This window comes from Canis lupus, chromosome 16, assembly GCF_048164855.1.
Source record: "Canis lupus baileyi chromosome 16, mCanLup2.hap1, whole genome shotgun sequence".
NCBI classification, from domain to species: Eukaryota; Metazoa; Chordata; class Mammalia; order Carnivora; family Canidae; genus Canis; species Canis lupus.
The window spans coordinates 46,054,277-46,124,574 of NC_132853.1; the positions used below are offsets into that span (position 1 = coordinate 46,054,277).

General features: G+C 52.8%; 1 protein-coding gene across 7 annotated transcripts; it reads right to left on the reverse strand.

The window, feature by feature from the left end:
- Window positions 1-18,952: 18,952 nt before the first annotated feature.
- Window positions 18,953-50,045, reverse strand: AXIN2 (axin 2). Of its 7 annotated transcripts, XR_012009148.1 has the most exons (12): window positions 49,906-50,045; window positions 46,221-47,151; window positions 38,518-38,658; window positions 30,050-30,152; window positions 27,500-27,640; window positions 26,891-27,402; window positions 26,394-26,588; window positions 25,851-26,084; window positions 25,215-25,310; window positions 23,801-23,968; window positions 21,973-22,650; window positions 18,953-20,501 (listed from the first exon to the last, which is right to left on the reverse strand). XR_012009148.1 is itself a non-coding variant. In XM_072781058.1 (11 exons), exons 2-11 carry the CDS (start codon window positions 47,033-47,035, stop codon window positions 20,375-20,377), a joined length of 2,532 nt encoding a protein of 843 aa, XP_072637159.1. In that variant the 5' UTR covers window positions 47,036-47,151; window positions 49,906-50,045; the 3' UTR covers window positions 18,953-20,374. The 7 variants fall into 7 exon arrangements, 6 of the variants coding, with proteins under 6 accessions (XP_072637159.1, XP_072637162.1, XP_072637163.1 ...); XM_072781058.1 differs by lacking the exon at window positions 21,973-22,650; XM_072781061.1 differs by lacking the exons at window positions 21,973-22,650; window positions 49,906-50,045 and adding an exon at window positions 49,233-49,347.
- Between the last annotated feature and the right edge of the window lie 20,253 nt (window positions 50,046-70,298).

A 70,298-nucleotide genomic window follows, 5' to 3' on the forward strand; every position in this document is an offset into this window, starting at 1 on the left:
ATGTCTGTGACCCTCCAAATTCATATGTTGAAATATAACCCTCAAGATGATGGCAGGAGGTGGGGGCTTTGAGAAGCGATTAGGTCATGAGGTTGGAGCCCTCATGAATGGGATTAGTGCCTTATAAAAGCAAACTGATTCCCTTGCCCCTTCCATCATTGTGAGGTGACAGCTAGAAGCTGTCATCTCTGAACCAGAGACTGGGTTCTTGTCAGACACTGAATCTGCCAGTGCCTTGATCTTGGACTTCCAACCTCCAGAACCATGGGAGAGAAGTGCTTGTTGCTTATAGGACACCCAGGCTGTGGTATTTCGTCAGCAGTCTGAACGGATGAAGACATATCATGTCATGTATTCCTCACACTAACCCTCTGAAGAAGGTTGTCATATTCATTCCAATGTTACAGATGAAGAAACTGAGAATCACAGAGAAGTTACCCATGGCCACTGAGGTAGCAGTGGCAGATCAGTTTTTTCAAGTTTGACGCTCCCACCCTCTTTGCCAGCCCTGGCCATCGCCTCATGGGTGCTCTTCCTTGTCAATGCTTCTCCAAGTTCTTTGGGGCTAAGCGATAATGGTGATGGGAAGTTGCCTGATGGGGTAAGAGATGTGCAGGGGGTCGGCCATCTTGTCACTATGACCGGGACAGAGCGCCATCCTGTCTCATGTGTATCAATTCCCGAGGGCTATTGTAAATACAATCTCACAAATGTGGTGGCTTGAAACAAGAACTTAATTTCCCACAGTTCTGGAGTCCAAAAGTCCAAAATCGGGGTGTCAGTGAACCATGTTCCCTCTTCTCCAAAAGTTCAAGGTGAAGATTCATCTTCATCTCTTCCAGCCTCCAGGGTGATCCCGACATCCCTTGGCTTGTGGCCGCATCAGTCCAATCTCTGTCCCTGCCTTTACACAATGTTCTTCCCTATGTCTCTGTGTGTCCAAATCTCTCCTTCTTGTTATTTATACCCTGGTCATTGGATATAGGCACCACCCTAAATCCAGGATGATTTCATCTCAACATCCTTAACTAATTACATCTGTAAAGACCCTATTTCCAAAGAAAGCCACTTCCTAATTTCCTGGGCAGTTATGAATTGGTAGTGGGGGACATTTTGCCAGTTACCACACCAGGGTTGTTGAGATAGGCCCCTGTCCCTTTAAAGATTGTGGTCAGAATCATGCACTTGTGGGCATCAGGTAGGCACAAAAAAACCCACTCAAATAAATAAATAAATCTTTTAAAAGAAGATAAGAAAAGCTTAAACACTATTTTATACAGTCTAGGCTCCTGCTTCCCAAAGTGTAGCTCAGGGACCAGAATCATCATCATCACAAAATCCCCACTGGTTCATATGCACATTCAAGAAGCACTGGGGATGGGCCGCCTGGGTAGCTCAGCAGTTGAGTGTCTGCCTTTGGCTCAGAGCGTGATCTGGGATCCAGGATCGAGTCCCACAGGGGCTTCCCTGCATGGAGTCTGCTTCTCTCTCTGCCTGTGTCTCTGCCTCTCTCTGTGTGTCTCTCATGAATAAATAAGATCTTAAAAAAAATACTGGGGATATCAAGATACTGTAAATCCTGATTTGGTAGGTCTGGGGAGGGCCTGAGATTCTGCATTTCTAACTAGATCCCTATGGACCTGTTACTGCTGAAGTCCGTGGATCACACTTGGAGAAAAAGGGTCTGTTTCCATCCACTGAAACATAGGAGCAGGTTGCAGCATGCCCCCTTCCTTCTCACCTGAGGGAGCAGGGCTCACTCTCCCCCACCCGTATTCCACAGCCTCTTACCTACTACACCGCCAGGCTCCACCATCAAGCCCCACCCACCTCTTCAAGTTTAGATCCTCTCCATTGCCTCCCCCACACTTTCACTGACACATTCTCATGACATTTGCTCTTCCTTTTCCCCACCACTTCCTTATGAAACAACCCTAAAAATTAGGCATGGCCTCAGATTTCTCTCTCTCTATGCTAACCAGATTTTCAAAAATTACTAACAACCTCTTAACAATTATTGATCTTTTCTTAGTCTTCTTTGACTCTCTATCCCATTAAATGTTAAAATGTAATTGGCCAAAACTACACAGCTTAGCATGAAATTTTTACCCTGGCTTACCCTGATTGCCTCCCACATCTCAGGCCTGTCTCCTTCATCCCAAGTCTTCATCTCTTCCCAAAACTGTATGTCTGCTTGCAAGTTCAACTGATATGCAAAACTAAAACTATAGCCCCAATTTCTCTCCAAATTTCAGATTTAGAGCCACGCATTTCTGATTCCTGAAACTCAAAGTCTCAAAAGAAACTTATTATTTTCCCATTTAATTCAGTGAAACTCAATAAACAAGAGTGGCCAGGCACTGTGCCATGAAAACAATATGGCAGACCCATTTCCATGTGGGGTTCCCAAGAGCAAGCCCTCCTGAGCCGGTTGGTGTGCTGGCAAACCAGCTTTCCTAAAAAGAAAACCCTTATTTGTAGCATTTGCCAATCTTCATAATGTGAATATTCCATGATGGCTGATATCAAGCTTCTAACATAACATTACTAAACACGGAGTTGGGATGAGAGGCACAGAATCAGCTCTCCTGAGCTGGTATGAGCCAGCTCCAACACACCACTGCATGACCTCCACATACATACTGGCTTTTCTCCCAGTCACCCACTCTCCGATCATAGAAGCATGCTTGACATTCTTCTCTCCTATTCACCCTCATATCTAGTAAATCAGCAAATGTCATGATTTGCAAATGAGGCCCTAAAATTCTTTGAAGGTAAATGTAATCAGTTAAGAAAAAGAATTAACAGCAGGTAGAAAAAGAATAGCAAGATGGTAGAGACTTAAACCCAATCATGCTGATAATTATATGAAACATAAATGGTCCAAACACTGTAAGGGGCAGAGATTAGCATCAAAGTGGATTTTAGAATTATTTGTTGTCTATAAGAAACACACTTTAAATATAAAAACATAGATGAAAGGTAAAAGGATAGAAAAAGATACAACACGCATAAGAAAGCTAGCTCTATGGATATCAGACAAAAGTAACTTGAGGACAAGGAATATTATCAGGGCTAAAGAGAGACATTTCTTAATGGTTTAAAGGTCAATTCATCAAGGCACATCAATCAAAATGTGCATAAACTAACAAAATTAAAGCTGAAATCAAAGAAATCCACAACTGTAAGTAAAAAATTTTAAGCCTCTTTCTCAGAATTGGTAGAGCAAGTTGACAGAAATTCATTAATGATGTAGAAGACTTGAATAATGCTACCAACCATATTGACCTAATTGACATTAATAGAACACTCTACCTGGCATCAGTGGGATACACATTATTTTCAAATGCACATGGAACATTCATCATGGTAGACCAAGGTGATGTTTACAGCATCTAGAATAGTGGCATTGGGCACTTGATAGTAGGACCCAGCTCTACCAGCTCCTCACTAGTTCTCATTAAAAACAACAGAGAAAATAAATAAAATATTTTTTTTAAAAAAAGGGGGGCGGGGACAGCCCTGGTGGCTCAGCAGTTTAGTGCTGCCTTCAGCCCAGGGTGTGATCCTGGAGACCTGGGATAGAGTCCCACCTCCGGCTCCCTGCATGGAGCCTGCTTCTCCCTCTGCCTGTGTCTCTGCCCCCCCCCCCCCCGTGTGTCTCTCATGAATAAATAAATGAAATATTTCAAAAAAATAAAATTAAAATTAAAAACAGAGAAAGAAAGGGTATCTGACTGGCTCAGTCAGGAGAGCATGTGACCTTGATCTCAGGGTTCTGAGTTCAAGCTCCACATTACAGAGAGTACTAAAAAAATAAACTTAAAAAATGAATAAAGTAAAAAATAAAAACCAACTAAAGTAAATCATCCTATTAATACAATAAAGAGGAAAAATCAGATAGTCGAATCAACTGATGAGAAAAAAGTATTTGACAAGTAAAACTTACATTCATGCTAAAAACTATGAGGAGACAGATATACAAGGGAGCATCTTCAATCTGTTATAGAGTATCTACAACAACTCTGCCACTAGCATCAAATCTAATGATGACTGAACACTTTCTACTTAAGATTGGAAATGTGCAAGGATATCTGACCTTTATTTAACACCTTTAACATATGCAGGTCCTAGTCAGTGCACAAAATGATTGTGTACATAGAAAATCTTCATGAAAATGTTTTTTGAAAGAAGACAAAAATGAATGAATTCAGCAAGAGCATATGGTACAAGGTCAAAATAAAAAAATCAAATACATATCTATATACTACCAAAGAACAATTTGAAAATAACACTTAAAAATACCATGTATGATAGCATTTTAAAAACCCATAAAATACTTAGGAACAAATTTAGCAAAATATATCCAAAGTATGTACACTGAGAATGACAAAATAATTACATTAAAGAAAAGCTAAATTAATGGTAAGTTATGCTGCATTCATGGGTTGGAAGACTCAGTGTGGTTAAAATGTTAGTTTTACCCAAAATTGATCTATGGATTCAGCTCAGTCCCAGTAAAAATTCCAAGGCTTTTTGGTAAAAATTGACAAGCTGATTATAAAATTTGTAGAGAAATGGAAAGGTCCTAAACTAGCCAAGAACATTGTTTTAATGATTATTAAAGGTGAAAAACTTAGGAGGATTTACACTACCTGATTCCAAGACTTATTATAAGGCTACAGTAATCAAGACACTGTGGTATAGCATAGAAAAAGATAAACTCATTAACAGAACACTCTAGAGAGTCCAGAAATAGATTCACACGTATGTAATTGATTGATTTCTAATGAGAATGGTGGGATAATTCAACAGGGAAGGAATAGCCTTTTCAAAAATGATGCTAGAAAAACTGGATATCCACATGAGAAAAAAATGAACCTTATATCTTACCTTATATCACAGATAAAAATCAACCTAACATCAATCACAGAGCTAAACTTTATAAAAGCTAAAATCATTTTTTAAAAAAATTGGAGGAGAAATAGGGGGGAAAAAACCTTTTGATCCTAGTGGAGATGAGCATTTTTTTTTAGAAAAAGCATACAACACATTATCAAGAAAGAAGAAATTAATAAATTGGACTTCATCGAAATTTTTAAAATTTGCTCTTCAAAAATACCATTAAAAAGTTGGAAAAGAAAGCCAGGGTAGAAAACATTCCAAGTACAAGCATCTGATACAGGACTTGTATCCAGAATACACAAAGAACACATAACTCAATCATACGAAAACAACTGACTCAATTTTAAAAATAGGTAAAAGATGAAATCAGCTATTTCTCCCAAAAGAAGACCTACTGATGCTCAGTGGGCACACAAAAAGGTGATCAGTGTCATTAGTCGTCAGAGAAATGCAATGAGCAGTACTACACAGGCACTAGAAGGTTCAGGATGAAAAAGACTTATTCCAAATGTCAAAGAAGATGTGAATCACCTGGAACTCTCGTACATTTTCTTTTTTTTCTCTCATATATTTTCATACATTTTTAATGGAAATATTAAATGATAAAACCACTTTGGAAAACAGTCTGGCAGTTTTTTATACAGTTAAAAAATATATATTTTACATTCAATTCCATGATTTCACTTCCTACTGCAGAGAAGCGTAGACATACATTCGCAGACCCGTAAGTGGATGCCCCTAGTAGACTTGTTCACAATGTCCCCACGTTGAAAACAACATGAGTGCCCATCAACAGGTGAACAGATAAACAAGTTGGTACAACCCCACAATGGATGAATGTTCAGCAATAAAAAGGAACAAACCATTCACCCACAACTAACGGGGATGAATCCCCAAAACTTGACCGAGCAGAAGAAGCTAAACACAAAAGAGTACATATTGTATGATGCATTTATATGAAATTCTGGAATTCTCACCTGTGGACAATTTTGCCTTTCAGGGGACATTTGGAAATAGCTGGAAACATTTTTGGTTTGCCACAAGTTGGCATATGCTACTGGCATCTAGTGGGTAGAGGCTGGAGAAGCTGCTGTGCCCAGGTCAGCCCCACAGCAAAGCAATGACCTGACTCAAAATGTCCTTGGTGCCAAGGTTGAAGGTCCTCGGCTATGTTCATCTATAGCGACAGACAGCAGATCGGTGATTGGCATTGGCTGGGAGGGGTGGGAGAGGTTGCCCGAAAAGAAGTGAAGAAAGTGATTTATATCTTGATTGTGGTCAAACGAAGCAGTATGTCTTATGGAAATTATTCCTCAGGAAATTGATTTTTTTAAAAAAGCAACTCTGAACGCCACCTTGAAGTAGTTTCTTGTCCTTCCCAACCATCAGGTAACGAAAAGTGCGTGGTTCTTACTGGGAACGACCAGCCATTTATTTGCACATATGCCATTTGCATGGTGCCCAATGCAAAGAGATATATGATGAGCATTAATAACATTCACCCCAACTCAACACTCTTTATGCTTTCATCTCTACACCCATCGCTGTTTTTTTTCTTTTTTTTTTTTAACTAGTCCATATTTCTTTCTCCTTTTTTTAAAGATTTTATTTATTATTTAATCGAGAGAGAGGCAGAGACACAGGCAGAGGGAGAAGCAGGCTCCATGCAGGAGCCCAATGTGGGACTCAATCGCAGGACCCTGGGATCACGACCTGAGCCAAAGGCAGATGCTCAACCACTGAGCCACCCAGGTGCCCTCATCGGTGTTTTTCATAAAGCAAAAGGCTCCTTGACCTTTTAGCAGAGGGTACGGTCTTTTGGAACAAAAGAGCTCAGCCTCTGCGGTGATGATGGCATTAATTACAATCTTGGAGACTTTGTCAGTGGTGTCCCTGAACTGGCTGTTTCTGTTTCAAATCAAGCACGGCGGGAACATTTACACCAGGGCAATTGGCAAATTCTACAAATCAGGGCTTGTTCCCCAGGGAGCTGGTGGTTGGACTGCTGGCCAGCACACCACTGCCTCTGACTCAGAAAGAAAGGAAATTCATACCGAATAGAGAATGCACATGGGTGTGAACATGGACATTGTGGTTTGAGATTTATGATTTTTCCTCTTATGTCATAAACACAGTTGCAACTGCCCTGGAGACCCATCTTCCCGTAAAACAAGGGGGTGAGGTAGGGGTGCGGGGAGCCTGGATATGTCCCATACAGTGGGTTATTACTTATTTATTTATTTGAGAGAGAAAGAGAGAACACAGCCGGGGAGGGGCCGGGGTGGGGGGGGTTGCAGACACTGGCTGAGCAGGGAGCCTCAACCCAGGGCCCTGAGGTCATGAAAGAAGCAGAAGTCAGACCTTACCTGCTTCACCCACTGAGCCACCCAGGCGCCCCCATATAGCAGTTTAAAAGAAAATCATAATTGGCAGCATTGGGGGCATAGGTGAAGCACAAAGAAATGTTTATTTTTAAAATCTGTTCTTCATATTGGAGATAAAGCTGAAAGAGGGTCCACGGTTGGGTGAGATCTGAGGCCGTGACCTCAGAGGAAGAGCAGAGGAGGCCTCGTTTCAAGGAGGCTCTGGCCACATCTTCGGATAGTTATGCCTTCCGGTGGTCGGTGATCCCGCAAGGAGCCTGCGCCTGGAGCTGGAGGAGCCAGAAGTGCTCCAGGGGGAGCTGAAGCCCCCTGTGCGACTTCTGGCACCTTGCTCCTTGACTGGTTTTCCCAGCAAGGAAGGCCAGGGAGGAGAGAGGGTCTGGTGAGTTGTAGCTGTCCTGAGCCCGCCTCTGGCTTTCTGGGTGCTGGCCTGGCCCAAGAGAGAGACACGCGGGGGAGGGGGGGCGAGCTCCCCTCTGGCATGAGGAGCAAGGGGACTGACCCAATGGCCCAAGCACAGTTTGGTCAGTATCAGCAAAACTGAGGCCTTGAAGGTGGGAGCCGGAGAGTCCTGGGGTTTGAAGGCTCTCCTACAATTTATTTAAACCACCTTTAAAATGTGGGGTTTTGGGATCCCCGGGTGGCTCAGCCGTTTAGCACTGCCTTCAGCCCAGGGCGTGATCCTGGAGTCCCAGGATCAAGTCCCACATCGGGCTCCCTGCAGGGAGCCTGCTTCTCCCTCTGCCTGTGTCTCTGCCCCTCTCTCTCTGTCTCTCTCTCTGCGTCTCTCATGAATAAATAAATAAATAATCTTTTAAAAAAATAGAGAAAAAATAAAATGTGGGCTTTTTTCAAGGACCAGTATGGGGTCAGTACAAGATACTGGTCCATGTCCCTGGGCTGGAAAGTCAGGCCTGGCAAACAAGGCCTTCTCTGAGCCCCTTCTGAGGGCAGGTGCTGGCCACGGGCAATAAGGAAGAGCAGCGAGAGCCCACCTGCCCCCGCCCCCCCTGCTCCCAGCAGCCCGGAGCTGGGCCCAGAATCTAGGCGGGCCTCTCCCCACCTCTGAAAGAACCCTGGGCTCCTATGGGTCCCAGGGGACCCGGGACAGGGTCCTCAGCAGCTTGGCACCCCCACCCCGAGCAGTGCTCTCCTGTATGGGACAGGGTGGGGGGGGGGGGGCAGACCTGTCTCTCTGCTGCCATCGCCCTCTGATAGTGGGATTTTTAAAACTTGATCAAAAAAATAAATTAAAAAAAAAAGAAAAGAAAAGCAAGCAAGCACAAAAGCGGGGGATGGGGGTGTGGGGGGAACCCTAGGTAGAAATCAATGAAGCCTTTAAATCTTCCACACTGAAAAAGTCTGCATTTCTCTGTTGTCTTTGGGAACCCGCTGAATGGCTGGGAAACTGTTTTTAATAAACAAGAGTTCAAACGCTGAGGCTCCGTAGCCAGCAGTCACGCCTTAAACTCTAAACTTTACATGAAAACTCTCCCAGTCCCTTTGAACTCGCCTTCCCTCTCCGGCGGAGCATTCCAGTGTTTATGCATTTTTTGAGATTGCTGGCAGGATTGCTTTGAATACTTTCCCTCTTTAGCAACCTCCTCCCTTCAGAACCCATTAATGCCCCACTCAGCAACATCAAGGTATTGCTTTGAAGTCCCTTCTGGCTACGGCCGCTCACACTCTTTGGTTACTGTGCAATCAAATAATTAAATGGATTCTCAGGGAAAAAAAAAATCATTCTTTTCCTTGGTAATTAAACACTCCAGGTTGGACAGGAGTGCTGGGTTGCCAAGGGAGTGAGGATCTATAAAGACTCGGAGCCCAGAATTCTTTGCTCGTGACCCCCAGGGGAGAAAAATAATAACAGGAGAGTCAGCTCAGGGCTCACTTCCCTTCTGTGCGGGCAGCTTCCCTGGGCCCAGGGCTCTCCGGTCTCAGGACCTCCCTTCTGTGAGAGGGGGTAGGGGGCATCACCCCCCAGGAGAGTTCCTTTTTTTGGGGGGGATGGAGGGGATGGCCAGGGTTGTGGGGGGCATCTCTTGACCAAAATAAGCCTGTGAGAGATTGCAGCTGCTGGAGGGCAGGGACGGGTTCATCCCTGGGGGACTATGTCCCTAATATGGTTGGGAGGTGGGGGGAAGGGGAGGGGCAGGAAAGGGAGGAGAAAGAGAGATGGAGGAAGAGATTGGGAAAGGCAAGGGGACATGGGAGGGGGGAAAGAGGAGAAACAGGGGTGGAGGGTGGGGGAGAAGTGAGGAGGAAGTAGAGAGGGAGAAGAGAGAATTCAGATGGACTGAGTAGGGAAGGAGAAGGGAGGCAGGAGGGCAGAAGGTCTGCTCCCAAGGCTGTTGGGGCTCCTGGTTTGCAGTCTCTCGGGCCTCCACCAAGGTTAGCTTCTCTCAGATCAAAGGGCCCCCAGCCTCATCTGGGGTACAGCTCAGCCCTGGAAAACCCCAGGGTACCCATCGCCACTTGCTCCATTTCGTGGCCCCCACTGTCTCTCCTTCTTACCCACCTTCTTGCATCTCCCAGGATTGCCCTTCCATCATTCTCCTGATGGGTCTCCAGGACCCTACAAGTCCCAGCCTAGACGTGGCCCTCCTCTGTGCAGCCCAAGCTGAGGCGGTCCTCCTCTGGGTCCCCAAACAAGCTCTATTCTCACACTGAATTTTAATGTCTCACCCGGGTGCTGCTCCAGCTTGGGGGCCATGTCTTAATCGGCTGTATCCCTCACCCCCACCTCTGGCACAGGCACATGGTACCTCTCAGTAAGTGCTGGTGGTGAGGATGTTCAGCAGAGGACAGTGAAACTGAGCTTGAGTCCCAAGAGTCATGATACATTAAGGCCATTATATAACCTGAGCCCTTGGTTGCTAGCATCTCAACATGGCTTTCTCCATAACTTGAACTTGAGGCATCTCTTCATCATTCCATCTGTTTCTCAAAGCCACCAGTTTCTCCTCTTGAATTTCTCTCCCCCCATTTCAGGCCATGTAATACCCACACCTAAAACCCTGGGAACAGGGGCTCTCTGACATCCATATTGGCCTTGAAAACAGATCCTCCCTCCTCCAGGACAGGAGCTGTATTATTAGTCAAAATTCTTTTGGTTGAGTATGACAAAAACCCAAGTCAAATTGACTTAAGAAAAAAACAAATGACAGGATTTGCTGACTCACAAGGTGGGGCTCATGGGCAGTTGAATCTGAGGATGTGAGGGATGCTGACAAAATCTGATCTTTCTCTCTGCCCATAGGTCACTCTCCCAGTGACCCTTCATCTTGTGGCTCTGAATTTCTTTGTTGGCTTCAATGGCAGGTAAGTATTCTCCACTTCTTGGCCTCCAGAAACATCAAGATTTTGACCATTTTAGAAGCCCCAAAAGAAAGAGAGCTCCCCATTCTCCAAATTCCTGGCACAAGTCCCTATGGCTTATTGGACCAACTTAAGTTGTCTCATTGGGCCAACTTAAGTCACATGTCCATTCCTGAGCCACTCATGGTGGCCAAAGTGATGGGCTATATGAATTGGTCAGGTCAAGCACCATTTTTGTAGCTGAGTGCTGTTCCCCAAAGGAAAACCAAGGTGCTGGTATCAGGAGATGAGGACATGGATGCTGGGCCGAATAAAATAACAGGTAACCACTGCCAGAACAAACCTCACTGGCGTCATTTATGGAGATTTTTGGAAGGAGGTGACTGGGAAAACACTGTGTGTTGGAGGCAAAAGGGTGGAGATAAACCAGGACAAGAAACAAGACCTCATCAGATGTACAAAGGTGGGAGGCAGGACCAATGGAACCAGAGGAGCTGCAGAGAAATCAAGCTGCTGTGATCAAGGAGCAGGACCTCCCATCAGGTAAGGGGCAGGGCAGGGCAGGTAGGAACTCCAGGCTATTCTTTCTGGGTCTGGAGCATATCCTACAATTCCTAGAGAATCAGGAGCCTGTGTGGGGCCTCACCTGTCTCCCTGCCTCCAAGTAGGAGAGGTTGTGCTATGCCTCTTGTTGGAAAAGGAGGTTCAGGGGGAGGGATCAAGGCAGATCAGCACAGTGACCAGGGCAGTTTGCAGAAATGGCCACTAAGTTTGCTGGAAACAATGAAAGTACTCACACATGTCATGATTTACTCTGAAAAATTAGGAGACGCTCAGAACACTTTACTGAGCAAGAGAGCATGCCATATATTAGAAGGAAATACACCAAAATATTATCAACTGGTATCCCTGGGTGGTGGGATTATAGGTGGGTTTCTTTGTCTTTTGTGTAATTCTGTGCATTTTTCCATTTTTTTTTTCTCATGACTATTTCTGTCGAGGTGGGGGATACAAATTAAAAGGAAAAACCTCTAAGCTGCTCATATCAAACACTCCACAAGCCAACATTTTCCTACCATAATCCACTCTTCCATTTAATTCATTTTCTTACTGTCTCTCTGTCTCTCACCCTGGGGACGTGGCTGTCCCTCAGTCTGGATAATTGGCCTCCGGACGACTGGGAAGCAGGTGGCCCAAGCAGCCCTGTCCCCCAAAGTGAGGTTGGGAGGGGTCTCTGCTTATCAAGGAGAGGCTGGATCCCACTGAGCCTGGCGAGTGAACTGGGCTCAGATGGAAGGCAGCTGTGCCCCTCCCCCAGCGCTCGCCCCTCCCCCTTCCTTCACCCCCTGGGCTTTTTTGGGCTGGATGAATGAACAACAAAGGCCTGTGGCCATCTCAGGCATGCCAAGAAGTGGGTGTCATCTGGAGGACGCTGCAGCCCAAACCTTTTATGTTGACAAACCATGTTGATCAGAAGACTAATTGCTTCTTGCTGTCTTCAGCCCACCAAATGCTTGACAATGACTCACAAATCATTTATACAATTGATTATCGCAAGAGATTTTACCCTCGTGGAAACAGACACCCAGGTGCCCACTGCCTGGTCGAGGATGGGAGCCGAGGCTCAGTTAGCCAATGAAGGGTTCCTGCCAAGATACAAACCCTCCCCTCAAAGTCCATAAGAACTACCCCCTCATCAACACCACCACTACCACCACCGACCGTCTTGGAGCTGATCCCTTATCTTGGGATCACAAGCCTGTGCCACACTCAGAATCCCAGGGAGGAAGAGGTTTGAACAGCTCATATAGTCAGGATGCAGCCTCTAGGCCAGAAGAGCTCTAGAAGCCATGGAAGGTGTATTGGCTTTATACTCTCCACCTGGAAATCTTTGGAGGTGGAAATTCCGTAACATCTCCCAGTGACCTATTTTGGGGTTTTATAGCTTGGTAGCCAAGATAGTGTTTGGAGAAACAGTTACATCTCCTGCTTTTCATACTGTTTTATTGTGGACACAGGGGTAAAAAGCTCAGGTTCTGGCTTCTTCTTCAGGTGGATAAAGAAAATGCAGGACAGCCACCTGGATTTTCTGGTTTGACCCGGGCTGAGTAGAAATGAAACTGGAGGTGTGTGGAGTAGCCAGGATGGAGTGTGGCCAGGATACCTGGCTTTGTCTGCACAGCTCTGTGAAGGGACGTGGGCAGGGAGGATGCACTTACGTGGGATGTAGCGATGAAGTGACTGGCAGACAGGGCAAGAACAGAGATCTCTTGCATGGTCACAGTGCATTTCTCGTTGCGGCGGTTCCCGAAGCATTTCTCGTTGAAAGATTTGTTTTTCTTTTCCTGTTAGGACAGACAAAATGATAGGAGTCACAATTTTATCAGCCAGGAGACAGACACCCCTCTAAGTATTTGTTATGGGTTGAGTGGTGTCCTCCCCCCAAAAAAATCTATGGTGAAGTCCGAACACCCAGGACCTCGGAATGTGACCGTATTTGGAAATGAGGTCTTTGCAGATGTAAGTCGAGGTCAGCTGGGGCCTTGTCCAGTATGAGTGGTGCTCTTATAAAAAGGGGACGTTTGGACACAGTCACAGAAAAGTATAAAGGAAAGACTGTGTGATAAGATTCAGGGAAAACAGAAGGTGGGAGATTCGCTGCTGCAAGGCCAGGAATGCCCAGGCCACCCGATGCCAGAAGGGGCCAGAAACGCTCCTTGCCCTACCGGTTTCAGAAGGAGCATGGCCCTGCTAAAACCTTGCTATCAGACTTCCAGCATCCAGAATTGAGACCATAAATTTTTGTTGTTCAAAGCTACCCAGTTTGTGGTGCTTGGTTCTAGCAGCCCCATACAACTTTTTAACAGAGAGTAAATTCCTACAAGGTGCTTAGAAATTTAAGGAGTTAACAAGTGGAATAGATTGAGCCTTTGGTCATGACTTCCCCACGCCCTGCAGAGCTCTCCGGCCCAAGGAGGGTTTACAGAGATGCTGCTAGGGTCACAGCTCCGTTCTCAGGAAGCAGCCACAGCCAGTGCGTATCCAGGAGCTAGTGGTGGGACACCGCAATGGGGAACCTGGATGTCTCTCCCAGCTCCACATCTCTCAGGACCCAGGATGCTGGGAACAGATGTCTATGTGGCTGCCGTAAAGCCCTGTGACTCTGTGACTTTGCTTGTTAGCAAACAAAACCCAAAAGGAAGACGCCTCTCTCTCAGTGAGCAAATCTTAAATGATAGAACCCATCCGAATCTGGACACCAAGCAGTCCGGACAACTAGAGTTTGGCTTTCCAATCTCTGTAGTATAAGAAAGCACATGAGAAGCAAAGAGGAAGGGAGGTTGATGGGCAATCCAAAGCACCTACCGCCACTGGAGTTGCCAGATTAAATTTCCAGATGCCCAGTTAAGTTTGAATTTCAGATAAACAGACATGTTTCTAGTATAAGTATGCCCCAACTACTGCATACTTAGGACATACTTATCCTAAAAAACTATTCATCATTTATATGAAATTCAAGTTTAACTGTGTCCTGTATTTTAATTTGCTAAATGGGGCAACTCTTAACCGCAACACCGTTCATGACTGGTTTCCAGTCTTTTCTCATTGAGATCACTGGGAGATGGTGGGAGAGAAAGCCAACCTCAATGTCTGTGACCATCAGATCATCCCCAGACCCTCTCCATGTACGATGTCTGATACAAACAGCAGAAAAGGCTGATGGGCTCCCAACAACAGAATTTTGTTCAAAGTTAAGTTTGGGAAAATGGAGCAAAGTCCATTTTCAAACCCAAAATGGTGAGTTAAGGAGGGTAGTGCGTGGTCACAGGATATCCAGGGAAGTCTTACCCGGCATTTTCTGTATCACCCAGGGTGACTTTTTTTTTGTAAAACTCTTTTTTTTTCTTTTAAAATTTTTATTTTTATTATTATTTTTAATTTTATTTATTTACTCATGAGAGACACAGGGAGAGAGAGGCACAGACACAGGTGGAGGGAGAAGCAGGTTCCATGCAGGGAGCCTGACGTGGGACTCGATCCCAGGTCTCCAGGATCACACCTTGGGCTGAAGGCGGCGCTAAACCGCTGAGCCACCTGGGCCACCTTAAAAATTTTATTTTCAAGTAATCTCTACATCCAAGGTGGGCCTTGCACTCGCAACCCCGGGATCAAGTGTTGCATGTTCGACCAACCGAGCCAGCTAGGCACCCCGATCCATAAAGCTCTTGACATCAAAGTCTGAGCCACAGACTCAGGGGAGGAAGAAGAAAAAATAGACGTGACCATAGGCTGAGCACCAGAGAAAGTCAGGATCCTCCTGGATTCTGGAGGGGAGGCCAAGGGAGGGTGGGAGGAGCAGGGGTGTGCCACACTGGGGCTTGTGTATCCCAGGTGAGAAGAAGGAAGGAAATGGCTGGGAAGAGTCTGTGGATGGTGGGGATCAGCAGGTGATCATAGTGGCTGACGTGTATGAGGCCTTTATCACGGGTCAGACTTGCCACCAGGCATCAACCCCATGAAGGATGCTTGGAACTCTCCTCAGTTTACAAAGAGGCAAACCCAGGTAGAGGGACGTTCATTGCTCAAGGCTATCCAGCTTGAGAATGGAGATCATACCAGAAAGGCAGACTTGGCTCCAACTGAGGAGAGTCTTGACTGTCCGGGCCTGAGATTTAAGTGGATGGCGTAAACACGGCTCTAGTGCCAACCGTGAGCCAAGCACTGGAGTGAGACAAGCCAGTGTCTCAGACAGTCTGGCAGGATGTGGCCAAAACCCTAAAAAAGGACCTCTGATCCAGAAATTCTACATGGAAAACCTTCATCCTAATAATTAAGGACTCTTTAGCTATGAATACCGAGTATTTAGCTAGAAAGATTCATTACAATGTGACTTATAATTACAGAATTTGTAAAGTGTATAAACGTCCCAACCATAAATGATTAAATAAATGCAGCCGTACGTCTAAGTCATGTTGTGGAACAATACAGGAAAATATTATTGATATGGAAATATGCCAATGACATGTTACTGAGTGAAAAATATAGATTACAGAATAACGTGCACCATATGGTCCTATGTGTGTGTGTGCACGCACATGTGCGCATGCGTGTTTTAATAGTGATTATTTTCATTATAGATGATACTAAAATTGCTTTTGGCAATTTCTATTTTCTTTTTTGCTTCAATTCAATCAATATTGAGTACATACTAGCTGCCAAGCATCATGCTGGCTGTTATATACATAAGGGTGAATAGAAGCATATTTACTCCCTGCCTCATGGGTGAATAAATAAGTGGGCAACAAAATCATTATTGTATCGTTATAAATGAGAATGTGCAGTGAACAGATGAAGGAACTTCTGTGATGGGGAGGATCAGGCGAGGGCATACATGGACCCGATGGTCAGGGAAGACCTCTGATATTTAATTTCGAGACCTGAAGGCTGAAAGGCAGACAGCCTCAGGAAGGGTGGAGGAGTGGGGGGGCTGTGCCCAGCAGAGGGAACAGCATATGCCATGGCTCTGAGCAACAGAGCACATTAGGGGAATTTAAAGATAGGTGTAGATGAAGCCCAGGGAATTTATGTTTTCAGAACTGGGCATTATCCAGGTGGAGGACCCCTTCCTGGGACAAGCCATAGAGTACAGTGGAGGCTCACTCTCATATCAGATTTTTAGTAAATCTGGTTGATGAAGTGGAATAATGATGCTAAGGAAGGTGTGAATCACTCTTTTGAATCATCTACATGATTTGGGGAGCTTCCATACAATCAAAGTATTTATCAAAGGTTAAAAAAAAAAGGGAATACTTTTCTTTTCTTTACCAAGAATAATAATCAGGAAAACAACGACAATAAATCTTACTGAATTATCCAGATAGACTGGAATATTTTCTTTGGGGTAATTGTCAATTTCCTTCATTTGGACAGCACGGTTACGATCCTAACATATTTTGGGGTAGGAGGAAGAGTAGAACAGGATCCTGTTTCCAAAACCCCACATTTCAAGTTCCTCTACGTGAACTGTCAACCCCAGGTAAGTCCACACAGAATTTCTGAGGATTCCATAAAGTCATAGATTTAATAAAAATTTAAAGATGCTCTGGGCCCAAGGCTCTGCTCTAGCTCAAAACCCCCAATCAAACAGCCTACCGACCCATTTGCCCACCACCCTCCTGGTTTTGTGCCAGGGGCAAGGGAAGCAGGATGCCGGAGCCCAGATGTTGCAGCAGGAATGGGAGGTGCGGAATTTCCAAATGAGGAGCTAATAACAGAGGCGGTAAGGGCGGAGCCCAAGTACCCCGAGACCCCAAGCGAGATCCTGAGCCCCCGCACCTCCCTCTGCCGTCACAGCAACCCTGGAAAGTACACACGCTTATTATCCCCACTTGGTGGATGCAGAAGCCGTGGCCCCCCAGGCTGAGCCCCAAGTGGACTCAGCTCCACGGTCTACACTTCACCTCCGATTAGCTGGTTAACACTGATCCGAGAAATAAGGCCCGAGCACGAGGAAGCACCAGCACTAAGTGGGTGGATCCAGCTGGAAGCTGAAGTTCAGAAAGGGGAAGATCCAGGAGCATCTGAGCCAGTGCAACTCTTCCAGGAGAGGCTGGACTGGCACAGGTCTTGCCCTGTCGGTGGGTCTGGGGTGGGCGGCTGCTGCAGCGGGGGGCTGAGGAGTTCTGAAGAGCTGGCTCTTAAATGATTTGGGGGCAGGGAAGAAAGAGCAGAAAACTCAAACCATATTTTAACTTTTTCTTTTGAGTCAGAGATCCCTTTAAGAATCTCATAAAACTGGGGCACCTGGGTGGCTCAGCAGTTGAGCGTCTGCCTTTGGCTCAGGTCGTGATCCCGGGGTCCTGGGATCAAATCCCACATTGGGCTCCCCATAGGGAACTCGCTTCTCCCTCTGCCTATGTCTCTGCCTCTCTCTCTCTGTGTCTCTCATGAATAAGAAAGTAAACACCTTTTTTAAAAATCTAATAAAACTAACGACATTTTTCTCAGGTAAAGACACAGGTGATTCCACAAAGTTGAGGGTTTAGCAACCCCAGGTGCCCATCCAGGCCAGGTGAGGAGCACCTGATTGTTAAAATACGAGACGCAGAGAGAAACAGGCCCTCTTGAAAGAGGCGCAAACACAAGTGGTCGGCGCCCACGGTGCCCTGGAGCGTGGTGGCCCCGGGACTTGAGCCCACGGTGGTCGGAGTCCCAGCCTTGTTCTACCTCCCTGTGCTCCTGGGATGAATCAATAGACCTGAAGATTAAAGCCTAAATGCCCCACCCACACCACCCACAGCAGGTTACATCTCTTTGTCCTTTCAGATTGGAAAGAATCTTCCAATTTGGAAGTGGGTTGAGCCCCCATTCCAGCCCAGAGGGGTGGGTGCAGCAAGCCGCAGCACTAGGACCAAGATCAAGGACTCCTGCCGCCTGCTGTCCTGTTCCCTCGCGCCCTGGCCTGCCCGGCCGGCCGCCCAGTGCCTCCTCACCCTGCGTGGCCAGGGCCCTGGCCTTACTTATCTTGCCCTGTCAGCCCCACAGGTTCCAACAGCGACAGAAAGCCAACCAGATTTGCCGCAGACCCAACCCCAGGAAAACTGCATGCGTGAGAAGCCAAGTCCAACGGACCCTTTGTTTCTAAAATGGGCTCACGATAGGACCCCACTAGATGGACAGACCTGCTCTCCCAGATGGGAAACACAGCCCGGCCTCCCGGCGCTCAGCGCACTGGGAGGTGACCCGAGTTTGTTGAGCCAACGACCGCCAGCCGACTTCCGTGGCCACACCAGGTCAACGGTCCAGCAAACCATGCAGTTTTCTTGCTCAACCACCTGTTTTTTTCCTTATCACCTTTCTGGCCCAGACCCTCGCCGAAGGCATCAGCAGAGATCACATAGCCACAGAGACAGTGGCTGCTTATCACCAAGCTCAAGGCTCCTCAGCTCCACTGGACACTCCCGATCTACCCACTGTTTTCTGGAAATTTTCTCCCGGTGCTCCTAGGAGTAACGCGCATCTCCGCTCCTTATCTCCTGGACTTACCTCGCCAGGTGAGTCCTGCCTGCGAGGGAGAGGCTGCAGAGAAGTGGTCTAGGGAAGGGGACATGCGAGGCTGTGGTCTAGGGCCTGCTGGAGGACAAGAAAACCTTCAGCCGGTAACCAGGGGATTTTGGAGAGAGAGCTCTTGAAAACGTCAGGGCAGGGCCAGGTTGGGTGAGAAGAGGTGGAGGTGGGTCAGAGAGAGGCTGAGGCAAGGTGTGAAATCAAGCACAGGTGTTCACACACAGGGGCAGCCTCTGCCCTGCTCCCACCGCGGGGACTGAGAGACGAGGCCAATGTTTTGAAAAATATAAAATTTTAATAAAGGCTACATCTCTTAATTACAATAATTATTGTACCAAGTAATTTTCCTTAAATGAACTCTTTATAATGCATAATTTACAGTATAAGTAGAACAAAATGCCATGGCAAAAGTCATTGAGTACAAGACTTGTAATAAAAAGGCATAAAATATATTTATACATAAACCCCTTTCAAAAAACAAGGGAAAGTTGGAGCCCTCAATATAGGGCGACACACGGAGCGGGGCGCCGTGCAGGTACAGGTACTGTACTGATTTCAAGTCAAGCACTAGAGATAGTGGATTAATACTCTTCTGTCGTACAATATATACAGACGTATAGTACAGGTAACAATGGCAAACAGAATGTACAGATTAACTTAACACAAAAACCCGAACGTCAAAATGAAGGTGTCTGGAGGAAAGGGTGCTGCTAGGTCTTCCCACAACTGTCCGCTTCTTTGCAGGGCAAGCGGGTGGTGGTGGTTTCCAGAATGGTGGTGGTCCAAAGACTAATTTAAAAATGAAATCAACCAACCAACCAACACTCCAAGGAACTGTTGTTTCGATACAAGCACGAGTTGAACTACAAGGTTCTAGGGGGCCTCAGGCACTGGACACTGGGCCTTGGTGGGGAGTTAAGAGAAGTTAGAGTTAATCTGGGGTCCCCCAAATGAGGCTTCCCCCCCTCCCACCCTCACGATGGATCCAATCCCACACGATGGCCCCAAATGGCGGTGATGTTGCAACATAAATCAATCCTCAAGACCTTTAAGACAAAACAGAGCAGCATAGGGAAAAAAAAAAAATGCACCAATTTCGCGTGTGTTAATGGTAGGGCACCATTTAAACAAGTCTATCCTCACTCGGAGAAATGCAGGGCCAAGCATAATAATTCCCCTCTTAACGAAGAAATCATTAACGCGCCCCTCGCTCCACTCCCAAGCTGGGATAGATAGGACAATTAAAACTTCCCCTCCTCTCCCCCTTCCGTGTTTAAAGCAGCATATCCATAAACTGGGGGCTGGGGGGAATCAATTGTTCAATAAATAGCAGTAAGGACTCCTGTTCAGGTAAGCTATACACAGTTTCTCTTAGTTTATGGATTTCAGATCCCTAGGCAGTCATATATTATGTATGGCAGTCTCTCAAATACAGTCAGCATCATCAATAGCCAAGAGTGGTCATGTTTTTAATAAATAGTTCAGGCTTTTCTTATCTCAGTACCCAGCTCGTGAATAATGAAAACCAACCTCCCCCCTCCCCGCCCTCCCCGCGTGGCCAGTGGCCAAGTCTTCCCTAGACTCTGTCTTCTTCATTGGTTTAGTTTTCCTTCAAAAGGTCTCGTCGCGGTCGGTCATGGCCCAGGCTGGTGGCGCGGGCGGTGGCCCCGCGTCCGCCGGGGCCCGACCCCCGAGGCTCAGTCGATCCTCTCCACCTTCCCCAGAATCCTGCCTTCGTACATGGGGAGCACCGCCTCATCGTCCCAGATCTCCTCAAACACTGCTCCGCAGGCAAACTCGTCGCTTGCTTTCTTGAAGTAATACCTTAAAAGGAGAACCCAAAGAGCGTCTTGGTTAGCCGGCGTCTCCTGCTTTGCTTCATGGGAAGGTGATGCCACCGCTGAGCACTCAGGGGTCCGGAGGGTGCTGCCGCTGCAGGTGTGCGTGTGACCCGCTGCCCGCGTCTCATGGACCACGGTCACCGGGGCCGGCCCGGGGGTGCGATCGGGCGGGGGGGGCGGGGTTTTGTCACCTGGGAGGTGCCCCAGGGAGCGGCAGGTGGGGCAGCCTCCCACCTGCACCCTTAGGCCCAGAGTGCTGCTGCCACCCCCCTCGTGTGCTGGGCAGGGCGCACCCTGCGGTGGACAGCTGCCGGCTTCGTTCTCCCCCTTTGGGGAGGGGTGCGGGCGGGAGGGGCAAAACACGCCTGGTCCCTTTGCAGCAGCAGCAGCAGCAGCCAAGCAGGGGCGCCCCCTTAAAGAGGCCCCAGACCCAGCCATCCCGAACCTGCAGAAGTCCATGGAAGGCTGACACCTCCTGTCCTCTCCACCCTCCAGCACCCACAGGATACTCCCCTCGGTGGCCACTGCCGGCGGCGGCCAGCCCCACCTTGCTTCCTTGGTCCCCTCTTCTGTGTCCCTCCTGCCCCGCCCCCAGCCCACCACACCCCTCTCCAGGGTCAAACACTAGACTCTTCTATTATGCCGGTTGATTAAAGGTTCCTTTTACCCACCCCAACCCCCTTCTTTCTTCTAAGGCTAATTGTGTGGACGCAAATGACCAGCCTCTCTCAGGAGAGCCACATTCAGAAAACAACTGCTGTCCCCAGCCCCTTGTGTCCCCGGGCCCGGCCAGGGAGACCCCTCAGACCGATTAAACGCGCCCCTGCAAGTGGTCACCTCCAGCCAAGAAGGCCCCTTGGGGAGGGAGGGTCACGGTCCTCTGGGGGGTAGGGGGACAGCTCTTTAAAAAAAGTGGACTTGGGTCTCAGGGTTACAGTTGTTTTTTGTTCCTGTCTTTTCATTTAAAAGAAAAAGGAGGGGAAAAAAAAAAAAAGAGAATTCCCCTCGGTTAGAGAGCTCAACTTCTTTGCTCTGTGATGAAAGCAAGCCAAATACTTTCACAGGAGATAAGGCTAAATAAAGTGAACCAGCTGGGTTTAGTCAAGGTTCCTGGTTGTTAGCGGTCCCAGCTGGGCCACAGCGCCGGGGCGAGCGGCAGGCTGGGCCCGGGCAGCGCGCAGGACGCTTCCTATGGAGCGGGGCGCTTGGGAGAGCCCGGGGGCGGGGGGTACTGCACACAGGGGCCCCGCACGGTGGAGGGGGGAAGGCCACGGTTCTGATGCCACCCTCCACCGTGTCCCCTGGTCCCCAGCGGGGACCCTTCGGCTCTAACGAGTGGGGCTTTCGTGGCACCTCTGAGCCAACACGCAGTGACCTTTTACAGAACTGTAACCTCTTCCAGGGAGGGGAGAGGCCACATTCCCCAGGCCCCGGCCCCAGGACTTCAAACGCACTTGTGCTGCCCTCGTCTTCTCCAAGAAACGGGCTTTTCCACTGCAACATGCTTTATGTGGCAAACTTTGCTTTCTTCTGACATCTGGCACCAATAGCGTCTGGCACGTCTGGAGAGACTGTTCTCCTTTTGAACCTCTGCCATGTTGAGATTACTCAGTGCAGCCCAGGTCCCCCCACTCGGCGGCCCCATCCTCGCCGGGCTTTTTATTGGGAGGGTGGGGGGGGGGGCGCTGCAGGACGGGAGCACCACCCCTGCTGGGAGGGCCAGGCAGGGCACCCGGTGCCTCCACGAGCCAGGAGGGCAAGGGGTCCAGCTCCGGCCTGAGAGCCAGGCCAGGGAGATAAGGCGGCCGGGAAGGGTCTGGCCACAGCCTGATCCAATCAGTAAAGAATTTGAGAGTCAACCATTTGTGCAAGTCTTTGTGCATTAAAAGGGAGGCCGGGGCTTCAAAGCCAGGCTTATTAAGTGCGCCTTAGAAAAAAAAAAAAAAAAATCAGAGCCAGATGTGGCCGGAGTGGCTGAGCGCGAAGCCTCCCCGGTAGCCTCTGCTCGGCGCTCCGTGGCCCTGCTCCCCTGAAGGTCACCTGCAGTTCCACTCAAAGTCCAGCCGAGTCAGAGCTGAGATCAAAATGAATCCCTGGAGGGGCACACTTGTGTAATTAGTTTCACCTTGTGTCTGTTCAAGATAAAAAAAAAAAAAGAAAAAGAGGAAGAAGAGGAAGAAGCAGCAGCCAGGCCTGCTCCCCAATCCCTTGGATACATTTTCCTGAATTGTCTCTGCCCTGGTGTCAGATGGAAAGATCTAGAGCCCAGCTCCACACCCAGCTCTCCTCAGTCCCTTACAGGATCCTCAGCCCCGAACCCCATCGTTTCCCAGCAAAAGGAATCCCTCTGGGCCCCTGCCCCCAAGCAGCTGCCAGGACCAGGGGCTCCGGAAGCTGGTGCCCTCCTGGCCGGGGGCTGAGTGCCAAGCAGCTTCTCCACGCCCACCTCCGGCTCCCGGTGGGATGGGCTGGCACCTTCTGAGCACATACTGGACCCCTCCCTGAAGTGTGTGCCCAGCACCTTGATGCCCCTGGCCTGCCCACGTATTCCCTTGGGACGATGGCCACGGAGAAGGGGCAGTGACGACTCTAGATGAACGGAGGTGGGGTCATCACCCACCCCCCATTAAGGAGAAGGGAACCCAGGAATGGGCCCTGCTCTTGAGTCCTCTCTGGGGCCCTCGAAGGCCCCCAGAAGGGGAAGGGGGGCTGGAGGGAGGTGAGTGCCCATCCTCCTCTGCTACGGATAGAAGAGCTCTCCGGCTTCACGTGAGCCGTTCACCACGGCGAGGCAGTTCTGTGGGCAGGAGGGCTGTGGGCGAGGGAGGAGAGGCGGTCTCTGCTTCCAGGCAGTGGCCTCTGCCCTTCCCCACGCTGGCTGTGTGGACGATCTCTCCTACACCCGAGCTTCCTCATCGTCTGTCTGTCCCTCCCCGACACACATACGGCCCTCTCCCTTTTGGGAAGGGCCTCTGCAAGATGGCCCCAGCCCAGCTCTCCTGGCCGAGCTCTGTGCCCTCAGAGTCTCATTCACCTGGTAGAAAAAGCCCATCCAGGTCCCCACAGAGCCCTCCCAGGGCCTCCCTGCTGCTGCTGCTGTGTTATTTCTGTCAGTGGTGAGGGGAGAGAGGAAATGAGAAGGAGCACAAGCGCCAGGCAGCCCCACGGCTGCCCCGAGCGCCTCCTGAGCCCCTCCCGGGTCCGCCAGGCCAGCGACGCGACTCTGGCTCTTGCTTCTGAGCAAACAAACTCTGGAGCAGCGAGAAGCCGCAGGGCTCTTACCTATAATTTCCCTTTTTGCTGAGCTGCTCTTTAAAGTGGCCCAGGGTCAAGCTCTGAGCCTTCAGCATCCTCCTGTATGGAATTTCTTCTCCACAGAAAAAGTATGTGACGACCAACTCGCTGGCCTGGAGCGCGTGGACCCCCGCCAGCTTCTTTGGCTCTTTGTGACTGAGAAATAAGATGGAATGCAACAAGTTTTAGCATTTGCAGGCAGCAAGTGCACACACGACGCACACACGCACAAGCACGGGCTCTCGAACACGTTCTCCGCAGGGAAAGGGCTGCAGCTAGATGCTCAAAGGGGCCTGGGTGCAGGGCCCCCCATCACAGGGGCCACCGCCTCGGTGGCACACAGCCCCGGGCACCCAGGAAGGGACAATGTCCTTTGGGCTGTACACGGCTGCTACTGTCCCCCTCACGACCACCAAATGGGGGGCCGGAAGATGGGTGCCGAATAGTCTCTTTCAGGATGACACAACCAGGGTGCCTGCCAGTGAAGACGAGGAGGGAAGCTGTCACAGAGAACGTGGGTTCACTCAGCCCAACTGGGGAATGCTGCAGAGGCAAACCCAGACCGGCTCCCGAGACGGCATGGATGCCAGAGCCCACTGGGAGGGTCGGCCCTATCATTCTGACCTCCCTCGTTTATTCTTCAAGTTTGCAGAGTGGCTTTACAAAAAAAAAAAAAAAAAAAAAAAAAAAAAGCTGCAGGCCTGGACAGCTGGTACACCTAAGGTCAACCAACGAGAAGGGTGGTGGCTCATTCACGGGCTGCAAACATGGCTCATTGCCCAAGATGAACAAGCTAAGGAAGAAAACTTCAATTATTTAGACCATGTTAGACTCCCATGGCCCATTTCTTTCTGAACGCACCCTCCCATAATTAAACGAAGCCAGGCTACTTGGTCGGCAGGAATGTAAACTTATGGGAAGAATCATGGCACAACTGGTGAAGACACTCCATTACCCCCAAGCAAAACAATAACTGTCCTCTATGTCTGCGATGGTGGAGAATCATCTTCTGGCTCCCTGCGACGAGACATTTCCGACCCAGTAGCGTGCAAGCTGAGTGAGGGCAACTTTTGCATCCGGGCCTGGGGACCCCTCTAATCCATGTGCTAATGGCTTCACGTCTCCGCTTCTGCTCAGTGTGTGCCCAGGCACCCCGAGCCACCCGTCACTTCAGGGAACAACGCCTGTGTACGAGTCACAACACGTTGCCCCGTACAGGCAGGGTTTTCAAGGTCCTAATTTATGGCCACATCTGCATTCACCAGCCCGTGTTGCTACTGTTAAAACCAAGGTGATTTTATATGCTAGAAAAAGTTCTCCAAAATCTCAATGCCAGGGAGTCAAGACCCTGAAACACACGCCCCCTCGGGGGCCCTCAGCCACGTCAGGTGAAGACACTCACTCTTCTGAAGCCAGGCCTGGGTTGGAGAAGGGCGTGGCTCCTGTCTGACCAGTGGCCGAGTGGTTCCTGTCCCTCTGCTGACTGGCTGCACAGCACCTGAGGACAGAGTCGGAGCAGAGGACCGAGAATGAGCCTGCTGTCGCCGGGCAAGCGGGGAGCAGACGGGAAAGCTGTCCTCTGCAGGCCCGAGCTGTAGGCCCGACTTCCATCCCCGGGGAACGCCATCCTGAGCCCCCGGGGAGCCCAGAATGGGGCAGGATGACACCAGCCCAGACAAAGGGCTGAGGCTCTAGATTCTCCATCAGCCGTGGCTTCTTATGTGCCAGCCCTGCGTGATGGTGATGGGGGCATTTGTCAGGGATGGGATTTGTAAGGAACTACCGCAATTCATCCTCTTTCTGGGCCTGACCTGCCTAACGGACAGATCCTGGACAGCTCTTCAGAGCAAACAGAAGTTAAAGGAACAATTTCTAGCAGGTGGGAAGGAGACCGGTATGTGGCCAGAAGCCATCCCTCCTCCCTGAGGAGCAACTGAGATGCAGGCCAAGAGGGCCCCTTCCCTTGTGCTACAGGCCAGGGCTCCCCCTCCAGACCCAACCTCTGCCTTCCCGTCTGTGCTGTGCTGCTGCTACTCACCGCTGCTTTGGGGGCTTGGACACCTCGGCCAGCCGGCGGCAGGCCTCCTCCAGCTGTGCCAGCGTGTTGGGCGGGGTCAGGGGAGGCATGGCGGGGTCCTGGGTGAACGGGTGGGCTCGGGGGGCGGCACGGGGGTGCCCGTTGCTACCCCCCAGCAGGTGGTGCCGGCCAGCTCGCTCGGCTGGGGACGCACGGGCCGACTCCAAGGGGTAAGCCTTCTTTGTGCTTTGGGCACTGAACATGGAGCAAGAGAGAAAGCAGAAGGAAAGAAACTGGGTTAGAAAAACTGGAAAATGTGACCTCAGTAGAAACTTCTCTATCCTGCCTTCAAAGAGAAGAGAAAAAAAATGACCCTACCATCACACGGACAGGGGGCGTTGCCAAAACATGGCATTTTTGTGGTCTGCTCAGTCCACCGTTTAATATTAAGACGGCAGGAGCAAACAGTCACATTTGCTTTCGGCCGACTGCAAAAATAGCCAACCCCACAATACCTCCGTGGAGACTGCCCGTGACCCTGGCCGCGGCGGTGGTGGTGTTTACCTAGGGGGCTTGGGCTTGCTCTGCCGCTCACTCTCCAGCATCCACTGCCAGACATCCTGCGACCTGTCTCCTTCCTCCCCGGGAAGTTGCAGGACCCCAGCTCCGCCTGGGGCCCCTCCTTCCCTGGCGGGCAGGGCCAGGCCCGGCTCCACGCTTTTCCCATTTCGTTTGGGCAGGGTACTGCCTCTGCTGCTGCTGCAGGGAACCAAGACCCACACCCGTCCCAGAGGCCCCGTTACATCTCTGGGACTCCTCCAATCGGCCGGTTCAGCGAGTGGCAGGGTGACACGGAAGACCCATGCACCTGCTCCCCCTGCCCCGCCCCACCGTGCACCTCCCTCCTGGAAGCTAAGTGCCTGTGACCTCTGGCCCCCACCTCACACCTGCCCCGGGCTCTGGGGGGGGGGGGGAGAGAGAGAGAGAGAGAGAGAGAGAGAGAGAGAGAGAGAGAGAGAGAGAGACCCCCACAGGGACACTCCAGTCTGCCCAGCACTTACCTGAACTGCTCCGCCTGCACGGGCTCCAGAGCCTTGGGGTGGCTCCTACACTTTGAGTAGCAGTAATACTCGGTGCCCCCGGGGCAGAAGCAGCGCACCCTCTGTGCCGCCTCTGCCTCGATCTCCTCCTTGGTCTTGGGGAGGGCGTGGTGGTGGATGTAGTGGTGGTGGACATGCTTCGTCGTCTGCTTGGTCACGAAGCCCTTGGCTCCAAGGAGGGGGCAACCAGCCTGCGAGGCTGCCATGGGGGGCAACTTGCCCCCGGGCGGGAGCAGGGGGTGGTACTGCTGGTGGTGGTGGTGGTGGTGGTCGGGGGAACGGGAGCGGGGGCTGTAGCGGCCCACACCCGGCGACTGGCAGCCCGGGGTCTTGAGGACCCTGGACAGGTGGTCGTCCAGAATGGTCTGCGGGTCCTCCTCATAGCTGCCGGAGGGCAGGAGGGAGAGGGGGTGCGGGGTGGGCCCCCCTTCTCTGGAGCTCAGCGCTAGCTCGGAAGCCTCCTTCTCTTCATCCTGGAGGGGCGGGCAGCAGAAGGGGGCGCGGGCCGGTAAGCAGGAGGGCCTGGCCCGGGTGGCCGGGGGTGGGGGTCCCGGGGAGGGGCGGCACTACCTCTCGGATCTGCTGCAGGCGCTCCTCCAGGCTGTGGCGGCTCTCCAGCTCCAGCTTCAGCTTCTCCAGCCTGGAGATGAGCTCGGCCGCGAAGGTGGCGGGCTCCACGGGGGTCATCTCCTTGGGCAGGCGGTGGGTTCTCTACGGGGCACGGGGAGGGAAGACACGACGCCGCGTTCAGCGGGCCAGCACGGGGCACCCGCCAGAGCTTCCCGGGCCCGACGGCCACGGCCACGGCTGCGCGGGCGGAGAGCGCGGGCGCGGCGCCCGGGCTGCTCGGGAGCTTTATGCGCCGGCGCCGCGGCCTCATGGAGAGCCATGGTCCCCACCAGCGTTTGCCTTGGGCAGGAGCAGTTGGTCGCACTCCGAGAGGCCCCGCTTGTTCTCTCTGTAGTACAACCAGCCCATCAGTAGCTACTCTGAAGTAGAAAATCTTCAAAGACTGTTGTCAAACATCAAAAAAAAAAAAAAAAAAAGGCAGCCCTCTGAGGTGGGAGGGGAGAGGCACCAGCTCAACTCAAGGAATAAAAAAAGTAGAGCCTAAACAGAAAGGGAGCTGGAAATTTAAAAAAAAAATAAAAAAAAAATAATAATAATAAGATTGGAAGGGAGGTGGGGGTGGGGGAAGAAGAGGGGAAAAAAGGGAGTCACACGGCCGGATCAGAAGAAGTGGTAATTTATTTCGTGGCCACACACTGCGCACCTTTGAGGTGGTGTTGTCTCAACACTGTCCTAGATCTCCCCGGCTCTCTCCACCCCTCCTCCCCGGCTCTTTGTACAGAAAATGAAGGAAGATGCTGCGGGCTAGCAGCAGAGCACCGCTGAGCTTGGCTGCCTGAAGCTCATCTATCAAGGGAACGGGGAACATCTCCAAATCAAGTACAGAATATAAAAAGGCATCGAGGGTGCCTGCCAAAAGCAGCAAACAGAGGACTCCCACTGCCCCGGCGCTCTGTCCTCCTGTCCCCCCCCGCCACCCCCTCCCCTCGGCTGTCTGCTTCCTCCTTCCTCAATTTCCCTCTTGCTCTGCCCTCCCCTCTAGGGTTGGGGGGTTGGGGGGCTGGGGGGGTGGCAGAAAGCCAACCCGTGAAGGCCCGTACTCCCCCTGCAGCTGGGCTGGCCTCCCCCTGGCCCCCGGCACCCACTTAGCCTCGGAAGTGCAGGGGCGCAGAGGGAGGAGAGAAGGTCCACCCCCCCCAACACACCCCCCAGAGGAGCCGGCTGCTCTCACACCGGCTCGGCGCGGCCCCCATCAAAGCACTGCCCTATGGAGAAAGTTGATTTGCACACCCCAGGACAGGATCATCTAATTTACAAGCTTGCGCAGAACTTTTATTCACGCACATACTCCTCTCCCCAGCACCCCCACAGCCCTGCCAAAAAAGTCTATCATCCACACTGTTGTATTTGTTGGGGTGATGTTATGGAGGAAGGCGGATGCTGAAGGCCCCAGGAAAGCATGGTGACAGGCTCGATTTTAGGACCCAGGTAAGTCTGCCCTGGACGGTGTCAGGGGCTCTCGGCGGGGAGCTACTCTAGCAACAACCACCCATGCACTAACGCAACATGGGATTAGCAGGTCGACGTGTTAATTTTCTGAATGTGGCATCACTGATGGACTAATTGAATACTCGGGAGCTGGCAGGAAGGATTCAGGAAGAGACGCCACTCGAAGCTGGGCGCACTCTTCCCCTCCCTAATCGACAGGCTTCTTGCAATCTTGGATATCAGGGTATTGCAAGAAGCGGAGCTCCTACAACGCAGGCAAGGAGGCTCTGCTGAGTTTTATGGGAGCCACACGCTGGCCGCCCTCCCGAGACTTGGAAACGTAAGGGGAGGTACCAAGAAAGGCCCTCCATGCCATGCTGGCCTCTCTTGTCAATCACAGGGAGAAGCTGTTCGTGAGATCCTAACCTCCAAACCCTTCATCCATTCAGCATTCATTAGGTGCAGATGCAACAGCAAGGATGAAGCCAAGTTCTGGGGTTGGAAACAGGCAAGACGGGACAGCTGCCCTCCAGGGCTTCAGAAGTCACCCGGAGAAATGTCCAGGGATATAATTTCCCTTCTGCAGGAGGCAGAGCTTCCTTCAGCCTCCTCATTCACCGACTCAATTGAGTCTTAGTAAGCACCTGTTACGTGCAGGCCACTGTTCCAGTCTCTGCAGATGGGGCATCTAACAGAAAAGCCTCCCTGCCCTCAGGAGGCTTCCATTCCAGTGGGAACCCAACCAGAAACATGGTTTAATTGCCACCCTTTCTTGGTTTCTGGAAAAGAACCGCTCTGGTTTCTCATGCAGAATTTTTTTCGAACTGAGAAAATGTAGAGGTTCAAGTAGGTCATCTTGAGCTTCACTCTGCCCGGCATCAGACCCCAAGGAACCATGGAACACCTCTTGCCTGCTTCCCCCTTCCTTCCCTTCACCCTGGCAGACCCAGCCACTGCTCCTCCTCTTACCAGAAACCTAACCCCTCCTCCACCTCCCACCCCTTTTCTTCAAGACTCAACATGGCTGAAAATATCCGCCTTTCCCCTCCAGGCTATACTCACCGGGAAATGAGGTAGAGACACTTGGCCATTGGCCTTCACACTGCGATGCATTTCTCTCTGGAGCTGTTTCTTACTCCCCACACGGTAAGGAGGGATTCCATCTCTGAGGGAAGGGCAAAGACAGAACCCACAGGCTCGTGAGGACGCTTCCAGCACGTGGACTAACTCACAAGCTATCCTGAGATCCCACCAATGGACAGGACCATCACATGCCTCCCTGCAAGTGTATCCCGGTCCTGGGCCCCATGGCTCTTCCCAAGGGGAATGATCAATCCAAGATCAACCTGCCAAACCCCCTGCCCATCACCTCTGTAAACTGGGGCTCCCTCTCAGATTCAGGGTGGACAACTTGGAGCTTTACAAGCTCCCCTCACAAGCTCTGCATTAGAACAGGTTACACTCTAGCCAGCCCAAAATGAAGACTCCCCTATTTCATCTCACAGGGGCCCAAGCAGGACAATCTGAGGCCCCTTTGGTCCTCCTTACAGTCCGCTGTACTGCTTCAGATCAGGGCCTTGTGGAGCACACCAGGGAAAAATACTGTAGGAAGAGGGACCACAGCCAGAGAGCCGAGCCAGGCAGTGATGAAAATGTGCCTAATTCTCCAACAGTCAAGCCCCTGATTGCTTCCAAAAGTCTTCCTTCTATAAATCACCACCACAGGACTATCTTTGGGTGCCTTTCCTCCCTCAGCTCCAAACCCTACCACCCCCAGACTAAGGAATTCCCAAGGACACGTGACCAACGTGGGCATAAAGACAAAGCCCCAACTACATGGCACTCCGTACAATTTCAAATATTTGCATACCTACTATGTGCCAGACCCTGTTTCAGGCACTGGGCAAGACAGCAGTGAAGGCAGGGGGTAAAAATGGAGACGACCACCCTCACAGGGCTTCCATTCTAACGGGTGGTAGGCAATAAGCAGAAAATGTAAAAGCCAAGTCTACAGCGTGTTAGAAAGTGCCAAGCGCTAGGACAAAATACAGGGCAGGACATGGGAAGAAAGGATGGTGTGGGAGGTGAGGAGCTCCAGTTTTTCAAGGGTGGGGTGGGGGAGGGAGTACCAATGAAGTCCTCGCTGTGATGGTGACCTTTGAGCAAACACCTGAAGGCAAGATGAACCCTCCTCCTTCATCATATTTAATAAAAAAAAAAAAAAAAAAGAGGAAGTGGTTGAGGTAAGAAAAGCCTCCACCCCAGCTAGTCTTCACTAAAACAGGACCTGAAGTAGCTATGACCTTTTTTTTTTTTTTTTAAAGAATTTTGTGCTTGAAAGCAGTTCAATGGTCAAGGTGTCACTATTTCCCACTGGTGCCCCTTCTGGAGGTCCCTTATTGACAAAAGCCTCAGGGTTCCAACATTCCTATGCTGAATCATACTTGGAGGCTGTAAATATTGAAATTAGGTATTTGGTTATTTCCTTCTTCCTGGTGTTTTGTTCATCACAGGGCAGAGGGAAGAAAAACATCTTTGGCTCATATGCCTAAAAATACCTGGGAGTAGCTGGGGGTAACTGGTTGACCTCTAGGTCCTCATCTGTAATGCCCTAGAATTCCAAGTGGCTGCATTTTCCAGAAATCTGTTGACCTAGGCCAGGTCACAGGGCCACTGTGGGGATGATACAGATCATGGCAGGTCACTACATCCAGGAGGCATGTCAGCCAAACCTTGGCTAGGAATTAGACATAAAGGATCTAATTGTATGGAGGATACAGGGGGAGAAAAGGGATCAATATCTAAAGCAGGGGAGCGCCTGGGTGGCTCAGTCGGTTAAGCACCAGACTCTTGGTTTTGGCTCAGATCGTGATCCTGTGGGTTGTAGGATCAAGCCCTGCATCGGGCTGCTCTGCTTGAAAGATTCTCTGTTCCTCCCCCTCTCCCTGTTCCTGTGTTCTCTCTCTCTAAAAATAAATAAATAAATAAACCTTTTAAAAAAACATATCTACAGGAGGTACATATACACACACGGGTGAGTCCTGTCCCATAGAAAGGCCCAGAGGACCAGACGCAGCACAGCAGTTGGACGAGTGCAGGCTGAGCCTCCCAGACAGCCTCCTGCTCCCTTGACTGGACCCTCAAAGGCCAAGTAGGATAGAAGGTTCCAAGTCTAGAAACTTACTGAACCACCTGGAGCATATTTAACCAAAACTCAATGTTTTCACCTTGGGATCACCAATAAGATGGCTGGCCTGACCAATAACCAGATTCCACAGCAGGGGATTGATTCCAAAACAAGGCTGCCCACCCCTGGGTATGTGGACATATAATCCAACTTCATCCTGAATTCACAAAGTAGGCCCAGGATCCAGATTTGAGCCACTGCTGGACTCCAGAACAGGTGTCCTAAACTCAGCAACCCACCCTCCCACCCCATCTAGAGGAGCCAAACTTCCTGATAGTCCATTTCCTAAAGTCCTGTGAAGTCACATGATCTACTGAAGCAGGGAAGATGTGGGGAACATTCTGGAACACACTACCCCACCACTTGGTACTCCCTGGCCATGGGGCACGCCAGGTGGTTCCTAAGGCACAATGAAGATCCCCTTATATTGTCTCTTGCCTTATATTCTTTGTGGGGTGAGGGTGACCAGGGGGGTCCCCCAGATTGGGCCGCACACTGAACCAACTTCCATTGCCCTAGGACTGCCCCACGACAATGTCCATGCCCTTCTCCTGACCAGCAATACCTCCACGGACTTTAAAAGGGTGCGTGGCCTCTGCTCCACGCTTCTGCCTGACAATCTTGGGGGGTAGGAGTCAAGCACCCCATGGACTTCACTATGACACATGCAAGGCTTCAAGAGTCCTAGAGGGGGTCCCCATCACCTCTAGACTGTCTTCAGGTGTCCCCTAGAAGCCTCTGCTCTTCCCCTCTCCACCCTGATGGAAATCAGTTTTTATGCCCCTTGCTTTTTCCATACAAAGCAGAAGAAGAGAATTAGGGGAAGTATATAAAGAGAGTGGAAGAGGGGGAAGCAGGTCCCTGGCCAATGGAAGGCAAGAGGAACAAATGATTTCAGCACCACCACCAGGGCAGGTGATGGTGCCAACTGCAGAAGAGGAAACCTGTGACCAGGGCAGAGAAGAGACATTTCAACCTGCAGAGGCTCAAAAAGGTGCCTTCTTGGAAACAGGGCTTCACCCTCTCCACCCTAAGAATCTTCTTCCAAACAGCCACATGTGCCAGAAGAGAGCGGCTCTTCTTCGTACTCAGGCTCTAGAAGTTTATGGTCTGTCTCCTGGATGCTCAGCATGGTGAGGGCCAGAGTGCCCGAGTTTCGGTCCCTATACCATCACCCTTTAATTATAAGCATTTTAGCTAACGAGCCCACTGCTGAGCCCAGCTGTTTCTGGGGAGCACTGCTTTTGAAGCATGGACTCCACTTAGCTGCCATTTAAGCCGAGCCAATCAGCTTAGCCTTTGGACTCCGCTGTGCCCAGCCTAACCTGAGCGCCGTCCTCCCGAGGTTTAGCAGTAACCGACTCACTCACACACGTGTCCACTCCCATTCCCATCTGGCAACCACTCAGGAGGCAGCCTCTGATCAAAAGCCTGGTTTTGCAAGATAAGATTTGAACTTCACTTGGGTGCCTTCCCTGGTGCCCAGAGTAAACCCATGAATAAGATAGAAGGAAATACAACTAAATAAGCAAAGGAACCCGTGCCACCCTTCCCATGGACCGAGAGGGAGGCACCTTGCGCTGGCTTTGTGACACCCGGAGCGGAAGCGACCTCTCTGTCAGGCTGATCCTGACCGTAAGAGCAACTTTGCACAAAAATAGAAGACTGAGAGCCACCCCATCCCCCGCCCCCTCTGTGTCATAGACGTAGACGTAGCTTCCGTGCTTCCCGGCTGCCCCGAACACAGAAGCCACACTGGGGTGGCGAAGAAGAACCCGTTGCTTGCCACGTTTTCCGCCCCTGGCTGCAGCCTCCTGGGCCCGACAACCCTCTGCGCCCCACACTCCAAGGGACAGGGCTTTAGGGCTTTGCTGGAGTCTGGCAGCTAACTGCCCCCCCTCCCACCTTCCCCATCCCCAGCCAAAAAATAGAAAGCTATTTCTTCTGTGAATGCAGGCTTCAGAGTAACAGGCTCATAAAACAGCCTTCTCAGAGGCCTACTATGAAGGCCCAGATCCCTGGCCACCTTTAACAGGGCTTTTGACTTAGCGGGAAACACGAGTCCGTGGCGGGCTTTGGGAGAAGGCAAAGACGGCTTCAGCCCCCGCCAGCTGTCCCCCGGGCCCCCGGCGCAGGGCTCCCTGAAACAGCCAAGTGCAGGCCGGCCCCGCTCAACTTCTACTCCGGCCTCTTGCAAAGGCCCCCGGGACTTAATTGGTCCCGTCGCAAATGAGACGATTGCTTCCCGGGCTTGTGTCTAATGAACTCCAACCTTCTGGAGTCTATTGAAGGCTCCTGTGACCCCCTCTCCCCCGCCCCGGCCGGGTCCCCTCCCCAGCCCCTGGCAGCCCCCCTGGCAGCCCGCGCCGGCCATTGTGACGGGGAGAAGCAGCCAGGGCTCTTTTCATGCTTTATGGGGCGCTCCTATTCACTTGTTCAAGGAAATTTCAAAGGGGCCTGCTACCCTCTTATCCCGCTAAGCTTCCCCAGAAGAACAATGGGCTGAAAGCGGTTCAGTTCAGCTTTTCATCCCCCACACACTTTATTTCTCGCCTGCTCCGCGCTCTCATCTGTGCGAGGCCCACAATTGGCAGAGCTCTGAAGAGGGGTCTAATCCCAGCCCTGGGAATCCCGGGTGACCCGCCCGACACCCAGCAGATCACACACACCCAGGGCCGGCCAGCCAGAGAGTGGCTCACACAGCCCGGGAGCTCAGGACATGCCAGGCCTGTGGGGCAGGAGAGCAGGAGGGCCCAGGGACCCCCCGCCCCCAAGCACCTGGCAGCCTGAGACCCACGGGGACCACCCCCGGCATCCCAGGGGCTCTCATCCCAGAGACCTGCCAGAGACCACAGTGGGCAGCAGGAGGCAAACTGCCCTGTCAACTCCAGAGAGAGGAGGATCCTACACGGATGAGAAATTCGCCCCTAGGTGACAAGAACATGCCCACGTGGGTCCAGCTGCAGTGGCTTCATGGGACAATCACTTGCCCACTTGGTTGGGAGAAGGCTCAGATCAGACCCAACACTGAGGCCCCAGGTCTCCCAGCCTTCTGGGAACCTTCCCTCGGTCTTGAGGTCCTGGTTTACTCACCACCAACCCAAAACAGCTAACAACGCTGAGGTCCTGCCTACTTGGGATCCCAAAGAGAAAGGTGCACATGAAGAGGCTCGCCCTTTTCTGTCTCTAGACCCAAGTGGACTTTACTGGCTACAGCTAGGTAGCCTGGCTACCTAGAAGAGCTGACTGGCAAAGGTTACTCCTCTGATCCTGGACAGGGCCTAGGCGGTACTCCAAGTCCACGAGTGCCTTAGCTGAAGCAGGAAGGCTGAGAATGTTAAAGTCACCTCTAAAAAAAAAAAGAAAATTAAGAAAGTTCTTCTAAGAAGGGAATAATGAAGGGGGGGTGGATGGGGAGAGCAGGGGAGAAGTTGGAATCTATTCTCTCCTACCCCTCCCCCAAACCATTAAAAAAGAAAGCAGCCTGGTTCTCTAATAAATGAAAGAAACTCAAAGTGGCTCAAAGGTCTCATCATCAACTGGTCCTACTGACACCTCATGCTGGAAATTCTCCAAGGGCCTCAGACGTGAGCTCCATCCTGCTGCACCAGCCTTGGGTCCTACTGTCCCCCTACTGTGAAAGTCACAGGTGACTGCCTCCCTTTCTGACTGGGTCTTGTGAGGCTCAGGCATGATGGAGACTACACCCAAGTCGGCTCATCACAACCCCAAAGCAACACCTCAATGGTGGGGAGTGAAATGCGGGCAAGGGCAGAAAGCCAGCCAAAAACAGTCTCTAAAAACACCAAACAGAAGCCTTACAGTGTCAACTACATTTGATTTGGGAGATTCACTCAACGCCCTCATTCCAACCCAACTTTCTCTCCTTTTACTCAATAGGCTAAGACTCCTCCCTCACGCAATCCACAAATGAAAGCTGAAGGAGTGATGTTGCTAGAAGCAAGCACAGAGATGGGAGTGAGATAGGACAGCAGGCAGAATGACCAAGAGAAAAAAAGAACAACCATTTTCAAAAAGTGGGGGCACTGCCAGCATGTATGTGGGGGGCAGAGAGCCTGACATGGCCTCCTACCCTACATGGTAGGAAAACAGATCTTGATACCAATGGTTGAGATCAAGCAATAAATTATGCCTGATACCATTCAATAAAAATAGAACAAAAACGTATTATTTTAAGGACTGTGACCATCAAAAGGTCATTTTTCTCAAGTATGTGGAGTTGGGATAAAAAACTAGCTTCCGTGGAAGCCCTCATTTCTCCATGCTGGATGAAAGATGTGTGTCTCTTATTCTAATTTCACTAATGCCAAAATGCTCTTCTTTTATTAAAATGGAACCTGTCACCTTGTGGCTCTCTCTCCCTTTACTAACAGGGAATCAGAGGTAACATGAGGAAAACCAATAGTGGATTCCCAAACCAACTTCATCAACTTCCCTTCCAACTGGCTCCATGCCACAGGCCAAAAAACAGGACACTGGCCAGAAGAAACCAGATCATTTCAAACAAACTGGAAGAAGAGATGGTCCAGTTTTAAGATGGTAAAATGAACAAACTCTACATATGTCCTAATACACAGCTCAGTGGGTTTGCCTTTCAAAACTGTCCCCTTATCAAAAGAGATCCCAACTTGTGGGAAGGCTTCAAAGACCCTTTCTGGAATGGTTAATTCTCCAGTGGAAGTTGGGTGAGCTCTTGAAAGTTTTGCCCAATCCCATGCTCCACCTCCCTTGAACCTCCCGAATCAGAACCTCAAAGGATGGCAAGAGATGGGGATACCCAGCTCAACACACACATACACACAGCCTGCAAGGAGACACAGAGAATGGCTTTTCTCCACTCAGAGATCACCACTGCGTGACTCTGAATGACTTTTGATGCAAATTGTGACCCCACCGGATGGCCTGCCGACCTCATCAGACCTACCACGCAGATGACTTGGATTGTTTTCAGAAAGCGAAGAAACAAACCGAGGTGGATGGCGGGGATGCACAAAATAGGTGAAGAGCATGAAGAGGTACAAGCCTCCAGGAACACAGTAAGGAGGTTGCAGAGATGAAGAGTACAGCATGGGCACTATCACCGGTCGCTCTGAAACAACACTGTGTGGTGACAGGTGGGGACTACGCTTATTGTGCTGAGCACTGAGTAACGTGCAGAAATGTGGATTCGCTATGCTGCACACCTGAATCGAATAGAACATTGTGTCAACTATCCTTCAATATCCTTCAATAATAAATTCTTTCTTATCTCTCTCTCTTTTTTTAAGATTTTCTTTATTCATGAGATATACAGAGACAGGGAGAGAAAGGCAGAGACACACGCAGAGGGAGAAGCAGGCTCCCTGCAGGGATCCCGACGTGGGACTCGATCTCAGGACTCTAGGATCACGCCCTGGGCCGAAGGCAGGCGCCAAACCGCTGAGCCACCCAGAGATCCCCACCCCCAGCTTTTTTTAAAAAAAAGGAACAAACTCCTACTATGCCGGATGCATTCATCGTCAAAAGATCCAAGATCAGGTGACTGGAGACAAGCCCCACTCAGGGGTAGAACCTGACACAGACAAGGCACCTGCCAACACTTAGTGAACTGAACAACGTCCAGCGAACACATCCATGAGGGGACAGCACATATGGTGGACCCTGAGAGACCTCTGGCTTTCTGAGTCTCACCTTCAATGCTTTTTCCTTCAGAAAACAGTGAACACACCCACACACAAACCCTGCTCCCCGCTGCTGGTTCTGCAGACTGGACACCGGGTTCCAAGAGCAGCCCAGCACTTCTACCCAGGGAAGAAAGGCAAAAGGACAGCCAGAAGATGGGTTTCTTTCTTTCTTTTTCCTTTTTTTTTTTTTTTTTAAGATTTTTATCTATTTATTCATGAGAGACACAGAGAGAGGGAGAGGCAGAGACACAGGCAGAGGGAGAAGCAGGCTCCATGCAGGAAGCCCGATGCGGGATTCGATCCAGGGACCCCAGGATCACACCCTGAGCTGAAGGCAGATGCTTAACTGCTGAGCCACCCAGGTGTTCCAGATGGGCTTTTAAACTCAAGATGATCATCTCAACCTTCTACCGTATTTTAGTTTTCTAGCAACTTGACGGGCCTTCAAGGCTCAAGGCTTAACACACCCCCTCCCCCACTCCACCCTTCCCCCACACACACACCAGCACCGGCACCTGCACACTCCCCGCCTACCACGCAAGTGTCCACACACAGAGACGGGGTTTGCAAAGGCAGCTGAGGCCGGCTGAGGACTGTGCCGCTGGCCCAGCGGGCCACGCTGCCAACCACGTCCACGGTGGGGCCAGCAGGATACTTACACGCTGCTGTCCGTCATGGACATGGAGTCATCCGTCAGCGCATCGCTGGAGATCTCACTATCATTGGCGCTGGTAGCTGGCGCGAAGACATAGCCAGAACCTACGTGGTATGGATTAACGGGATCGCTCCTCTTGAAGGACCTGTGGGAAAAGTACAAGGGCAGCGCATCATGACCTCGCACCAGACACCCCCGTAACCAGGCAACCCCGGGACGCACCAGCCCGCCACGTGCTCAAGCCAACCTGCTGCCCGGGCCGGTTGCACATCCGGGCAGACAGCAGGGGCCACTTAGGGAAGACAGGTGAGCCACCAGCCAGCCCTGGGGAGAAAGCGGGCTAGGTTCGTCTGCTGCCAAGGGCAGGTCTGCCAGGAACAGAGGAAGCCTTGAGCAGCCCTGGGGATCCTACAAAGTGCTAAACACACCCTCCGAAAGAGGAAGGCACAGGACTCTGCACTAGGGGGGAGGCTATCACATGAAAGAGGAGAAAACGTTTGTAGAGGGGAAGGGTCTTCTCCCTCCCACGGCCACGTCCAAGCCTGCACTGGAAGAACACAGTTTTCGGGCCCCAAGATGTCGTACGCATCCAAGCTCCCTATCCCGGGTCTGTTAGCATAGCTCCGAGATTCAAGCAGCCAAGGACCTAGCACAGCCCACTCATCTCAACCCTGGGCCCAGCACACTGGGCGGATGGGATGGAAAAGCTCAAGACAACGTTCAGGACTTCCACCCCCCACACCCCACCCCTGGAGCCGGGCCCTGCTGTGCCCTCCCCCACCGGCAGCCCGGCTAAGACCAAGACCACAGGATTAAAATGAGCAGCACAGCTGTTTCAAAGGAAGGTCCGGGCCCCTCCTCTGGTGTCTCCTGCCCTTTGTTTCAGTGGCCTCTGCCTCCCCACCCTGCCCTCTTGATCTCCTCTCAGAACAACCAGTGTGTCTGTCCCCTGCTGGGTTGCATTCCTCCTAAGTGAGGGGAGAAGGAGGAAGGAGCCACAGTGGGCAGCGGGCTGCAGGAAGGGGCCTGCAAAAGGCCCCCTTGACAGACCCTGGCACCCTCCATTGGGCCCACCAAGTCTAAGCCAACAGCAAAGGAATCAACTGGGGGAGAAGGGGAAGGCCCAGAGGAGAGAACTGACTCCATCAGGCCATTGCTCAGATCTCTATAAGGATGGCCTTGGGGGATGGCAGATGAAAGGGTCTCTTGAAAGGTCAAAGCAGTCCCTGCGTGCCATCACCCAGCTCCTGTTCACCTCCTATGTGTGTGGCACCGTTGCAGGCTCTGGATTGGCCCCACCAGAGTCCCTGGTCTCCTGGCACCAGTGGCCTGGTCCCCATTAACAGGGGGGTGCCCCAGGGGAGGCACAGTGTTGGCACAGGCTCACAAAGAGGGGCACATGTTCACACACATCACACCATCCTGTGCTCGCAGCCCCCGAGGGGAGGAGGAGCTCTGGGCCCACCTCACCAGCCTGCCTGGGGTCAGAGCCAGACATCACCTGCGTGACACTGATTTGTTTGGCTCTCAACCAAACTCTTTTTGCCTAATACAAAGACCAGCCTCGAGGGTTTGAAAAGTTCTGGCGGCATGCATGACCCAGGCTGTGCCACCACATTGGACTGAGGGAGGGTGGGGTGCGGGCAGGAGCTGTGGCCACAGTCTGGTGTCAGACCCTAAGCAGGGGCGGCTGCGATGGGAAAGATGGTTAACAGGCAGGCCCTGCTGCTAAGGCTATGTCCAGAGTCCAAACATTCTAGAGCCAGAATGAACCAAAGGCAGCATCTTTAGTTTAGAAATGTGAATAAAAACCAAGTTGCCAAAGACTGAGCGCTTAGTAGAGGTGTGCTGTTTGGCGCACACAGTAGGTGCTCAAGGAGTGTCTACTGCTCAGTCACCTTATAGCCTCACAACCAGGGCAGGGGGCCCAGAGCCCTAGGTAGGGGCCAAAAGCCTCATTGGAGGCCACTTGGCTGGGGATGTGGCCACAGGGAACCCACATCCAGACTCCTAGAGGGCTCAGCGTCAGTGGGAACCATGATTCTGCTCTATCAAGCTGGAATGGAACATAAGGCCACATCTTGGAAACAGTACGTGGATGCAGAACTGACCAGAAAGTGCAAATGAGGAATGGCATACTTGAACCCGCTGAGTATCTTGGACCGGGTGACCCTGAGCTGTCATTGAGGCACAGGCTCTGTCCTCCCATCGGTAGAGGACAAGAAGTCTCCCCACCTCCCAGGATATGCGGCGATGATTACATGAGGACGGTAAGGCCCTCCATGCCTCAGCTGCGGTCTCGTGTCCTCAATATGGCATTTGGAGACACCAAGGCTGGAGAGAGAGTACGAGTGGGAGCAAAGGAAAGGCAGATGACTTTTCTTGGAGGAGAGATGATTGAGTAAAAGAGTTTCCTAGTTGATAAGGGAAGTCAAAAGAGAAGAGAGGATGGCTGTGTCTGGCACTGCCAGTAAAGGCAGGACAAGAGGAAATGGACTTTTAAGTCCATAGAAAGCACTTCCTACTTGGTCCAACTAGAGCCCTGGAGTGTATGGGGCTATAGACTCATCCAAGTGCTTAAAACAATCCAAAGTTCCCTCCTCTCTCAAGTGCTTAGACATGGCTACTGCCTCAAAGCAGGGCAGACGAAGACACCTCTTCAGGGTCCCCTCCTAGCTTTCAGAAACCCAGTGGTAGGAAAGTGCTCTAAGCCCTGGATAGGGAACGGGAATCAAGAGGTCAAGAGCTGGTGCTGACTTGGCTCCCAGCCAGCAGGTGACCACAGTCGAGTCACCGCCTCCATGGACGTAGGGTCCCCACCTAAAAAATACATGGTTCAAATGTGGCCATCAGCACAAAGTTCTTATGTTCTCTGAAGAACCAGGGCACTGTGATTTGGAGAGATATTAGTAATACCCCCCCCCAAACCAGCTGCCGAGGAGAACAGAGCTGTCGTGGCCCTTCTTTCTTCTGCGGAATTTAGCATGACTCGTAGTCACGCGGCGCTGGTGTGTCTACATGATGAATGCCTGTCCTGTGCAACCAGACTGTAAGCTCCATGAGGGCAAGGACCAGATCGGTCTTCTCTGTGTCTCCCCAGCTGGCCGAGCATGGCAGAAATTCTAGCCTTTGCTGAACTTCCTTAAAAGACCTGAGGGCCATCTGATGGGGTTGCTGAAAAGTATTTTAGTCTAAGAGGCATTAGTGCAAGATCAAAAGAGCCCACAGAGCCCTAAAGAGCATTCAGACACTCTCTCTGACTCCACCGCTCTGTCCCTGTGGCATTAACTCAGTGACAATGTCCTGAAGTCAACCTCTACAGGGAGCAAATGACTCAATAGAAATCCCTCCTCCCTCCCCAAATCCCATGTGTGCTCACGGCTTTGCACTCCTTGGAGTAGATCACAAAACACACGGATCCCAAAATAAACTTGTCCTCCCTCGCTTCCAAAATAGAGGGCTCCTGTGCGACCAGTAATTAAACATGGACTATACTGCCCTTAGCTCACTTGACTGCAGGAAAGTATTTGGATTTTCCTGCAATCATAAGGGGGGGGGGGGGGGACGAAGACGAGGAAGGAGCAGGGTTGTGGAGGAGAGACAGAAACTTAATTTTTAAGAACCCAGAATGTTGTCAAAATCGCCACATGATTTTAAGAGTGGATTAGAGTTCTTTTCTTGAATCTGAAAGAAAGAAAGAAAGAAAGAAAGAAAGAAAGAAAGAAAGAAAGAAAGAAAAAGAAAAGAAAGAAAGAAACTCGACCACGCTACAGTAATTGTACCCAGATGCTTTGATTATTTCTCGGGGCTGCTGTGCTCTCACAGTTACTGCAAGGATTTTAAATTCCTACAGAGAGCAGAGGCCTATGGTACAGATTTTGCACTGGGAATGCATCCACGGACCTCCGCTCGAAGCTTGCGTGTGCAAAGGGCTTTCAGCCGTCAGGTAGCACAGTCTCCTGGGACCTTAAGGGAAGGGAAATTGTTTGCTGGCTTTTTTTTTTTTTTTTCCCTCCCCAGCTTACTCTTATCTCTTATCTAGATGCCAGTGCTGTGGCCCCTGCCCCCTCCCCATACAGCAGGGCAAAGCTGCCATCCAGGCGTCACAACAGACCTGACCTTTGGGGCCTCCTTCTGGATCTCCTCTCAAAACAATGCAACTTAAAAAAGTATTTGCTTCGAAAGCTGTGCGTTTAGGGCTTTCCACAAGCCCTCTGACCATGTACTCACCAAGTCACCGCCCAAAGGGCAGTTTGCTAAGGCAAGAGCAGGGGGTGCTCAGGGAGGGGCCTAGCACTGGGTGGCTGAGCCATTCGGAGAGGCGGACTTCTACAAGTGTGTCTCAGCAAACTGCCTTCATCAGAGATTCCAGCCTCTAACTGGAGGCTACTGCTTCCAGCATATCTTTCCTATGGCATCATTTTCTTTGATAATTGAAGCCAAGCTTGATTCCAGTGGCTTCGCACAAAAACGGGCCTCATCAGCGAGTTCTTTCAGAGAACAGGAAGCACTTGGAGCCAGCAGAGGGCCATCTGCTAGGCCTGACTTATTTTTAAGGGAGGCCAGAGGAGAGGGTCCAATGGGAGACAGAGGAGACCCAGCTGGCACAGGATGGCCCCAGTGCCAGGGCAGACGGGGAAGGACACAAGGGAGCACTCTGTGAGCCCAACACTGTGTCCTTCCCAAAATAAATGCTGGGCTGAGCTCCTAATCCCACAGCCCCTCTACACACACCTCAACACTGTGTGTGTGTGTGTGTGTGTGTGTGTGTATGTGCGTGCACGCGAGTGTCTGCGCAGTGGGGCTTTTACACGTGCTTCCACCAACCGGTCACTCTTGCTCAAAGTTATTTATAGAGACCATCAAAAGCCCAGGCAGCCCACTCAAGCACTCACAAACCAGAGTCCTTCCCTCTGAGAATAATTCCTGCTCTTCCGTTCCAACTATTTATATTAAACCTGACACCAAATCAGTGAGGACACAAACAAGTCATTAGAAAGGAGGCCTCCGCTGAGTGACCAAGGTAAACACAGGGCTTGGAAGACGAGCCAGCGCTCTTGGCACCCAGCTGCCAAGGCTGCTCCTCAACAGCGAAGGCAGGCGGACCCCTCAGCAGGGCTCGAGTTGTCGGTTTCATTCATGTCACTGGCTTCTGAAGCCCATCCCATCTGCCACGTACCTTGCTTGATGAGTGAGCCTACTGGAAGGGGAGGCGGGCTTGAAAGAGTTGGACAGGATCCCTACATCCCAAGAACTGGCTGAAAAGACAGACTTCAGGGGGGTGGAGTTGGGGGTGGGGACTACTCTCCAACTTTACAGTGAATCTAGAAGCCCAGAGTCACTCTCCGAAAGCGGTATCCTAACCTGGTCACCCTTTTCACAAATCCACTCCTTATCATGATTCAAGGATTCGAATGCTAATGCTTTGCGAGAGTTGGGAACATTTCCCTTTACAAAGGGCTTTCTGGTCTATTATCTTGATCCCAACAGCAATGTAAGACATGAACAGAAGGGATGGTGCCCTATCATTGTACAGGAGGACATCTGGGAACCCTCAGGTAGTGATGAGTGAACAGGGCTGGAAGCTGGGCCTTGGAATAATTTGGGACACCTCCCAATACACCATAGGTACACCTGAAGAGCTTGCGTGTCAAAACGAAATGAGATAGGTCTTAAGTTATCTGTGATGATGCCCAGTTAAGACGTGTGGGCTTCGGGGAGTCCAGGTAAAACACTTCATTTCAACCCAACAGTGGGAGGAAACACACACAGAGCGTAGCAACTCCAGGGACAGGTGAAAAGGTGTTAGCTATATGGATCAAACGTGCCCACAGCTCACAACCAGGAAGGCAAGCACTGGAAACACAAGGGATCTTTGGTCCCTGCTCCCAGGATCTCAAGAGCTTCACAAGAGTCATCTCTAGAAAGTTTAATCCTGGTAAAATCCCAGGGGAGGCCTTTGGAAGGAGGGGCACTCACAGGCTGGCTCTCTCCTGCCCACCCACAAAGGGGAGGGGTCGCAGCAGGGTCCTGCCTGGGAGCACTTTCTTCCGGGTGCCATCCCAAACCACACACAAACCACACGCGGTGCTGTTTACAGAAGGGACGCTCAGGTCCTGATGCTGGGAAGACACAGAAGCTCCACTGTCGGAAAGCCCCTGGAGAAGCAGCCTTACCACAGGACTTAAGTAGTCTCCGCTACAGCTGCCAAAACCGGAGAGCAAGGAGACCAGCACAGATTTACCAGAATGTGCATCTAATGCACCGGGGCGGTAGCAGCAGGTGCCGCCGGGTGACTGCCCAGGCACAGAGGCCCGATCTAGTATCTTCCCCAGAACAATCTGAAACCATCAGCTTAAAGATGCTGAAACAACTCCTTTCACGTGATCCTATGCTTCCTCTCAAAAGCCAATCCAGTTCCACTTAGGTGTAGACCAGATGTCTGAGATCCGGTAAAGCAGCTCCGGGGGCTGCAGGAGCGCCCTCTGGTGGTCAGAGCCTAAGCTCTTCGCTCCCAGTGAAAAAGTCCACTCTCCGCCACCTCTCAATCACCTCTCAATCACCCCTCGATCAGGCTCAGACCCGACTCCCCTGCCCCTCTAGCTACTGCCGGACACTGGACACCCTACCCTACAGGGAGACGGCAATCTCCACAGAGGCAGCCATCAGAGTGCATCCCCGGTCCCAAACACGCGAAGGAAAACACAGGAGGGGCAGCAAGCTAAGCCATGCAGACAGCAATCAAGTGCTCCCCTCTCCACTGCATGCCAACAACAAGGATCTAGAAAAGAGAGCTTCATTTTGGGTATCTGGAGGGGGAGGGAGGGAGAGACACTGAAAAACTCATTCTAGCAGGAGGTCTGAAATTGCTGCCAAAGGTCAAGAATCTTAAGGCTTGGCCATTCCGTAAAGGGCTGTTGATCTTTGAAGCCTCAAAAAGGGAAAGTACTTCAGGGGCCCGTCCCCTCTGTCCACGACTCTTCTCCGCCAGCACTAAGCCGCACAACCGTCCATGGAGGCCTGACCCCAGGCTGCAAGCATTTAAAACCTAGATTAATATACCAGCAGAGCCTAAAGCTCAGAGGTCCTATATTCAGGAAAGTCACAGGACCTCCCCCAGTTAGGAGGGTTCCGTGCCGAATTCTACAAAGAGAACCACCACCTCAGCGGTTAGGCCAATTGCTGGCTCTTATCTTAACAGAGGAGTTCAAAAGATCCCACTTACCCCCACGTCCAATGGGTGCGCACGATATTCCTGCCTCCACAACCCAGCTGCCTCCCAAGCCACATTAATTTCTCTCTCCAGATTAGTGGTGAATGACCCCTCCAAAACCGGTGCTTAGTGTATTCGGTGACTCAGAGGCATCAAAAGCTGCTATCCTCTCTCTCTCTCTCTCTCTCTCAGCCTTCTAAGACTGGTCCAGGCTAATAAGTAACCCGCATTAATGAATACTGCTTGCCACTGTTTGAAGTGAGTCCTGGAAGACTGCAGGTTTAGATTTAGCTGTGTCTGCAGCACTTCTCCCCACTTTAAACAACGACAAGCCAAGATCAAAGGCTCCGTGGCCAGCGGTCCTAGCTCTCAACAGACCTTTGTCAGCCTCTGCAGCACATCCATCCCACCATCCGCCCCCCCACTTAACTCGAAACATCTGCCGAGTCCACCCAGCCCTCCCGGGCCCCCTCCCCAGACGGCCCAAGTCTTACCTGTATCCATTTTCAACAGTCTCCGTGGACCTCACATTCGCCGTCGCCCTCAGGGTTTTGCTGGACAGGCCAACCACGGTGGGTGACAGTTTGCACTTGAAGTCCGCACAAGCCCACTCCTCTTCCTCATTCAAGGTGGGGAGATAGCCACACACGACCTTGAGGCTGCCCAGTCCCCCGTTACTCATGTAAGCTGTGTTTTCTCCCCCACTCCTCACATATTCGAGGTATATATCAGAAGTCAAAAACATCTGGTAGGCATTTTCTTCCATCACCGACTGGATCTCAGTCTGTGCCTGGTCAAACATGATGGAATCAATCTGCTGCTTCTTGATGCCATCTCTTATGTAGGTTTTGGTGGCAGGCTTCAGCTGCTTGGAGACAATGCTGTTGTTCTCGATGTACCTTTTGTAGATCGCTTTGGCTACTCGTAAAGTTTTGGTATCCTTCAGGTTCATCTGCCTGAATCCGTTGCAGGCAAACCAGAAGTCTAAGGTATCCACGCATTTGTCCCTCTCCAGGAAAGTGCGGAAGAGATAAGCACCATCTTGATCGCCCAACAAGGAGTGCAAGGACTTGGTCCACCGGGTCAGAGGGGAATCCGGGGACGCCCGCCCCTCGGGCTCCCCCAACCCATCCTCATTGCGCCTGGCGTTGGAGGACACGGGCATGGGTTTGGTGACCTGACCCTTTCCTAGCCCGGGCTGGCACGGCGGGGTCTCCCCTTCCTCCCCCGGAACCGGGGGTCGGGGGGCATCCTCGTGGAAGCTGCTGCTGGGGTCTGGGAGGCGAGTCACCAACACAGCACTGCTCATGGTGAGGGAGTTCTTCGCGACGGAGTTTGTTTGTTCCCTTCCCCCAGTTCCTCTCAGCAATCAGCGTGGTCTCTCTTTCTCTCTCAAGTCAGCAGGGGCTCATCTGAGCCTCCTTTCTGGAAAGAAAAGGAAGGGGGGAGGTAGGGAGAGAGAAAGGGGTATTGATCTAATCAAAACCAGATCTACCCAACATCAAAGCAAGAAAGTAAACAGGCTTTTCAACTCCTCAAATTCAAATCAAGCAACCCAGCTATCTGCGAGGTGCTCATCTAAAGTATCAGACGCTGCTTTTTCAAAGGCGAAATCTGAGCTCCCTGCACAATTGGGGGGGAGGGGCGGGGAAGGTGAGCGGGGAGCGCGGAGGGTGGGAGGTGGGGGCGGAGGGGTTTGGAAGGTGTAAGACTGAACCTTCCAAAACCCGGTCGGCCGGGGCGCACGCAGGGCAGCCTGGGCTCGGCTCGGCTCGGCTCGGCTCCCCTCCGCTCGGCTCCCCTCGGCTCGGCTCCCCTCCGCTCCCCTCCCCTCCCCCACGACAGCATCAACTCCAAAGACGCGCACTCGGAGCCGCCGGGCGGTGTGCAGGTGAAACCAATTTCGGTAAATTTCCCCACTCGGCGCTCCGCACAGATAGCTCGAGCTCCAAACGTGCCCTTCCCCGGCATCTGGTTCCCATTCCCCCCACCCACCCTCTCCCTCGGCGCTCCCCCTTCCCACTCCTTAAAAATTCAGAAGATCCGCGGCCGAGCGAGAAGCCCGCCCAGCGAGGGGCGGAATGGGCTCCCAGCTGGGCGCCCCCCTCCACCCAGATGTAAATGTCCGCTGCGCCCCCGCCTCCCGCCAAGAATCCGGCTCAAGTCCACACCGCGGCGGCCCCCGTCCCCCAGAACCAGAAACCCACCCGCTCAGACAAGACTTTGATCTTCAAACTTTGCGAGAGGCGCTGAGCAGCCTCGGGACCCGCCGCCCCCTGGCCCCGGCCCCCGCCCCCGCCCCCGCCCCCAGCTCACCTCCCGGAGCCGCAAGCCCTGCAGAACCGGATCACAAACCGTCTCACGCTACCACTGCCTGTGCCAAGAATCCCAAACTCTACTGACCTCAATCCTGTCTTTTCTCCAAAAGAGAAAAAGTCTCCTCTAACCAATAAACAAGGCGCTCTCCCCAGCACGGGAAGGAGCGACCCGGGCGGGCCGGGGGATGGGGCGGGCCGGGGGATGGGGCGCGACCCCGCAGCCGGCGGGGTGCGGGCGGGGGGAAGGTGGGGCGGCCCCGTTACCTGCAAGACGAAGGCGGCCCGAGGCCGGGCTCTCATCTCCGCCGAGCCCCACCGGCCCGCCCCCCCCCCCGGCCCAAATCCAACCGAGCGCGTCCAGAGCCCCGGGGCGGGGGCCTCTCGGGCCGCCGGGCCGGGAGCCGCAGCCCCCGGGGCGCTCGCCGCACCCCGAGCCCGGGCCGGTCCCCGGCGCCGCCGCTCGCAGAGGCGCCCGCAGCCAAGGCACGGAAAGCGGCAGCCCGGTCCAGCAATGGCGACGCGCGGAGTCCCTGCCTGTCCGCACGGGGCGCGGGGCGCGGGGCGCGGGGCCCGGGCGGGGAGGAGGACGCGGGCGGCGCGGGCGCCCCGGGCTCGGGCCGCTCCTGCGCGCAGACTGAGCCTGGCCCGGCGCTCGGGGCCCCTAAGCGCGGCCCGGCGGCCGGGAGGGGAGGGGAGGGGAGGGGAGGGGAGGGGGGAGGCGGGGAGGGGGGCCGAGAGGCGGGAGGGGAGGAGGGGGCGGAGGGAGAGGCGGGGGAGGGGCGGGGAGGGCGCGCGGGGGGCGCCGCCACCCTCTCATCCCACCTTCCGCAGCTCTCCCGCGCACTCGCGCCCCGGCTCGCGTCCGTGAGGGCCGCAGCGTCGCGACCCCGGGGGGGCGGGGGGCGGGGGGCGGGGGGTGGGGGCGAGACCCGCCCCCGCCGCCCCCGCCGCCCCCGCCGCCGCCGCCACTTGCAGAAGTCTCTCCGCCGGGGGCCCCGCCGCCCGGCTGCGGAGGGGGGCCCCGGGCTCCCGGCTCCGGGCGCGCGGGGCGGCGGGGCCGAGCCCCCCGGAGCGCCGGGCGCCGCGCCCGCGCGGAGAGCGCCCCGAAATAGCCGGCCTGCCAACTTCAAAGGCCGCCGGCACATCAAAGCGCGCGGGCCGCCCGGCCGCCGCGGCCTCGGCACTCACCAGGCATCGGCGCGCGCGCTCCGCGGCGAGACCTCGCAGGCGCCCCGGGCAGGGCCCCGGCCCCGGCCCCCGGCTCGGCTGGCGGCGGCAGCCCCGGGCCCCCCCGGGCCGGTCGCGGCGTCGGGGAGCATCGGGAGGCGCGCGGCGGGGGAGGGCGGCGCGGGGAGACGACGACCCCGGGGCTGGAGCGGGAGCCTCGGGAGGGAGGGAGGGAGGGAGGGCGAGCGGCGCGCTCCGCCGCCCCTTTTATGCAAAAGACCCGAGTGGGCCCCCGCCCCCGCCCCCGCCGCGGCCGCCCCCGGCCCCTCCGGCCCCCGCCCGGCCCGGCTTTCAACGCGGGTCCTGTTTCCAGCAGTCACTCCGCGCACCAAATGTCCTCCGGGCGCGTCCAACAAAAACTGCGCCGTGGATTTAACTGTGCACTTCAAAGGCGCGAGCCGAGCGCACGGTCCTGAAAGGGAGGTACGCGCCGGCCGCGCCCCGGGCCGCCCCCCGCGCCCCTGCCGCCCCTCCCCGGGGCCGTCGGCCCGCCGCGCCCCCCCGGCCCGCCCGGACCCCCGCCCGCCCCCGGCGCCCGCGACGCGGCCCCGCGCGACCTCGGCCCCGGCCCCGGCCCCGGCCCGGGGGGGCTTCCTTTGAAGCGGCCCTGCGGGGGCCGCGCCCGCACCCCCACCTTCTACTGCAGGGCTCTCGGCGGGGGAAACGGGCGCCTGGGACGCCGGGCGGCCCCGAGGTCCATGGCTGCGAGCGGCTATTTTTATTTCCCGGCGCTCGGGTTGTTACTGAGTTGCCAGGACCTTATCAAAGCGCAGCCGGCTCCAGCCGACTCCCCCGGGCCGGGCTCGGCCGCCAGTGATCCCGCCGCGCCAATCACAGCCGCGCTCGGCAGGCCCGCGCCGCCCGCCTTAAAGGGACAGCGCCCCGCGCCCGCCCGCCCGCCCCCGCCGCGCGCCCGGCTCCGGCCTTAACCCTTCCCGCGTCCTCCTACGCCCCCTGCCAGGCCCCCGCCGCCCCCGGGGGCGCTCTCAGCCGGAGTTCCAACTCCGCCTTTCAAGTTCTCCGGCCTCTCTGCCCCGGCTTCCTCCCCCCGCCCCCCCCCCCCCCCCCCACTGCCTGCCCTCGCCCTCCCCAGCTCTGCAGAGCAACAGTTTATTGTAGCGTTCTGGCCACCGCCAGAACTGCAAGCAAGCAGATTTCTTTCTTTCTTTCTTTCTTTTCTTTTTTTTTTTTTTTAATTCTTTCGTTCTATCATCAAACACTTTTGCACCTCTGGTCAAGTTTCCCTGGGATTTGGGGCTCTTATGAAGGGAGTTCCAGTCCTGGGATCCACCGGCCAAGTGTCAGAGGGCGAAGGCCGTCCTGCACGCAGAAGGCATGTGTGTGCCCTTGCGCGCGTGCATCTAAGTGTGGGTTAGGACCACGGGGCGTTTGTGGACGTGTGAAGACCGGGGTGTGAATCTGCCAGCACAGGCCTGAGTGCTGCAGATGGGCTCTGACACCTCGTTAGGGAGCATGCCTCAGTTCCCTGAAGATTTAACTACACATTCCCAACCTGGCCACCAGACCCCTTTCTGTGCCCGTAGAGAACATCTGTAACAACTGCATTCCCAACACGCTATTGCAAGCATCCCCCATCCTCCCATATGTTACATATTAAACAGACATGGAATGTCTTTTTTCTCCTTGATCCGCGGTTTTAATGTATTGAAAACTCTTCACCCACCCTCTCCTTTGAATGTCGCCTCCCCACATGCCGCCAGTCATGTTTATGAAGCTCAACCTTCTCTTCTCACTTGACGTAACAAGCAAATATGCCACAAGCCTAGAACATCTCTTGCCACGACATGGCCCCTCATATGATACGCTATCAACGTTTCCTCCTCCTGAGAAACTTAAAGGTGTCAGTCAGATTGTTTCCATAAGCAAAAAAAGCTTTCCGAAAGCTTGGGGTCTCCAGCTCTACTCCCTTTTTCTTTATTTACTTGCTTGTTGAACTTAATGGATGACGACGCTTTTCAATGCAGAGGTGCCTCTAAGCCTCTCATTAGGCCTTCAGGACGTTGAAACATGCAAAAGATGTGTCTATTTAGGTTTCCATAGGAAAAAGAGAAGGAAGTCACAACACCCAGGATCTACTGGGAAAGGGCAAGCAGCAGGGGCTGTGCTCTACAGGGGCTGTGTTCCCTCCCCTCCCCCCAGTCTTTAGGGCTGTGACAAGGGACCGCAGTCCTTTGCAGCTCAGGCTGCCTCACCTGAATGGTGAGGTGGGTGGCATCTCACTTCGCAATACCTGCCTGCCTGCCTGTGTCCATGTTCTTCCACTCCAGGTTCACCTCCCCAGGCAGCCTGGCTGGCAGCAAGCCCACAGTCCAGGCTATGAAATATGGCCACCTCGGGGCAAACTGGGAGGGCCGGTGCTAAGAGTGTGGCAGGATGACTCATCTTTGCCTTGGGACAACTGCTGGGTGTGAGGAAACTGGAAGCCAGTCCACTTCAGGTCGGCTCCATCTAAGAGCCTGGCCTTCCGGAATGCTGGTATGTGGGACCCATGGCCAAGGACACACCCACCCCCTTCTGCGACCCCATGAGAGCCCAGAGCAAAGCTGTCCCTGTGGTTCCAGGGAGGCTTTAGGCCACAGAGGGTGTTATTACAGGAACAGAAGTGTATACTGAGGGGAATAAATTGCCACAGAAGTGTCTACAATACAAACAACAGCAGCGTGCATGTGTGTGTGCATGCACACATGTGTACATACACACACACACACAGACACACAATGTGGGGGAGGGGAGATGGAAAAATTAAAACATCCAAATCATAATAAACAATGATCAGAAAGAGGAGACTTTAAAAAAGGAAGTGGAAACTTGGTCTTCATGGGTGGTTTCCTTCACTGCCCCCCAGCCAGCCCGAATCATCGCAGGCTTGGCTTTAACCAAAGACTCTTTCTGCTCCCTCATGATCCCAGGACTCCAGCAGCAGGAAGGAGGAAAGGGTGGCGGGGACACAGACATGGGGCCTACTTTGGCTTAGATCTTCTCATTAATGACCCCACTGTGAGCCTGATTTCCAGAACAGGTGCTTGGTCACCTTGGGCCAATGGCTCCCCCTCCAACTCACCCCTGCCCTTTCCCCTTCCCCCTGGACTTCGGATCTGGTGGTACAGTTCCCATCCAGCAGGAGGCGGGGCCAAGTGCTGAGAAACCAGGAGCCCTCTCAAGCCTCCCCGTCTTTGACTACTTGTTGATAATATTTCTGGAAGAGAATCCAAAGTCCTTTGCTTATACCCAGCCCCTTTCTCAAGATAGCACAGTTTTCCATTTTTCCCTTCTCCCTGGCAGCAGTGATATCATGTGACTTGTTGTAATCCTGCACGGTTGCCTGGAAACTGGGAAGCAAGGTGATGGATTTCTGCACATGCTCACTCTCCCCCCTCCTTTAAAGAAAAAACCCTACAGAGGATAAACAGCCTACTTTGCCTAAGTGCAGACAAGTTTAATAAAGCAGAGAGTATAATTCTTTTCTGGAATTACGCATCAGGTTGAAATCCTAGAATCCTTGACAACGAAGACTCGGGATTCCCTGAGAAGCATCTGGCCAGATCTCCAAACTTTTATCAGCATCCCCTACCCCCAGAACCCCTCTGGAGTGGAAATCAGACCAGCTGTGACTTAAAAGAAGTTGAGACCCAGGACGTGGTTTTCTAAGATTCTGTGACTTTGTCTTTTCTTTCTTTGGAAAAGTGCCACCTCAGACAACGTACCTTTGTTTAAGGAGGGAGGTGGAGAGACACACAGGTAACCTTTCCTAAGACTAAAGGTCACCCAGTTGCTCTGATCCCCTTGTGTCCACCTGTAGAAGGGATGAAACAGCCCTCAGAATCCTGTTGTGAGGCTAAGTAATATGGCAAATGTCCAGCAAGATCCCTGACACACAGTAGGCGCTCCAACCCGTTCCCTCAATAGTCTGTTGACCCATTCTGGGAAGAAATCCTCCAAGTCCAAAGCACAGTTGCCCTCCTGCTGGGAGTCGTGGGGAGGAGGGGAGCCTGGAGGCTGCAGGGAAGGGGTCATCCTACAGAGGTGAGCCAGCCCTGCCATCCTCCCTGCAGAGAGGAGCAGGCTGGAGGGGAAGGAGCTGTGCCTTTGACCATCTCCCAAAAAGCAGTCCTCTCCTGTACCCAAAAAGACACATCCACATTTTCTAGCCAGGGGACTCTAAAAGTGTTCTCTGCTCCAATCCGCCTTTTAAAAGATGGGGGGCTTAAGCTAGGAGGAGGTGAAGAGATGTCACAGGATCACTCCGTCCATGCTCAAGCTGAGCTAGAACCTCCGAAGGGTTCTGACTCCTGGTCCATCCTCTTTTCCTCCTCCGGGTAAGGAGCCCCAGGGTAGGGCTGCCTAAGAGGGGGGCCTGGGCTCCTCAAATCCCCGACTTCCACTGCGGAACTAGTAAACACAATTGAGGGATGCTTTCCTATTAGAATCACCCAGGGCTTCAGCCTGAAGTTCCACGGAAACACACTTTCGCCCACCCCTGATCAGGGACCGCCTTGACCTTGGAACTGGGCTGGCCGCAAGTCTTTCTCGGCGGCAGGCGTTTCCATGGGCATCTCAGTGGGGCTGGTGCGCCCAAGTGGGGAGCCACTTTCACAGAGCCCGAGAAGAGGAAGAGAAGAGGAAAAGGCCGGCTCTACTTCCACCAGCCCTCCTCCCCCCCACCCCCACCCCCTTAGCAGAGGGAAGACTGGAATGTCAGGTGGAAATTTCGAAGCCACAAGAGAAAAGGGGAGGTTTCTCTAAAAAAGCCTATCCGTAGACGTGTTGGGGAAACTTATTTGTTAATCACAAGAATGATAACACGTCATCTAAGTGTTAAATTTAAAACAGAGCTAATAGTGTAGAACTTCCTAATCTGATTTCCTTTCAAGCGCTTTTAATATTTGTTATAAATGGAGCTACAGACGGCCGGGCCTTTGGCGCGTTGCCATTCATCATCTCGGAGCTTGGCTTTTGAGAGCGGGCCCGAGCTTGTAGCCAGAAGAGACCACCGATTTTAAAACAAATCCAGAAAGAGGTTCCGACTTTTGGCATTTGCCTCTCAGTGGTGTCAGGCAGAGGGGCTTGTGGAAAAGGTTGTTCTCGGGGAAAGGGGGGCGGGGGGAGAAGTAGGAGAACCGCTGGAGTAGCCCGCCCGGCCCGGAGGCAACACGTGAATCTTTGCTAATAAATAGGTCTGCGCTGCCAAGCTCTCTCCATAGACACTGTTTTCCGCTCCTGATGTTTCATCCGGCTCCTTTGAAACAGCTTCTGGAAAGTGAGGTTTTGCCAAGCTTGGAATGGATTCCTTTCTTCGTTCACGTCAGTTTCTCCGTTTGCTGGGAGCCTTCCCACAAGCTGATCTAGTGCTTTCTTGGCCTTGTTGGGGGGGAGCGGGGAGTGGCCGGGATGCCAGGTGGAGTCGCAGGCTGCTCCAGAACACCTGGAGAGGTTCTGGATATCACCTCCCCGTGAAAGAACCTTCTTCCCTCCATCAAGTCCTCAACATGCTGCTTTATTATGTAACCGGGTGCCATCGGCCCCGCCGGCTTCAGAGCGCTCAGATGGCATGGGGACAGACGTCTTTCAAGAAGAGTCTACACCTGCTGTCTACATGTCCTCCTCTCCCATCATCTCCTCAACCCATGATAGTCTTGCCCCCTCGAAAATCATTTTCAGCGGGGTAAGAGCCGTCCTAATTGGTAGATTCCCACGGGGCCATTGCGCTCGGGCTCTGGCTTGACTTACTGCGGCCTTCTCTCTGCAGTTCAGGTGTCTCTCCTACCTGACAGGACTTTCTTACCCTGGACACCTCCATCTCCTGCTGCTCTGCAGGCCACCCCTCTGCAGGCTGCTCTTCCTCTGGATTCCTTTCCCCCCCCCCAAAATGTCTTCTGGGTGATCTCCTGCCCCATCCATAAGTCCAAGCCCCGTCTCTAAAGACAGGGTCCTCCCAGACACTACCTCCCTCATCATCTTCACCTTGGATGGGGGCAGGGAGGGGGGCAGGCATAGCTGTCTCGAATTTTGCATCTTCATACAGAACCTACTCTGTCCCTGATGAAACCAGCCATCTTCCTGGTGGGCAGTGACATCACCAGCCCCAGTGCCTCAGTTAGAAACCTGGACCGTTTCTAGATCCTTCTTCTCCCTCATCCATCTCTGTTCGGTCACCCAGCTCTGTTGAATCTGCCTCCTGAAAATCTCTTAAATACCACCTTTTCCCCATATCCACAACCACTGACCACGGCTCCAGCTCTCATCATTTCTTGCCAAAAACAGCAAAACATTCTGTTCTCCCAGCCTGCAGTAGAGGCCCCTGCCCCTGGGCCCCCCGACATGTTGCTGCCATAGAAAGCATTCTGCATTCCCAAATCGACCGTATCATTCCCGGCTTCAAATCCTCTCTTGCCCACATCTACCCTCCAGGACAAGGCCCAAAGCCTGTTGTGCAGTGCCCGAGGTGGTTGGCCCTGTTCCATCTCCAGCTCTACTTCCCGCTGGCTCCCCGTGCCCCTGCCAAGGGCAATCCCTCATGGTGGCTCCTAACTTCTACTCTGTGCCTTTGTGCTTAAGATCCCCTCAGCCCTCAGGCCACCCTCTTCGGCTTCTTCACTTCACCCCTGCCTTATCACCCCCAGACTGGGAGATGCTCCTCTCCTCCATGGTTCCATGGCACCTGGGCCTCACCTCTAGCAAAACACCACAGCTGATCTACTTCTCTGTCTCACCCACTCAACCATGGACTCTGAAGAAGCGGTCATGTTTTTTGATACCTGCATCCTCAGCCGAGTCCATGGCTGAACCACATTGTGAACACGGGTGATATGTGAAACACTGGCCAACTGGTATCAGATAGGCATGGGCAACCAGCACAGATGCCAGCCAGCATCCTGCGGCTGGGTCACAGAATCCTCCCCCCAGAGTCAAGCCTTTAGCTGCTGTGTCATGGGGAGTCGTGATTGGCATCCTCGAAGTGGACCTGGGTGAGCCGTGTCCTGGCACTCCGCCCCATGTCATTCCTTCCCTTTGAGCGCCGTGGGGCTTACTGGCTCTCTTCTAATGAACGGAACATGGCAGACAGGACAGAATATCCCTCCCTGAGATCGGATTATAAAAAACATGGTGACCTCTATCTTAGGTGCTTTCTTAGGATGGTGAGGCAGCCCTATGGAGGGGAGAGGCCCATGTGGCAAGGGACAAGGCCTGCCACCAACCAACCGAGTGACCTTGGAAGTTGATTCCTACCCATCCAAGCCTTGAGAGGTGTGTAGGACTAGGGGATGCTCCCCTGCAACTGTGTGGACCACCGTGAGCCAGAGGCACAGCTAAGCCATGCCCAGATTCTGGACCCACTGGTTAAAAGGCATCCTTCTGGAAGGTGGTGGCAAAACCAGACTTGATGGTGAGACGTTTGCTCTGTGGGCTACCATCGCTAATGCTGAGGACAAAGTTGCCGTACGTAAGGGTCACTCCAGGAACCTTTTCCACACTTACGTACAACAGCGCATTGAGGGGGAATGGCGACAAGCATACACTGGCAATAATTATAACGTGATTGAAGTTCTTCCAAGGTTACTGGATGTTTCTGTAAAAACATATCAGATTTCTCCAAATAGGTTATGAAACGCAAAACCAAAATCGTTTTAAGATTTTACTGAGTTACAGGCTGGTGACATTTGATCACACTCAAAAACAATATTTACTTTGCTTCCACCTTTCCCCAAGTTATTGGGGACTTTTTCTCCTAATGGAGAGACAGAACTTACTCATCTAGAAGGTAAATACGAATATTATTTGTTAGTGATTGGTTCAGATTTGGAAGAAGGAAGCCAACCTTCCTCTTGGAGTGGTAGGCAACCTGGGAGGAAAGTTGCTAAGGAGAATATCTTTGGGATTAAAATATGATGCCCAAAGAAGCAGGGGCTGGAGCTCATTCTTTGAATGATATTTGTGAAAAAAAAAAGAAAAAAAAAATCTTCAGAATGCCTATCATGGAACTTAGATACAAGAGAGAGAATTCCTGAATGGGGAGGCCCAGAAAAACTCTGGAGAAGTCTTTTTTGTTTTTGTTTTGTTGATGTGACCATTGTGTGCACTACAGATTATGGCTGAATTTACTTAATGGTTTTCTTAGCAAAAACATGAGTAACCCCAAATTAGAATGTGTGGATTGCGCCTCTCCTCCTGTTACTAATGTTCTGTTAATAGTTTATAAATATTCCCCAATAATACTTTTTGAGTGTAGAAAAAAAAATACAGTAATTATGGAGTCTACAGAATCTGTCTTGATAATCTCAGAGCATCACTCCAACACTTAGGGGACGTTAGGGGAAAAATTAATTGGTAAAAACCCACTGTGAGCTAGCCTAGCTCTCCAGACGAGGGAGACTGGAGCATGGTCCCACCAACAGATGCCGCGGCGAGAAGGCCAGTTTTTTAGCTGAAAACATCATTTCCCCTCTCCCTGAACTGAGTATTTCTTTTTTGCAAAGTTAAATATTTTTTCTCAAGGCCAATTTAATGCGTTAAATCTGTCGACCTGTGTACTGCTTTTCACATGAATCCATTAATTCATAAATCAGAAAGGGATGGAGACCTGGTTGCCTGCTTTTGGGGGTTACAAAACGTGAGTAAGAGGCTCGCTCCTCCCTCTTCCCCTTCTCAAAGCCAAGGTCAGAGAAGACGGGGAGTGCAGTGAGCCAGGTGTGAAGGGCAGGTGTGAGACAGCTGCCTGCCGAGTGCGGTCGGGAGTGTCTTCCCGGTGGCTGCTCGGAGGGAGCCCAGGAGAAGCCCCAGCTGCAGGACAGCTTCCAGAGGTTAGGACGGAGAAGCCCACACTGAGGAGCTCAGCCACCCAGGAAGCGGGGAGGGGGGTCCCCAATGGCCTCCAGGCCTCCCCAGTGTCAGCTTTCTCAGGGGACAACCCACTTCCTGTAGGTCTAGCAGCTGCTTCACCCAAACTTGGCTTTGCAGTAACGGAAGGGACCCTCCCAACCCTCCACCCCAAGCTTTACCTGACAAAGGCTGCCTCCTTCCCCACCTCCAGCCTCCCCAGGGGGTCCTCGCTCCGAATTTCCCTGTGAAAAGGTGTCAACCTTATACTCTACAAGACAATGGAGGGCCTAGCGTGCCCCTGGGATGGTGCTCAGTACCCCCTCCCACTCCAGAAGGGACCTTCTCCCTGGGAGCCAGCAGGGAAGAAGAAGATGGGCGGTCAATGCAGGCTTGGCCAATCCCCAAAGTAGACCAAAAGGCCAGGGTGCCTGACCTCTGCAGCCAACTGTGGGGGCCAGAGTGGGAGGGATAGATGGTGACTATTCAAGGAGGAGGGCTCAAGATGGGGGCTCTGATCACCTGGGGCGGGAAAGCCTGGTGGGAGGAAGAGCCTGGAATCCATGCTCCCTGCTGGAATTGGTGAACTGCAGCCCAGGGGTAGGGGATGGGGGTCCCAGGCTTTGGGCTGCTGGGAACAGGACCTGCACAGGCCCCAGGCAGGAGGAAGCTGTGCCCACGAAAACAGCCAGGGAGAAAGGCAAGGTGGGCAGACTGGCCTAGGTGGGCTCAGGGGAGCCTTGTGGGCCAGGGGGACAATGTTGTCTTTATCCTAAAGTATAATTACGAGCCGGGGGAGTGTGGCACAGTGGTTAAATGCAGAGGCTCTGAAAAGGGATGGCTGCCTCCCTACAGAGTCTGTCCTTTCTCTGGGCCTCAGTTTCCTTAAGTACAAATTGGGAGGGATGGCGGTACCTGGCTTGGGAGTTGGTGTGAGGATTAAAAGAAGTAATACAGTAAAGTGGCTGGGACCCTACCTGGTGACCAGTCCGGTCAGCACCTGGTAAGGATCAATCACCCTGGGGAAAAAACTAAGCGAACAGCCAGGGCCTGGCTCCTCGGCTAAGGACACCCTGCAAAGGCTTTTGGGCTCTTTGAGACTCCCTTCCCTTAACTATAAAATGGGAATAAAAATAATGGCCATGTTTCAGATGGAGTTTGAGTGGAAATGTTCTAGCCAATAAATTTCGCTTCTGGCACCAATGGTTTGCCAAGGCCAGCTGGGGTCTTGGCACACATTTTATCTCTTCAGCGCTCACTGCCACTCTTAACTAGGGGTAGGGGCTGCAGCCAGCTAACTTCATTGTGAGTCTCCCTGGAAAGCACCCCCAGCCCCAAGCCTGGCTGCCACTGAGCCAACCGTTTCACCTTTTGGCAGGTGGGTGAACCCTTGCCCAGCATCGGCACCCCTGGCCATGCTGCCTCCTGTCCCCACCACCTCCCACCCTCCAGGCCTGGCCCCAGGCTCTGATAGGAACAATCTTGGTGTGTTTTATGATCCTGCTGCTCCTCCCAAGAGCTGTAAGATGGGCCCCACGGGGGGGGGGGGGGAGTGAGGTCAGGAACATGGGGTGCCCATCCCCGGCCCCACTTATCCTCAACACCCCCAGTCACTCCCAGTCCCCCAGAGCCTTCCGAGGGAGCTTCACATAATTGGCAACAAACACACAGCACAGCATGCTGGTTCTCTTCTTGTTTTCACAATGTTTTAATGATCCAGGTGTGACTACCAAGTTTATGATGCCTTCCCTGGGCACATTTGTTCCTCTCTTTGTAAATCGTGCAAGATGCCGTGTTTCAACAGTTCCTCTCGGTACAGATTCCATCCCTTATTCATATTCTGCGTCAAAAAAAGGCTTGTTCAAAGACAGTCCTCGGGGCGAGGGTTATGATGGCCACAGACATGTCAAGGCTTCCTGCCAGGTGCATTTTCTGTTGCTAGCCAGGGGGTTCCTGCTGATGTGTGGGATGGTCCTCCTCACCGATGAGGCTTCTGTGAGTCTTTAAGACACAGTGAGCTGTGACATCTTGCTGCTGCAGTGATGTTGGGGGCAGGCCCCTGGGGTGGATGGGAGGTTTGGAGGACAGGAGTCCAAGACTGAGCCTCTCCCGGCTTCCCTCTGCCCCCCTGGTGCTCTGCACACTGACTCAGTGCTCCCTTAGCAAGCTGCGCCGTGCCCTTTGCCTTGCCTGGGCTGCCCTCATGCCGTGTGTGTGCCTGGCATGGGTCTGCGGTGTCCCCAGAGCCCTCTCGGCTCGGCCTCATCAAGGGACATTGCGGGGGCCTGCAAGCCCACCTGTTTCCCCCACCAACTTTGAAGCACACACAGTAGCCTGCAGGGCCGTCATTAGTTTTGAAGGCGGTAGGAGAGAAGGCAGAGAGGGAGGAGGGAGTTTGGTCATCCAGGAAGCACTTGACCCTGGATCGGCTCTAGTTTTTAGATTTCATTTTCCCTGGTGGGGGCTGGGAGGCCAGCCGGGGAGGCTGGATGGCCTTACTAGGTGCAGCGCACCCAGCCCGGGACCCCTGGGCCTGTTTCCTGAGGCTGGATGAATGTGCGGGGGACGGGAAAGGGCAATGGGAACATTTTGGGGCTTTCCAGCCGGACCTTCCCTGCTGGGCCTTGCTCACTTTCAGTCAAGTGGATCCCTGAGTGCTTCAGGAGTAAGGAGTAAAGGCCACTGGACACCTCTCTTCATTGACCACATCCTCTGACCACCCTTCACAGATGCAAGCCTGCTCCATCCTCTGCTGGTCAGCTGGGAGGCTGGGTCCTTACCTCCTGGCCCTCTGCATAGGCGCATGCTTCCCCGCACTCTTTTGATCCCATATGGGGGAGGGACCCCCAGCCCCAGAAGAGGAAGAGACTCACCAGGGTGTGTGTAACTCTGCCCATCCCTCTTTGGAATCAGCCTGTAGAGTCTCCCCATCTTCATCAGCTCATCAAAGCCCTAAGTTTCATAGGGCAGACCCCGCTGGGAAGATCCGAAGATTGGTCGTCCCTCCAAACCAGTGTCAAGTAAGCCTGTCTAATTTGGTCCGGGCGCTCAGAAGCTGGATTGCAGACTACTGCTGGACACCTAGTTGATCAGCAGCAGACTTGATGCATCATCACCACCTGCCTGACCCCCTATGTCTGCGCTCAATTAGCTCTATGCTTGGGCAGGGACAGGGGGTGCTATTTATCGGTGCCCCCCTGCTGGAACCTCAGCCCCTAATTTAGAAGTTCTCTCTATAAATGTACTCTTTGAGGTGGACCTTGTTTGGGAACAGGAGGGGACAAAATAGAGACACACAGAGACAGGGAGTCACAGTCACTCCCATCCCAGAAATAGCCTCTTTGCCACCCTTCTGCAGGTGACCTGGGCTGGGCCGCTTGTCTTGCATACAGAACGTGCTAGACTTGTCCAGGGATGCTTGTCTGGCCAACCTGACCTGCACAGACCTGTCAGATGCTGGGACCAAGCAAACCACTTCTTTTGTATCCAACGCAGTATAACGAAGGAAGGAGCAGAGGAGTTAACGAATGAGAAGCAACACCACTCTTGGGACTTTGGAGTCAGAGATACATCAACTTTCAAATCCTGACCCCACCACCGACCCGGAAAAAGTTGTATATCCTTTTTAGTAAGTTGGATATCCTTTTAAGCCTTCATTTCCCCTCCCACAAAACAGAGCTAAGGATAGATAATCACTTTTTGGGGTTGTTTATGACCGAAATAACTTTCAGGCTATTCTTTAAAAAAAAAAAAAAAAAAAAGTCTAGATAATTTTCAGGCTATCCTTTTTAAAAAAAAATAAAATAAAAAAATAAAAATGTTTCCCACTTACCAGTCCTGGGTTAACAGGCCCAAGGTGCTGTGGGTATCAAGATAGTCTATACAAAGTGCGTGGAGAAAGCAGAATGACCGCTATATGACCGCTATCGCTGTTGGGATTAACATATGTCCGGGCCAGGGAGCTGACCCCAGAGGCCTGGGCAGGATGATGACACTCGGGGGTGCACATGCAGCTTCTGAGCCAAGTCAGACCTGACTGTGGACGTTTCCAGGCCGACGCGCCCGGGCCACAGGGAATCCGAGGCCTGCACCCAGAGGGAAGGTGCGTCTGTCTGTGTCTTGGGAGCCGCGGCCACCAGTGATGGCTCCCTCCTTGGCGCCATCTTCCGTCACAAAGAGCGGCTCTGTCTGAACCCGCAGGGCCCGGGGCTGTAAAAAGGGCCATAAACAGAGCAGGCTGCCATAAACCAGAGACAGAGTCGTTAGCAGTTTCCTTTCTGATAAGGGCTTCAAGCGCTCCGAGGAGACTGCTGTGATTTCCAAGTCTGGTCCTTGTGCCCCAGATACTGGAATCCTCGGGTCAGAGTCCACGGAGAGAGCGAGGCTTGGGGGGGAAGTCCGCCGGGGGACAGAAGGGCGCGAGGCCAAGAGGCAGGCTGCGGGGCTCGCGGGGACAAGAGGGGCCTAGCGGCTGAGGCGAGGAGCCACTGCTGCGGGCCGGGCTCCCTGTGAAGGCAGCATCGCCGGCTCGCCCGCCCAACCAGCCTCGCGGGAGACGCTCTGTCACAGCCCGTGTCCCAGGCCGGTGAGACGGGAGTGCGGGCCCGGCCTGACTTCAGGAATCTCGAGATGGCGCCAGCACGGGCCCTCCCCGCCCGGGGACTGTGACTGCGCTGACCCCCGCCCGGGCAGCCCGCCTGGACCTGGAGGCCTCCGGCGCACGCTTGGCGGTCGGCGGTGGCGGGCTGGGCGCGGACAGGTGCGGGCGGAAGGACGAGGCTCTGGGTTGGCTCTTTGGCTCCTCCCAGCCCTTCTTCCACCTCACGGAGGGTGCTGCCACCAGCCACGGGGGCGAGGGCTCAGAGAGGGCAAGTGCAAGTTCCTGGTCACCCAGCTCGCCGATAGGAGCATTCTGCAGCTAGGGCAGGGATTCCAGGGGGGGCCATCGCCCGGAAGACGTCAGTCTTCGCTCGCTCAGATGCCCTTCTGGGACAGAGGAGGCACCGAGCTGGAAGGAGCCGCCACGCAAACATCCCTTGTAGACAGACGTTCCTGGGCTCTGCCACCAGGGCCCAGAGCCGGGGCCCAGGCCTGGCTCCTCTGAGCTGCTGGACTTTCCTCATCAAAAACTCTGGGCCAGGGTCAGCGTCCCGTTCTCTGAATGACACGTGTCGGTTCCCAGAGGTGTAAATAGCTGAAGGCGTCTAGTCGGAACTGCTAGCTTTAAGAACCAGACCCACCAAACCGAAGAGGCATTTTATTAATTTTCCAGGAGGCTGGGTGTTCTTATCAGTGGAACGCGTAATCGGGGAGGGTTCGCGGCGGGCGCCCAGGCCTCCATCCCAGTCCTGGGGCTGCCTCCAACTTGCTGGGTGGCCCAGGCCACTCTGGGCTGTGCAGGGCTTCCCACCTGCACAGGACGGGGCTTGAGGACCGGCATCTCTGCCTCCTACCCCCTGGGTCCTTCTACTGGATTCTCCTTCCTCACTGCACGTCACACCCACAGGAGGCGGCACAGCCTCACCTTGGATACGGCTGGGCGCATCAGCTAAGAGCAGCAAGACTTCAGAAGGCAGCAGGCTGTCCCCCACTCGCTCTTCTTCCCCTGGTGCAGCTTGTGGAGGCCTCCTCCGAGGGAGTGGAGAGGGGCCGGTCTGTGACCTTTGGTCTTGGCCACAGCTCCAGCATTCAAGAACGATAAGACGATAAGACGGATGCAAGCAGATACTGAGAGGTGGGGACCTACTTCTCCTTTCTGTCCCCGCGGCCTCTTCCACGGAGCCATCGTGCCTCTGCTTTGGGAGGAAGGGCCAGATTTCCCAAACTCTCCTAAAATTAACAATGTGTCTAGGATGCTGTCCCGTGCATTCCTGACACTATTGCAAGCATTCAGGGTTATGTATAATCCTAGGGATTTTAAAATAACATCTACGCCTGTAAGAGGACCGATTAAGGAGATCATACACACGGCGCAGGCAACACAGAGGAACATTATATAGCCGTTGAAAGGTAATGGAGGGCAGCCCCGGTGGCTCAGCAGTTTAGCACCACCTTCAGCCCAGGGCATGATCCTGGAGTCCCGGGATCGAGTCCCACATCGGGCTTCTTGCATGGAGCCTGCTTCTCCCTCTGCCTGTGTCTCTGCCTCTCTCTCATGAATAAATAAATTAAATCTTTAAAAATAAAAAATAAAAGGTAATGGAATGGGGCGCCTGGGTGGCTCAGTGGGTTAAGCATCCGACTCTTGAATTTGGCTCAGGTCATGATCTCAGGGTCATGAGACTGAGCCCTCCATTGGGCTCCTAGCTGGGCGTGGAGTCTGCTTAAGACTCTCTCTCTCCCTCTGCCCCTCCTCCACTCTCCCTCTCTAAAAAGAATAAGTAAAAGGTAATGGAGCTGTAATGATATTGGAAGTACATATGAAGTTAACTCTAAAGGGCAAGAGGCAAAAGTTGTCTAGAACATGTATTCAAATAGGCAAAATGTATAGAAAAAAGACTTGAGTTGTAGATGGTGGGAGTATGGATAGTGTTTCTCTGGCTTTTTACACCGTGTTAGTGTGCTTGGGTTGAGTCATGCCCAGCCAGGCCTGGATGGTGACATTTTGCACCGTGTGACCCTACCCTGGCCTGGGCACAGCTGACTGAACTACGTGCGGCCACGTCACTCATGGGCGGCCCATCCGAGGCCAGCCGGCGCCGCTTGACTGGAGTAGTCAGGCCTAGAAAGAGGAGCTGGGTGGTTCAGTTTTTCTCTGAAATTTGAACTGAGAAACAAAGAAAAAATTGTGCTCTATGAGAGCCAAAGCTATAGAAAGGGGCCAGAGCGAGGCTGAGGGAATAGTTGCCATGGCCAGGGAGCTTTTGAAATGATGAGGGGCCCGAGGGAGGGGCCATGTCCTGAGGAATCCCCAAGCCCCTCGTGTTCTTGCAGCACATCTCTGCTCTCCCTTGGGGAAATCAAGTCAATCAAGTGGGTCTCTGATCCTTAAAATGGAATAACACTAATCTTGTGTTTTCCAAAATTTCTACAATGACATTATGTTACTTTTAATAAAACAATTCACTACCGAAGAGGGGTCCCATTGCATTCTTGGCAACCCTACCATTTCAGAGTGCCTTCTACTGGGTTCAAATATTTTAAATGAGTTTGGCCTTGCTTCATTTCACCAGGGTTACGGAGGAGCCACAGTTCAGGGCCATTTGAATGCTTTGCAACGCAGATCTCCATCTGGGGGCTTTGGCATCAGACACCCCCCAGCCAAGGCCTGCTGGGGACAACCCGATGGGCCAACAGAGCCTCGTTCCTCTCAGAAATGTCATCTCTGAAAGGCAGCTCGGCACTGCTCGTTTTGTGCCGACCACACTGTTAAGCAAGTCAGAGTATCTGCATTTGCACCGGGGTCTCTCCGCGGCCTCGCACAGCCCCTCACGCTCACACACGCAAACCAGACGGCGAACAGCCTGGAAGTAGCAGACAAGAAGACGGAAGGAAATATGGCATCGGTTGTATTGAATTTGAAGTCCGTTCCCTCGGCGAGGGGACTTCTGTTAGTGAGTCTGAACAGATAAGAGTGATAAATCTCTGGCCCTGTGATCCCTGGGCATTTCCATTCCCCTCACACACTTCTCCCCTTGAACGTTTTGTTCTGCACACTTCCTGCTATCTCAGGCTCTTGGCCGGGGCTGCTGACTTGAAAGGGGCGGCAGAGTGGCCTCAAGCGTTCTCTCCTCCTGGACAAGACGCACAGGACCCTGTCCTCCTGTCTCTCAGCTTTGGTGGCCCTTCTTCCCGCCTGCTTGTGCTGCAGATTGCTGGGTGGGAAAGGCCCAGAGTGGGCAGGCGGCATGGGAAAGGGTGGTGGTGGGGTGGGGGTGTGTGTGTGGGCTCTCCAAGCACCCTGGGCTCCTTGGGACAAGGCAGGGGTGGTGCAGCCACACGGAAGCTGCTGGGGATCCCTCGGTTCCTGGTCTCCTATCCCCGTTTTGCCACTTAAAAGCCATGTGGCTTAAGCAAAATGTTTTGCCCTTTTTGTGTCTCGATTTTCTCAACTCTGAAATGGGAGAGCGAAATGAGGAAGAGGTCATAAAGGTCCATGTGCTTAGTAAGTGGCCTCTAAATGTTTGCTTCCCTTCAGCTTAGGGAACCAGGTTGCGACGGCCTCTCCCTGCCAACCCTGGGGCCCCCAGCGGGAAATGTCTGAGAGCCTCTGGAGAGACTGGTGGGGGCCGGGCGTGCTGAGCACAGGGCATTCACCCCAGGCCGGGCACCTTTGAGACTCTTCCACGAGCAGACCGATGGCTCGTTTTGCAGACTGTGTCAACAGGCAATGCTGTCCTGGCTCAGGGAAGGGTGAGTGGCTGCAACCAGGTTTAGAAACACATGCCAAACCCAATTCCAACCAGATGAGGCTGGCCTGCTTCCAATGGCCACTTTCCATCCCGGTCCTGGCCAGGGGGAGGCTTGTCCAGATCCCGTCCCTGGGCAGCCGGGCCTGCTTGTTCCCTGGAGTCCTTGGGTCCAGACTGAGAAGCTCACCTCTCCACCCTAGAGGCTCCATTCAGGAGGTCCAAGCCATGAGTCACGGAGCCCAGGGAAGCAGCTGCCTTCCGGAGAACCCCCTGCCCATCCTATAGTAAACAGGCCCGTGCTCTCCCTGACACAGGTAGGAGCTGGGCAAAGAAGGAGGCTAGGAGATGCTGTTTAACAACCACAACAAGGGGGTTGCATGAGCCATTGGCTCCCCCAGGAAGTGAAATAGCCCATATGTAGCAGATGGGCCTGAGCCAATTGGCCGGGAAGCCACTGGCTTCTCTCTGCTGGGTTAAAAATGGTGGCTGGGAAAAAAAAAAAAAGTCACCACCACCCAAAAAACCAACCCACGAGAGAATGCAGCATACCAGCAAAGAGTCAAGAAGGAAAGGAAATCCAAATGTTTTGAGTTTAACTATTAAGCATAGTTTCCAGCGAGTGTACTCATGTCTTGAAATGAAACAGATGAAAGCAACATGTGTCAATGGCTGTAGGAAGGCGGCAGTGTCATCAGCAGGAAATAACGGAATTGAACCCTGAAGCCTCAGCCCAGAACTTAACTCTTCTGCTCCAGTCCCAAGGCCTTTCTGCATGGAAAGCCAGGGAAGTTTCTCACCCCACTGGGTCTCTGGCTCCACGGGCCCTGGAAAAACCCTCCTCCAGGACCAGGAGCACCACAGAAGGACTTGCTTTCTTAAGGGCTGATGGCCTTGGAGGGAAGGGAGCCCCACGGGCCCAGGAAGAGGATGGGAAGCACTGAAGAGGAACCACACAGCCTCTATCCATGGGGAGTTGGGACCACAGTTCTTGGCAAGGGCAGTGCTGGCTGCCGGCAGAGGTGGCCAAGCCAAGGCCAATGTGCTGGCACTGAAAGGGTGGGTGGCTCCCCGGGGAGACCCACAAGCCCCAGGAGGCTGTCAGGGCGGCTCTGTGGCCAGGGGTGCAGATGGGGCGAGCTCTTCTCACCTGATCCCTTCGTTCGAGAAGAAAGAAAGCACACATCCCCACCCCTTGGGCCCACCCTCAGAGACCCGGGAAAAACAGCAAGTCTGGGCCCAGGAAGGTGAAGCGGATGTCCACATGCCTTGAGAGTAGTGAATGGCTTGTCCAGGCCTCTCTCTCCCTGCTTTCATCTCCAATGGACTGACACTATGCAGCTTTGGGGATACCTGCCTCACTGTTGATCTGCATGCCACATGCAAATACTGCATATAATTTAAAAGTGAAACAGAAAAAAGTAGAATAAAACAGATAAATGACATAACGCGGGAGCACAGAGTGAGAGCCTTATGTGAGTTTGGTTGCAGCGCAGCGGGTGCACCTGTCACCAGCACCAGAATCCTTGGGGAGGTCCCCAGCTCGGCTCAGGAGACTCACTCAGGAGGCCAGGTTTAGGGGCTGGAGCTAGTCCACTGATTTTCCGACTAGGCTGGGCCAAAATAAGCTAACATGAATGGCTGGTGGCATCATTACATGCAGAGAAAATTAATGCTTCAATTCCTTCTTTTATCCCTAAAGAATTAAATGTCTAACAGGCCTCAATGCCCATCCCAGCGTAGGTGCTTTGGTATTGCTCAGAAATGTACATATTCGGATTTACCGTGCCCGTGTACACCGGTCTACTCAGGCCATCATAACGAAATGCCATAGACTGGGCAGTTTAAGCAACAGAACTCTACTTCTCACGGTTCTGGAGGCTGGAAATCCAAGATCAAGATTTCAGCCCATTCAGTCCCAGGGGAGAACTAACTCTCTTCTTGGCTCACAACAATCACCATCTCACCATGTCCTCAAGTGGCAGAGAGAGAGAGAGAGAGAGAGAGAGATCTGTTCTCTTCCTCTTATAATAATGGCATAAATTCCAGCGTGAGGGGCCCACCCTCATGACCTCACCTAACCCTACTTACGTCCCTAAGGCTCCATCTCCAAATACCATCATCTTGGGGTTTAGGGGTTGGACATATGAATGGAGAGGTAGGGCTCATTTCATTCCACAGCCGTGGGTTCAAGGACCATCACCAGGTCACTCTGACCCACGTTGGGAGGTGCCTGCCATGTACCATGCACACTGTCAGGCTCAGGGACTGTGTCAGGATGGCCAGACACAAAATTTTGTCCTTTAAGAATCTGGGAGGTAAACAGAGAAGCAGATGACATAACAAGAACAGGGAAAGAGCCAAAGCAGCGATAGACATGGGGCGCTGGGAAGAAGGGGGTGGGGACACAGGGCCCACCCTAGATGTGATGACAAAGGGGCAGAACCAGTCCAAGGAAGCTAAGGAGGACAGCCCTGGAAGGTAAGAGAGCATGAGCAAAGGCCCAGAGGCCAGACACAGCCCTGGGCCCGGGCACAGCTGCCCGCCGGATCATACCTCATGGACACACGACATGCCAGGCAAGCGGCTGTCCAGAGTGGAGTGGCCAGAGCAAGGAGAAACCGAATGTTCTGGTGTGGAGTATGGCCTTGGCTTTATAAAGAGGTGGGAGGGGGTGCTGGGTCTAATGAAGGGTGGGAGCCAGAAACCAGGGACCCCGGTGGGAGTCCACGGGAATCTAAGAGGTTGTAGTTAGATGTTTACATTTCATTTGAGCAACTTTCTTAGGTTGGGCTCCCCAGAGGCAGACCCGGAGATGGGAATTCAGGTGAATTCCTAGGAAATAGTCTCAGGGAAAATCTATAGGGGGAGGAGGTGGTGGCCTGGGTAGGGAAGGAAGCCAGTGAGGCTGTGATGTCCATTAGTGTCCCCCGGCAGGTAACTTTGGTTCACTGTCACCCTGGCTTAGAGACAAAGGAGCTGGGTACTGATGCCCTGGCATTTCTTAGTCACCGGTTAAGGGCTCAGGGGATAGGATAGGAGAGGAAGGCACTTGGTACTCTCGGAGCTGGTAGGCAAAGTGGGTGCTCGAGGGAGGGAGGGAGGGGTCGGATGGCAGAGTGTGGAGTCTTAGTTACCTGCTTGGGTTGGTTCTTAGACCTCCCAAGGACACCCAGTGTGTCCCGTGAGCCTCGGAATTAGCCAGGAACTAGTGCTTCAGAAGAACTCAGATGGTTCAAATCTAGAAGGTCAAGAAACGTCCAAACCAGGACCACAGGATTATGGGGACCCTGTGGATCTAGAAGCCTCCTCCCAGCTGTGCAAGGGGCAAGGGACACGGCCAGGAAAGGAGCGGGGGTGGGGGGGCCACCTTGAGCCAAGAGCTAACTCCGAACACCAGGGCTGTACAGCAGGGCTCGGGGCTGGGTTCCTGGAGCCCGGGAGCCCATCCATGGGCTGTCACTGACTGGTTATCTGAATGTGGGGCAAGGGCGCGTCCCCATCCATCAGTGACTCAGTGCTCTTTATTCCCATAACCGGGATGGCTTTACCTGCCCTGCCCACTTCTAAGACTGTTATAGGGATAAAAATAGGAATCCACCCTGGGAAAGTTCTCCAAGAATGTCCAAGCACACTCCGCTTCCGAAATGGTGAGTAATGTCAGACGTGGGCAGGCGGGGAGGAAAGTCACATCCACCGAACATTCCCTACAGGCTGCCAGCAGCCTGCTCAGGCTTCACGCAAATGAGAGGGTGCAGGGACAGAACTTTGACCCTCAGGCGGGATACCTACGGAGGCCACAAAGACACGTGATGTCCACCTCAATGCAACTCATCACCGAGCA

What these genes read in the sequence shown, in the direction of transcription:
- AXIN2 (XM_072781058.1), bottom strand. Translation starts at nt 47,035, where the DNA reads ATGAGCAGTGCTGTGTTGGTGACTCGCCTCCCAGACCCCAGCAGCAGC. An exon ending in GCCTGCAGCAGATCCGAGAG is followed by an intron (nt 27,403 to 27,499) that starts GTAGTGCCGCCC and finishes CCGCCCCTCCAG; the next exon opens with GATGAAGAGAAGGAGGCTTC. An exon ending in AGCAAGCCCAAGCCCCCTAG is followed by an intron (nt 26,085 to 26,393) that starts GTAAACACCACC and finishes CTCCATGTTCAG; the next exon opens with TGCCCAAAGCACAAAGAAGG.